This window comes from Coffea arabica, chromosome 11e (assembly GCF_036785885.1).
Source record: "Coffea arabica cultivar ET-39 chromosome 11e, Coffea Arabica ET-39 HiFi, whole genome shotgun sequence".
Taxonomy (NCBI): Eukaryota; Viridiplantae; Streptophyta; class Magnoliopsida; order Gentianales; family Rubiaceae; genus Coffea; species Coffea arabica.
The window spans coordinates 14866519-14938607 of NC_092331.1; the positions used below are offsets into that span (position 1 = coordinate 14866519).

The 72089-nt window shown below is 33.0% G+C and overlaps 3 protein-coding genes across 3 annotated transcripts; 2 read left to right on the forward strand and 1 right to left on the reverse strand.

The window, feature by feature from the left end:
* Positions 1 to 18076: 18076 nt before the first annotated feature.
* Positions 18077 to 18592, forward strand: LOC140021153 (zinc finger BED domain-containing protein RICESLEEPER 1-like). Its single transcript, XM_072071924.1, has one exon. It carries the CDS (start codon positions 18077 to 18079, stop codon positions 18590 to 18592), a length of 516 nt encoding a protein of 171 aa, XP_071928025.1.
* Positions 18593 to 39690: 21098 nt separating this feature from the next.
* Positions 39691 to 40299, forward strand: LOC140021154 (uncharacterized). The gene has a single exon (XM_072071925.1). It carries the CDS (start codon positions 39691 to 39693, stop codon positions 40297 to 40299), a length of 609 nt encoding a protein of 202 aa, XP_071928026.1.
* A 28917-nt stretch (positions 40300 to 69216) lies between these two features.
* On the reverse strand, positions 69217 to 70945 carry LOC113719474 (UDP-glycosyltransferase 91D1-like). Its single transcript, XM_027244672.2, has one exon. It carries the CDS (start codon positions 70799 to 70801, stop codon positions 69413 to 69415), a length of 1389 nt encoding a protein of 462 aa, XP_027100473.1. The 5' UTR covers positions 70802 to 70945; the 3' UTR covers positions 69217 to 69412.
* Positions 70946 to 72089: the final 1144 nt, after the last annotated feature.

Here is a 72089-nt window from a genome sequence, read left to right on the forward strand (position 1 = left end):
TCGCAAAAAGGTGACGGGCTGAAAGAAAGGAAGAAGGGACTGCAACGGGAAGGAAGAGTAGCAAAATTTTTCCAGAAAATTCGCTAAAAGGCCGATTGTTCAGCCATCTTCGGGAAGGGTTTTCTCCTTTGTTACGGGTTCTTTTGAGGACCTTTTGATTGCTGCATCTTTTCTACTATTAGGAGAGCAATTTTGGTTTTTGAACCTTTTGGGAAAGAACGATGAAATAGCCTTCAAATTCGGGTCTAAAGTTCGAGTCTTCAAAGTTCTTCATCAAAAGTTGCGACCTGGATTTTGATGTTTTGCGAATCTGGTTCATCTGCGGATGTTCACGCTGATTTGACCACCCAAAGCAGCGAAGAAAGGTTAGAAATGGCTCTAACTTGGTTTACTTTCCTTGACCAGTTTCTTCTTTGTTTTGTTCATGGATCTTGTGGCTGCAACTTCTTTGCTCTTCCTCAGCTTCTTTGCGATTGTTTTGTTTCATGTTTCACTGGTGTTAGGTTCCTTTCTTTTTTTGTGTTTCTCTCGTGTTGGGTTATAAAATGCATAAATTATGAGATCTTGCTTGGTTGGAATGGTATTTTCTGGTGGTTTCTGAGAATGAAAGCTCAAATGGCCGAAGAATTTCCAAATTGCCGCACGCTTTCTCTTTCCAAATTTCGGTTTCTGGAAATGTTTTTTTAGTTTTTGCGAATCTGTTGAGGAGAAAGGATTTTGATCTTGTGTCATTGTATGATTCGCAGCCGGCATTCTAGCTGCAGAAAGCTTTAAAATGCAGAAATTCAGAAATTATGGTCATTTGATGCTTGCTAGATTTCTGTTTCGTATGAATTTCTGGAGCTTAAACGTAAACTTTTATGTTGAAAAGTTAAAAGAAAGCTTGGTTATCTTGTTACTTTGATCTATAGAGACGTGAGTTGCATTTGAATGAAAAGGAGATTGCATCTAGAACTTAGTCGCAGAAAATTCTGGAATGAATGTTGCAACAGAAATTTTGTTTCAGTCACTTGGCAGAATCCATATTGGTTTTGACTGATTTAGTTGCATCAAGAAAGCTGCGTTCCATCTTTACGTTTGCTGTCTCCCATGCTCCCCGCGGCAGTTCACCAAGACTGATTTAGGCATCTATCTTGCTAGTTTCAGTTTGACAACATGAGTTAGGAAGAATAAACCAAAGTTGCTGGATTTTGTTTTAGCATTTGAATGTTCTTGTTTTTCTGATTTTTGTGTTCCGAAGAGGGGGGGGAAGAATGTTTGATCCCCTTACAAATTTCCTTGCTTGTTTGGATTGTGTTAGCTTAGGTGTTTCATTGCTTGGCCTGGAAATATGAAAATGCATCGAGTTTGTTGCAGAAATGTTTTGAAAGCTTGGCATGAAGTTGTTTGAGTTGTTCAGATTTGCATCTACGAGTTTCATTATGCAAAGTGAGAGGGTTGTGTGATTTTTTGCTTGGATTTAATTATGTTTAAAAGCTGATTTTGGTGAAGTGCGGATTGCAGAAGCCTTGTCTGTCTAAAATTGCAGAAGTTAAAACTCCTACGTATGCATGCATGAAACTATTTTCTAAAATTGCATTTTGACCCCTTGGCTTCTAACCAATGCTACTATGACCCAACCGATTGAATGATGTCTTCAAATTGGTCCGTGACATTTTTAATTTGGGCAACTTCATTGCTTGTTTGTTTCAATTAACTACCATGCTTTGTTTCAATTGCACTTAATTCATGATTTTAGGGACTTTATGACTAAGTGAGCCTTGTTTTGCCCATTTCTTCTAATTTTTCTTAAATAAAGTGGTGCCTTGACCCTTTTATTATTTTGGAGGGTAATTGAATAATTTCATTTCATTGGGACGTCAATTCAAGGGAGGTACACTCTATCCCTCATTTGCATTATATTTGACCTTACGTGCTCCTACGTGTTATGTGAACATGCATGTCTACTTCGCTTCCCTTACCTCCTTGCATGCGTTTACTTGCTTTTACTTTTATTTAAGTTTTATGGGGTATGTGTACACCTCTTGGCTTGTAATAGATAGGGCTCGGAGAGCATCTGGTCCATTTCCCTTTCCCCTTTATGCTTTCATGGGGTATGTGTACACCTCTTGGCTTGTAATAGATAGGGCTCGGAGAGCATCTGGTCCACTTCCCCTTCCCCTTGTTTGTTTTTGTTGCTACATGTTTAATTGCTTTATTAGGCTCTTGCATCTAGTCGAGCATGCTAAGTGCTATGTGCTATGTGTTTACGAGTATTTTGGCATGTCTACTTGCTTTCATAGCCATGAATGAATGGAATGGATGAATGTACGTTTCCGCTAGTCCAACGCTAGTCGGAATTCATAGAATGGGCTAGTCCAACGCTAGACCCTTAGGGATTTCCCCTCATTAGCATATCATTTGCTTGTTCACCACATATCATGCATTTTTCTTAGTTTTATCACTTGGCATGCTCCTCGAACCCCCTTTCCCTTCACTTTAGGTTTTGCATCCCATACTAGTTATAGGGTTCATTTTGCTTGAGTGTCCCCCTCCGATAAGGGAAACGAGCGAGTGTGGCTACTCGATAGCCTTAGCACGCTAGTTTCGCCTTCTAATCAAAGGGAAAATCAAGTCACGATTTAGGTCTCCCCGTACCCGTCTTGCTTGCATTCCCTAGGCTCATGCATTCTCACTCCACTCTATCATTACACTTTCACTTTTGTCTCATTTGCACACATGCACCTTTTTCTCACTTTCATTTGCACACGAACACTTTTTTGTCTCCACTTGCACACGAACCCTTTTATCTTCACTTGCACACGAACACTTTTATCTTCACTCGCACACGAGTACTTTCATCTTCATTTGCACACCGACACTTTTGCACTTTTCTTTAAATTTCATACATGCATTTTTGCCCACTTGCACTTGGAGTATATATTTGCATTCAAAGACATTTGCACACCCTCACTTGTATTTTATTACTTTTATCATTTTTCTCACTTCACACAAACTCACACTTTCACATGGCATGCATTCCACTCATTTTTTTTCACGTCATTTAGGTCTAGGTGTGACCTCTCCAAAAGGGTCATTATTGGGCTTTACAATTAATGTGATTGGCACCACTCAACTTTTGAAGAGAAATTTCCCCCAATCCCCCTAGGTCTAGGTTTTTGCATTCATATAGACATATCCAATACGCGATACATACCTTGGGTAGAAAAATTAGGAAAAATTGGTTTGAGTCGCGCAACTAGCCTTGGCTAGGTCAAAGGGGTGCCTTGGATTCTATCCTTGCCTTCCCCTTTGTCAAACGTGACCCCCGAACCTTTTTCTTTGGCTTACGTGGACTAGGAGTCGTTTTAAAAAGGGTTTTACTACTTTGTCTTTAAAAAAACACTTTTTGGGTGACTTGGTACACCCCAAATCTATACCAAGTGGAGTCCGTTTTCATATTTAAAAAAACCCTTTTTAAAATTTCATTTGGCCAAATCGTCGCTTTCCAAAGTCCCATGGCCTTTTTACTTTTCATTTTGCACACGTTCACACCACACTTCACACACATCACATTCACACATTTATTTTTCCATTCGAAAAGTGGGGGCGCGACACGTGGCTTTAGTTTGAATTTTTTATGCTCAAATGACTTTGAAACTGATGTATATATGTTGTGTATGGTGTGTAGAAAGTTTCTACCAAAAATCATTTTGATTGGTTGGATAAAAATTGAATTTTGGCAAGAACAAACCTGGAAAAGTCGTGTAACAGTGGTCCTCTGGCAGTGTTCTTTGAACGAACATATCTCTCTATTCGGAAGTCAGAATTGATTGCTGTCAGTGGCATTCAAAACTAAACATCCGTATTTTCTAACGATGTATAATGCACCTTCTAATTCTAACTGAGTCATCTGTAGTGATTGATCAAAGTCGGCTGCCCTGTTCTGTTGGCTTATCCGAGAGAAAGGTAGAAGCTGCAATTTGTGGCTCTATTTTCTCTCATTTGCAAACTGAATTTCAAAATGATTTGTTCAGATGAAATGTAGCCTTATGATTCTAGTTTCCAACGCCACCGACATTCTCAATTTTGAGTTGTATTGAGTGAGATATAGTCCAATTTTCGAACTGTACCAAAGCTGGAAAACCCTGATTTTGCTAGCCGATTGGTCTCGTTTGATTTGGGTCATGTTGTTTCGAAAATTTTGGTATCAAACACCTACCAAATGTATATTAGATGTTTCCTGGACCTTAGTGTCACCAATAAACCAAATTGGAGTTGTTTTCATTGGGCAAAATGTTTGAAAAAGGAAATGGAAGCAAGAAGGCAGTTTTGTCTTGGAAATTCCTTGAACTTTGGTAGTTTTGTTAACCACCTTCCCGTACCAGTTTTCAAATGAAATTTGATAGAGGAGTAGTACTCATATGGAAGTTGAATTGTACCAATTTTGGTGTCATTCTAAGACTGTTTCATTATACAAATGGTGTGCCAAAATTGTTCTTCAAATCTGGAAAATGGACCAAACAGTCTCCATTTTTGGCCAATTTTGAGCTACTATATCTTGACGCTCAAAACTTCAATTTCTATTCCGTGTATTGTGTTTGAAACTCTGAGGGACTTCTTATTGTGCTACGAATTTCAGAGGCTAGTTCACTTTCTGTGAATTTTGCCGAATTTCCGAAGTTTACCAAAAATATGATCGAAACTGTCTTGTATGCTCAAGTCAGCCACTTTGAGCTGAAATTTGAATGTCTTCCGTTTAGAATCTTGGAAAGGTGTCTTCTAGGAACTTTTAGTATTTTGAACCAAGATTCCAACAGTGTAAAGTTTTCCAATTTTAGACCTATTGAGTGTAAGATATGATTTTTCAAAATTGACACTTAAAACTGAATTTTTCCAACTTGTTGGGAAATGAGATTTAGAAACTCTTCACTACCCTTCAATATTGATTGGCCGTTTTAAAACTTGATTTTATGAAGGAAATAAGTTTTCCTTGTGTTATTAAACCCCACTTTTGAGTCTCGATTTACGAGTAATTAAGGTTCTCTTTTATGATATTTACTTAGATTGTACAAGTGTACAATCTTCCTTGTTAACAAGGGATTTATAAGAGATAGTATGTGATAGTAAATTATTATTTGTTCAGGCACTCAAGGGGAGTTTCAAGAGGACCTCATAGCGGTCACCTAAACACTTGATTGAGCATTACTCCCTTATTTTTTATTGGTGAGTGTCAAGTGCATGACTTGTTGCAATTATGTGAATTGCTTCTTATAGATTGAACGATTGATAATTGTTGAGTCGAGTGTGTACTTTATCGCACTCGTACTCCTTTAACTGATTGAAATACTGAATTGTTCATGACAGAACTGTAATTGATTGACTGGACTAAAATTGACTGAATGAATGTCGTTGGAGTGAATCTCCTCGACTAGGGGTGCAATGCTTGGCAACCTCGGCAAAGTCTCGCTGGTCGAGTCAAAATCGAGCTCGAACTCAAAACATTAAACCCGGCTCGCGAGCTCGAATATATATATATATATTTTTAATAGTAAAATTACATAAATATCCTTACTATTTTATTATTTATTAAGAAAAATATTATTTTATTTATTTTTTTAAAAAATAAAATAATTATTTTTATTTTTTTCAAGCTCGAACTCGAGCTTAAAAATTGCCAGTTCGTCGAGCTTGAGCTCGAGTTCGAATTCGATGAAATTAAGTCAAGGCTCGACTCGATAAGGCCAAAGCTCGATTCGGCTCGGCTCGTTTGCAGCTCTATCCTCGACCCATAACTAAACTGAACTAAACTGTGGAGATGCCCAAATCTCAATTGGCTGACCTTAGGGGTGTGCAAAATCGAAAAATTCCGATTTACCGACCGAATTCGAATTGAATTCGGAATTTTCGAAATCGGTAAATCGGAAATCGGAATCGAATTCGGATTTTCCGAATTCATATATTTCGAATTTGGTTCGAATTCGGTAATGGAGTTTTTCAAATCGGAATTTCCGATTTCGAATTCACAATTCGAAATCGGAATTCGAATTCCGATTTCGATTTCAAATTCGTTTTTAATATATAAATATATTTTTTATACATGTAATATAAAATTTATACTATATAATATAATATAATATAATATAATATAAAATTTATATAATTTATATAATATAATATAATATAATATAAAATTTATAAAATTTATATAATATTATATATTATTATAAATTTTATATTATATAATAATATATAAATTTTTCCGAATTCGGTGAAATCGGTGAAATCGGAATTTACCGAATTCCGAATTGAATTCGGTACGAATTCGAATTCGGAATTGGTGAATTCGAAATTGAATTCGGTCGAATTACCAGGTACCAAAATTTCGAAAAATTCCGAATTCAAACTTCCGAATTACCGAATTCGAATTCGATGCACACCCCTAGCTGACCTTGCAACTCGAGCCAGTAAGGTTTTCATCGAGGAGCTTGGTGAACCATGAGATAACTGTAAACTTGATCTATTGATAGATCTTCCTTGGCCTACTCGCGTAATAATGCCTTTTATTGAAGTGCGGGCCTGGTGCGGTGTATGGTGGACGGATTTGACGTGTAAGTGGAGTTCTACGGACTTAAATGCCGACCCGGTTGACGGAGTGTCATTGCGGGAAGGTATTCGATCGAGGTTTGGCGAAGCAAGTAGGACTTAGCTCCTGAGAGCTCCTGTATCCTCATTGAATGTGTTAAATTGAAAATTGTGAATTGCTTGAATGTTATAGCTTTAATTCTTACTTAAATGTCATTGTTACTTGAACTATGTGTTTTGCATTTTTTTCTTGGCCTCACGAGCATCCACTCACCCTGTTAGATTTGTTTTTCTTAACAGGAACCGAAATGGAAGGAGTTATGGAAAAGCCTACTCGATGGCTCTTTGGACTTGAATTTTGGATTGTATTTTGTCTAGACATCCTTTTGGGAAGTTGTATATTTTGGAAAGGGGATGTATCTTGAACTTGTGATGTAAGATTGAACATTTATGTAATGGGAATGACTTCGTGCCTTTATTCCGATTTCATTGTTAGTTTTGAACTTTAAGTTTGAACTGGAATTGTACTGAGTCCTGGCGAGAGTTGGGCAGGCGTCCCGCAAATACCCTTTGGTATGCCTTAGGGAGAAGTGGGGGCATCACAGTATGGCATGCGATACATGAATCTAGCTCATCAATAGGCTTACGGGTTTACTGTTGGACTAGCCAACACTAGCATTGAGCTAGTAAAGAAATGGGGGAAGTTCATGGCTAGCATTGGATTAGTGCGGTAACATCATACATTCACCATCATAACAAAGGAATAAAGCATAAATTAGAACAAGTAAACATATAAGTGCATACAGAGTACATAACACATAAGTATGATATCTATATGCAAAAATCATAAGAAGGCAAATAAAAACACATAAACACATAAGTCACATAATACACACAAAACCTCTCTCCTTAGGGTACCTAACAATAAGTTAAAAAGGAAAAGATAAGGAAATGAGCATATTTAACTTATTTATTACATTTGTGGAAAAATACAAAACCTAATTACAACTATTTCCAATAAAAGAAATATAACCTATCTATGACATTTTGGATATTCAAGTACCCTCCAAATAAAAAAGCTAAACTAAGTAAATAAATATGAAAATAATTATTGTTAAACATAAACATATAAAGCATATAAACACATAAAATCACATAAAGCACATATTTTTGAGAATTTAAAAGATTATAGGTGATACGAACGGCACCAACCTTGTGATGCAACCCGTACAGAAAGGCTTGGATCTAGAAGGTAGAGGCTCACGTTGAAGACGACGAACGCAGCGGATGACCTAAACCCGTTGATCACGTGGTCAACGAACCTCGGTATTTGTAGAAGACGCCACAATCTAGCGCGGTCCTAGATTGATAAGTCAATTGAATATCTAAGATAAAAATCTAAGCTATTCAAGGTGCTTCAATGAAGCTTTGAGAGAACTCTCAATGTAATTTTATTAATCATCAAAAACTGAATGTAAACAAGGACTTAAGGCTATTTGTAGCCGTGACTAAGACCTAACAAAGTTGGAAAGCATGAAGGAAATTCGGCCAGCCCTTGGGCTTCTCTTTGGGCCAACACTAGCGACACAACATACGTACCGTAAGCTCCGGGGGCGTTGCCCCCAAGCCCCCACCGGGGCGTGTCGCCTCCTGGACCCCCGACTCGCTGACCGGGCAGCGAGACCCCCGAACCAGCTCAGCGTAGGAACTAACTACGTGGCTCGCTACAATGCTATTGACCCTAAGGCCCACATGGCCTAGCCCATTAACTCAAAGACTAACAACGACTAAGGTCCAAACCACAAGCTAGTTGGACCTCTTTATTACACTCATGGGCTTCTAATCATCAGTGATGACCGAAACTAGGACAACAAGCCTAGCTTCGTTGAGGCCCTCGATGGCCTTTGGCTCTCCACTCGACTCTCAGCCCGCACGAACCAATGTTTGAAGTGTCTCATTCAATCTCTTCGCGCGAGCTCGTGTTATAGGCCCCAATATGGCACCTTCACTTGCTTCACTTGGATAGCTCTCTCGACCTCCTCATCAATAGGTGTACCTTTTCTTTGAAGTGGTGACTAAAATGAGAAAATGAAAAATTATCTATGCTCAAAAAATCAACAAAAGTGTCAAAGTATCAATTTAATTGATAATCAACCAATAAAAAATGCAACTCATTAATGAAAACTCACTCAAGTGATGTAACAAGTACTAAACTAACACTCCAAATATAGAAAAAAGATTAAAGAGACAAGGACAAGTTCAGTGATAAAGGCAACAAGGATTTTTAGGGACTAAAGTGAGAAAAATAAAGGTTTCTAAGGTTAAAGTATTTTTTTTCTAAATATAGGGGCCAAAGTGTAAATTTTGAAAAATTAGTTTTACTACCCCTTTATTCATAAATTACTGAAATTTAACCTACCTTAATTACCCAAAATGACTATCACGCAAACTACCCAAGGACTATTTACATTGACTTCTAAAGTTATGAAATTACAATTCACTTAAATCCTAATTGTACTTGAAAAGTCAAAATTAATTCAGCCAGACAATCATAAACATGATGGAGAAAAGCCAAGAAATCAAAAGGAAGAATTTGTCGTTTTCTCAATTTTTAGGCCTTAACATATTTATTTTAAATATTAGGGGCAAATTGTAAATATTTCTTTAGAGAGGTAGATGAAAATTCAGCAACCATTTAATACTATAACAACATAAATAAATTTTTGAAAATTAGAAAGTGCCTAAAATACTCAAAATATCTAAAATCATGTATTAAAAGAAAATTGAAAAAAAAAAAGATAAAACAAAAGTTCCGGTCCATGTTTCTTTAATCCAACTTTAACATAAACAAATCTACACATTTGGTCTAAGTCTCTTCCAAACCAGACTATCAAAGTAATTCTATCAAAATGCATAAGTCTGAATGATATAAACAAACAAGTCCAACTCAAAATTAAAGCAACCCAAATTTGAAAGCCTAGCAAACCTACATTCTGCAAACTAATAAAACCCAAGTTTCAACATATGAGTAAACTCTAAAACAAAACCATGCAAAAACACAAATAAAATCATGTAAAACCACAAGCAAATCCAATTTAAAATATTAATTTAGCCCACATTGTAACCCAAAACCCAACTCAAACAACTAGGGGTGAGCAAATTTGGTACATATCGAATTCATCCAATTTCAATTCAATTTGGTAATTTAAAATCAGATATTTGGTAATTTTGAATAAAAACGGTATTTACCAAACTCACCGAATTTCAATGTGGTATAAAATAGGTAATGAAATTATTAATTTGGCAATAATTGATTTCGAATTCAAATTCAGTAAAATGAAATAGAGTATCATATTACTGCCTTTGAATGCCAAATTAGTTTATAAAATTATATAATATATAATTAAATGTTATATAGTATGAGTATATACTACTAATATATTATTTTATTATATAGGTAAATGTTATATTATCATGTACTTATGATAATAATAATATTATAATGATAAACAATATGCTATTTTAGTAATTGTTATATGACTATAATAATATGAATACATAACAATACATAGCATAACTATAATACTTATCCTTTTATATATGACTCGAATAAGATAATAATTAATAAGTAAAAATACTAATACATTTATAGTAATATATTTAATTAGTAAAAATTTCTTATATCCCATTTACAAAGAGCCAATGAACCAAACATTAACTATAGTAATGATATACATTCCTAGCACTGAACCAAACAAAGGTATTGTAATGATTGATTCCATTCCAAATCCAGGATAAATGATTCCGAATCCGAATCCGATTCCAACATGCGAACCAAATGCCACCGAAATATTAAACAATAAACATAATTATTAATTAGAATTCAGATATTGGTAGTTTGGTCCACCATTCATGTTTGAATTATTCTATATTTGAATATATAACTCGTAACTTACAAAGTAGTAGTGTGCTCTAAAATTACATTACATATTTAATATATAAATTCATATTCTCTATTCACTAAATTTAAGGTTTTAAGCATAGACAAGACAACTAAGCAGTCTAAGTAAAATGCATATAAATTGCACGTCAACATATTAGTGTATTGGTTTTCATCATTAAAAGCAATTAAGTCTTTTGTAATTTTTTTTAAAAAAAAGCTGTATAAGAACTTAGAATAAATGTAAGCATAATGCATTATATAATTTGTAATTTGTAAGTAAATAAGTGATATTGTGTATACAATTATACAATAATATAAGTAAGTAAATAAGTTACATTTTGATTTGAAATAAATTATAAGTTTGTAACTTAGGGTCTGTTTGATAATATAAAAAAGTGCTGAATCTGAACTTTTTCAGACATTCAGATGTTTTGAGTGTTTGATAAATGAAAATCCATTTGCTGAACTTGTTAACTAGTGCTGAACTTGTGTGTATTTTTTTCAGCACAAGAATCCTAACTGAATGCTTAATTCTGATAAGAATCAATAGAATTACTTCAACTATCTTATCTTATCTATCAAATCTACCCTTATTTATTAATTATGTTCAAAATTCTTGTATAATTAAACAACCTAATATTCTCTATCTAATGATTTTCTATTTTTCTTTTCTCCCTTTTGAATGACTTTCACTTCTTCTCCATACTCCTCATATAATATAATTCATCTTTTATATTAATTTGATTTAAAAATAAATATTGTCATTTTCATACCTAACATTTTTAGCTAATTAAATCATAAGTTCTATTTCTTTTTTGGATGAAAAGATATAAGGGCAAAATTGTCAAATTTAACTTATTAAGCATTCAGTTATAATTGTTTATCAAACAGTATAAATAAGTTTAGCATTAAAATTCAGACATTCATATATTTATTTTCAGTGCTTAAAATTCAGCAAATTAATTGTTTCAGTATTCAGATTTCAGAATTCAGACTTCAGAATTCAGATTCAGTTTTATCAAACGGAACCTTAGTCACTTATCACTAATTATTGTAAATTATAAATTTGTAACTAATATCACTTATCACTAATCATTGTAATTTGTAAGTTTGTAACTAATATTACTTATTATTAATCATTGTAATTTATAAGTTTATAAATTATGACTAATTATTGTACAGTCTAAGTTGCATTCTAGTTTAAATTAATCACTTCTTATTTGTTCCTTAAATCATTGACCAAGGATTCAAGATATAACTAGGTAGAGATGATCAAATGAATACTAATTAATTTTTCAAATGGCTAGAACAAGACTAATGTGTTAAATTATGAATAAATTTGGGGATCAAATCAAGAATAAAAATTTTACTACTTAGGAGCATAATGAATGTACAATAATTTAGAGCCCAAATTCACAAATTAAAAATTACAAAAAACATTCATGTTATTGAAAAGTGTCGGATACTTGCATTTTCTTAAAATTGAAAACGATTAACTCGAATTCATTACCATTTTCGAATTTAAATTTAGAAATGAAATGAATTCAAATATTTTCAATTTGAAATTGAAAACGGTTTAGATTTTTACAAGTTCAATAACCAAAATAACCGAATTCAACTAACCAAATTACCAATTTTGCAGCGAATGCTCATCCCTACAAACAACCTAATAATTTCATTTATAGATGACTTTTTTTTATACATTGTCAATGTATAATTTTTTTTATACTAGCAGGTTTAGATCATACTATATAACATGAATTTAAATTTAAAATTCAAATTATGCATATTTGATTTACATCCAAAACTGTTAATTTAAAAAATCACTATGTTGTCAGTGTATAAAAAGTTGATCATTCTTTTATACCATGAATGAAAAGGAAAAAAATAAAGAGTAGAAATAAAACACAGAGACTAAAACAAATGAAACAATAGAGGCTGGAAGCCCTCACAAGGGTGGTCCAGCGGTAAGTGCGCTTTTAAGAACCCTTGAAGTCGTGGGTTCGAATCTTACCCTGGATTTAAACCTCTGTGACTCGTCCGGAATCGCTGCGTGGGGCCGTGACGCACTCCTCCGGTTTGGTATGCCAGCTCGGATCCTAAGGATTCAAGTTGGGACATGTTCCGGCTACCAAAAAAAATAAAGGCTGGAAAAAAGAAAAAAAATGGAGACAAAACATAAACAAAACTTTGACAAAGTCTAACCAAAAGGTTTCGCCGAAAAGTTGTCATAGTAGCTTTTACTTTTAAAGGGTACTTTTGATATAAAAGGGATCTACACAACATCAGAAACATGACCACGGCTTCCAATCCAATCCCGAGGCGCAACGTCTGTTTCACATCCTGTGCCATTTTCTATCTCATTTTTTATTATATTACTATTTCTCTTTCATAAATATCATATTTTAGTTCTTTTTTGTTTCCTTAAGATCCAATAACTATTAATTCAGTAATACACAAAATTTAACAAATTCAAAAAATCGAAATGCATAAAAAATGAGATTTTTTATGAATTTTCTGCTGTATTTTTTAATTTTCTATTATATATTGTTTTTCTGAAGTTGTTGTGTTTATTTTTTACTGAATTAATAGTTATTGTATTTTAAGAAAATAAAAAAGAACTAAAACATGATGTTTATGAAGGAGAAATAGCAATATAATAAAAAGTGGGACAGAGAGTGGCACAGAATGTGGGACAGAAGATCCGTTGCGATCAGGAGACCTCATATTTTCATGTAAAAATAACCAAAGCACAAGAACACAAAGAGACTTAACCTCATGTTTCCTCCCCTCAAGACTCAACAAAAATAAAAGAAAATCATACGGTCAGATTCCTTAGATGGTAAGGAGCAAAACATACTCTGGGTTGAAAACAATCGCATCAAACCCATTTCAAAGGAAATGGGTTTCTTATTTTTATTTGCGAACTTGAGATTCTCTGATTGAAACATGCTTTTTGACCCAAAACGAGACATAAACTACCGTAGAACTTTTGCAATAATATAAGTTAAGCAAATATAGATCGAAACCCCAAACTTGGAACAAACCAAGATAAGAATGAGATGACCTTTTTAATCTACATGGCATGGGAATGAAAAAAGGGTTTGATATGATTACCTGTGATGTTTTGACAAAGACCCGAACAAGAGATCCTCAGAGATAAAAGAACACGAGGAATCAATGGATCCAGGAAACTTGCTGGAAACGATGGCTAGGGATTGGTTTCTGATTGTCTTTGAGCCTGATTTTACGGCCCTTAGAGTACTCTTTTCAAGAAGTTACCAACAGAGAAAATGCTCACTACAATCCTTAAAAAATGCAGAAAAAACAAACTTTGAGTAACGAAAGAGAGAATCATCTCTCAATAGCCCTGTCTAGTCAGACAGTTTTTCTTGTGTTTTTTGTCACCAACCCAAGCTGTTCCCAATGGCTTCTTGGCAGAAGTATCGGGATTCAGCTTGAGGGGACAGAAATGAAGACGTGAATCGAGGTGGAGAGGAAGAAATGTGAAGATGGTAGAGGAATTCGCAGAGGAAGGAACTCCTTGCACTCAAGAAGTCTGTTACAAATCAATCAAAAAGTCTGCTTTTCTCGATGCAGAGTCCACTACTAAATACTAGTGCCTGAAGATTGCATGCATGTTGCACATAACTGAATACTACATTGACCAACTTCTGAAGATTCCTTCTAACAACCTTGATAGGCGACAATTATGAAAAATGATACCGTACCACTAATTCTGCTAAATAAGTAAAAATGACACAGTTTACAACTAATTTTGTTAAATGAATAGAACGACGCCGTGACTGCTACACCCTACTCCAACTTGTCCTGTGACATTTTTCTCTAGAAAAATTTTCTGTTCTTTCATTTAACAGAACGATGCCGTGACTGCTGCACCCTACTCCAACTTGCCCCGTGACATTTTTCTCTAGAAAAATTTTCTGTTCTTTCCATTTTCTCTCATTTTTTTGGCCTTTTCTTTTCCTTTGTTTTTTTTTATTCTGCCATTTCTCCTTTGATAACTTTTCCTCTAAAAACCCTATTTATATAGCAGAAATCCCAGATGGAAGGGTGAAGATCAATTCTTAGGGAGAAAGAAATAGGATGTGGCTCTTCTTGGATCCTTTGATTAAATATTCTAATAAGATTTCGTACCAAATATGCGTTGGAAGAGATTTTACGATTGTCTAATGAAAAACAAGAAGGAAAAATCTCAAAAAAAAGGAGACCTCAAGTACTATTTTTGCAGTATGAAGGGGATGAAAAAATAGCGCACGTGAAGGCGGAATTTTTTTTTTCCGAAAGAGAAAATCATCTATCAATAGCCCTGTTTAGTCAGACAGTTCTTCTTGTGTTTTTCTCTAGAAAAATTTTCTGTTCTTTCCATTTTCTCTCATTTTTTTGGGTCTTTTCTTTCATTTGATTAAATATTCTAATAAGATTTCGTACCAAATATGACTTGAAAGAGATTTTACTATTGCCTAATGAAAAACAAGAAGGAAAAGTAAAAAAAAAAAAAAGAAGGCCTCAAGTACAATTTTTGGAGCATGAAGAAGATGAAGAAAGAGCGCATGTGAAGGCGGAATTTTTTTTTTTTTCTGGGCCAATTGGATTGTTTTTGCTTTTGGACTTTAGTGGTCTTTTGCTTGGGTTTTGTGTGGATCTTGTGTGAGCTTTTGTTTCATCTTTTCTTTGGATTTTGCCTTCTTATCTTTTGGGTTTGGAGATTGGATCGAATTGATTTTCGTGATTGATTTTTTTTGCAAAGAATAAAATGCCAAATTTAAGCTCAAAATAAAGCTGTATAATAAAATAAATAAATAACATAGGTTCAAGCAAAATTATAAATTAGGGTCAAAATTTGATGTTTATAGTTTGTTCCTCTTTGTCTGGAGGTCACAGAATTTACGATCAAAGAAATGGATCAAAGAAATGGATGTTATCGGATTTTGGCCCCACGCCATATAGAAATACAAATGGACATATAAGTGCCAGTGATAGACAACCATGATATAAATAGATGGTAAAGTTAAAAAGATGTGATTGAACTCTTAAAGAATCGCCTACGTATCTTGTAAAGATATTAGGTCAAGATGTAATTCATCTGAATGGGCAAAATTGCATGCTAAAGCAGACCCGATTTTGAAATTTTTTTGAGCTTTATTTTTTTTAAAATTTTTTGGAAAAAGGATGCAAGAATGGCATGATGCCAAAATGGATGAAACAAATAGGATTTTTTTTGGATGAAAGTGCTGGCAAATGAAATTTCATGAATTAGCGAGGCATAAATACTTTTAGTGACAGAATCATTTTACGCTTATTATAGAAGCAATATGGGAGTGATTGACAGGCATACGTAAGTGGCACTCTCCACGGGAGTTACCTAGGAAGAATACGCCAAAAAAAGTGATTTTAGCCTAAGCATGCTTGCTATGAAAGTGGTATCATGCAAGATTGATTGACAAGGCTTAACAATCCGAAGAAAGTGAACGAAGTCAACATACGCATTCTACAGAAGTGGCACTCTCCTGAAGTGACTAACTTTGTAGGCATGTCAATGGGTAGGGTCTTACCCAGATCCAATATATATGGGTAGGGTTTGGATTTAATTTTTCAAATCCAGACCCTATCCAGACCCAGATCCTGTGAGAGAGTCATGGGTCTGGGTAGGATCTGGTTTTTTAGAATTCATATCCAAACCCAGACCCATATCAGACCCTACCCAGACCCATGTATACTTAATTAAATAATATATATTAGTAATTTTATAAAATAATCTAATATTCTATGGCCATTGGATGTAAGACTTCATGACCGTTAGATTAAATGATTCACTCTTAACCTAATAAAATACTAATTAGTTCCACCTATGCCTATCTATTGTGTGCCTCCATTGTCTTTCTCTACCTCTCTATTTCGTTTCTTTAGAAATCTTGAAAACTATTTCTTTTGTCGTACCATCTCTCAGTTTGTCTTTATTGTTTTACTCTGCTAAGTTCAAAGATTGGTAAATTCAAAAAATATTTCATATGAATATATGATGTAATTTGGTAGTAACGAATCTACTATAATGTTCTCAATTCGTCTATGTACACAATAAATAGTTTGTGCATGATATGTTAAAGTAATAATGAATTCATGATATTATAAAGCATTGGTTCGTTGATTGCTTTATGAAATAATAGTCATCTACTGATTACTTTATTCATAGTACTTGCAAATTAAGGTATATTACTTTTATAGGCATTGAATCATGTTAATAACCAATCTATTTCTGTTTTCTAGAAAATGGCAACGGATCCCACTCTTAATATTGGAGATGAAGACAGAGTGGTCATCTTGGAAGATGAAGAAAAACACACGCCTATTGAAGGGAAGAAAAAATTAATTTCAAAGGTATGGGATGATTTCGATAGAAGTAATGATGTTGCAACATGCAGGCATTGTAAGAAAAAATTTGCAGCAAAAACTACTTCTAGTACTAGCCACTTGAAAAAGCATATTGAAAACTGTTTTGCTAGGAAGAGAAAAAACCAATCGTTATTTTTGCAGCAAAGAATGTTACTGATGTGACTATAAAACTTGAGCCTTACAGATTTGATCAAGAAACTAGTAGAAGAGACATGGCCACGATGATAATTAAGCACAATTATCCATTTAATATGCGTGACCATGATATTTTGCAATGGTTTGAACCCAAATTTCAAGGTTATCAGTCAAAATACTTTAAGGGCAGATGTGATTAATTTGCATAAAGAAGAAAAGAAAAGGTTGTACAACCACTTGGATGACATCTCTTCTAAAGTTACTTGTACTACTGATATTTGGACATCAGACTACTCAAATGTTGGGTATTGTTGCTTGACTGCACATTATATAACTGAGGATTGGGAATTGAAGAAGAAAATTCTTGCATATAAATCCATTGCATATCCCCATGATGGTGAAACATTGTTTAAATTCATCTCTGATTTGATAATGGAGTGGAATTTGGACAAGAAAATTTTTTCAGTAGTAGTTGACAATGCAACTTCAAATGACTCTATGGTCAAATACTTGAAATATTGGCTTGTTGGCAAGTCTGTACTACCTTTGGGAGGGGAACTACTGCATATATTAAATTTGATTGTCCAGGATGGATTGGCTGAAATTGGAGGACTACTTAGCAAGATTCGAGGAACAGTTAAATACTTGAAAAAGTCTGCTTATGCAAATCAAAAATTTGAAAATACAATTAACCAATGTAAGTTGAAAGGTAAAAGGAAAGTGGGTTTGGATGTTCAAAATAGGTGGAATTCTACCTTCACAATGCTTGATACTGCATTACCACTAAGGGAAGCTTTTGATCGTTTAGACCAAATGGACAAGAACTATAAGTATAATCCATCTCAAAAGGAGTAGGAAGTTGCTGCTGTTGTTCATGGTTGTCTAAAACACTTTTATAATGCAACTCGTCATTTTAGTGGTACCAAATTTCCAACAACAAATGTGTTTTTTCCTGATACTTGTAGCATTCAGCTTCAATTGATGAAATGGGGACAAAGTGAACATGACTTTCTTCGACATATGGCTGGTCCAATGAAAGAGAAGTTTGAAAAATATTGGGAAGAGTGTAGTTTGGTGTTGGCAATAGCTGTAGTGCTTGATCCAAGGTTTAAGATGGATTTGGTGGAGTATTATTATAGACAAATTCATGGACATAATCCTGAAAAATATATTCAACGGGTTCGTAGTACTTTTGTTGATTTGTATATGGATTATGGAGGTGAACTTTTGCCATCATTAGATCTTGGGAACAGTGAAATTGTTGAGAAAAATAGTTCAAGTAACGATGCATTGAGTGACTTTGATAAATGGTACTTTGAGTCTCGCTCGTCTAGCCTTCATGCAAATCAAAAATCAGAATTGGATCAATACTTGGAAGAGCAAAAGTTTCCAAGAAAGGACAATTTTGATATTTTAGAATGGTGGAAAGCTAATTGTTCAAAATTTCCTATTTTGGCAAAAATGGCACGTGATATATTGGCTGTTCTGGCCACTACATTGCATCAGAATCTGCATTTAGTGTTGGTGGTAGAGTGATTGATGAGATTCGTGCTAAATTACTTCCAAATGTGGTTGAAGCATTAGTGACTACTGATGATTGGATTGAATCAAAGAAAAAAATGAGTAAGTATTTATAAATATTCTTATTCTATTATTTATTTGCTATCGGTTCTTTGTCAAATGACTTTTATCTCATTCACTATTTTAGGGCTCGATTGCGAGACATCTACCAATATCGAGATTTAAATAAGAAAAAGAGGTACAAATTTACATTTTTTTTAATAAGGTTGAATATTTATATATGTTATGATTGTTTTCTTTTTTAAAAACTAATCTTAGTTGGCATTGTAATTGGTGCAGACTTTTTTAGGAAAAGGAGAAAAGGTAAAAGCAAACAAATGAAAGATTGGATGTGGATGGAGTTAAATCTTTGAAAATATACACAATTAGTCAATAATAGTTCTTTCTTTAAGTTCATAATATTGCATTCAACTTGTTGAATGTTATTTTATTATTTGAAAACAAAGATTGGATGGTATTTATATTATTTATGAATTCTCTACTTTTTTAATATATTTTTACTTTAATATGTTTAGAAAATACCCATGGATACCCATTGGATACCTAGATCCATAAGGGTTTGGGTATGGATTTACTTTTTCAGATCCTAAAGGGTTTGGATCTGGGTCTGGGTCTAACTAAATTACATGGGTCTGGATTTGGATCAAAGGGATCCAACCCAGACCTTACCCATTGACATGCCTATTTGTAGCAATAGGGATTTAGGAATTGAATTCATAGAGATTTGAAATTTGAAACTAGTTTTGAAATTGATACGCCTGCTAAGGGAGCAGCATTGGCCATAGAAGTGACTCACTTTTAAAATAATCAAGGACTTAAACTTGGAAATCAAGGAATTAGAAATTTGAAACTGACTTTGAAATTAATACACTTGCAAAGGAAGCCCATTTGCTACTGAAGTGACTAACATTTGAAGCAATTAGGGACTTAAACTTGGAAAATCAGAGAATTTGAAATTTGAAACTTGTTTTGAAATTGTCGCGCCCCATTTTTGAAATAAAGGAAAGGTGTTTTAAAAAAATTGAGTTTTTTCTAATTTCAGAAAATAAAGGAAAAGGTCCTAAAATGGGACTTAAAAATGTGCTAATTTGAGCTCAAAATAATAATCTAAAAAATGGTTTTTAGACAAGAAAAGTCACTACTTGGCATCAAGTTTAGGTGCATCAAATCACCTAAAAAATTTTTAAAAAATGAAGTTAAATAAAACCCTTTTAGATGACTTCAGATCTTTAAAAATAAGAGAAAAGGGTTTGGAAGTCACAATTGAAGAAAGAGAAGGCAAAGATTTGATTGATTCAAATCTAAGATACCCTTTCAATCTAACTAAGATTAGCGGCGAGATTTAGTCAAAAATTTTCCTAATCTAATCTCTAAATTTATTACATTCAAATGCTTCTATATGAATGCAAATTTAGACCTAGAGGATATCAGGAGGAATGAAATGTCTCTTTAAAATTTAGTTAGTACCAATCATATTAATTGTAAAACTCAAGAATGATCCCTTAAAGAGGTCACAAACATGCAAAAGATGAGATTCAAAGAAAAGAAAATTATGAAAGATAGATAAATATACATGACCTAAAATAGAGGAATGCAACATAACGGGTACGAAAAACTAAAATTCGTGACGCAATTTTCCTTTTTATAGAGGGGTAATAGCATTCTAAGGTTAGGAAGCCATGCTAGCCTATTTTTCATATTCGAAAAATGACTTTTCTAACCTAGACAAGTAAATAGACTAACATATTTCTAATTTGCTAAATGAAATGCAAGTTAAAATGGCATGACTTGCATACATAGGGATAAGGAAATAATATAAGAGGACATATCATGCAAATGAAAATAACTTAAAGTAAAAAAAATGCATGAAATGCAATAAATATCACACCAAAGTATGAATCTAGAGCATAGATGGTCCAAGGGTCGAGCATTGGATTAATCCATTTCTACAAGTCTTCACTAGCATTGGCCTAATGAGAAATCGAGAAGAAAAGTTATAACTAGCGTCGGACTAGTATGGTGACGTCATGCACTCATTATAAATAAATAAAACATATAGAGTATAATCAAAACAAATAAACATATAAAGCACGTAGAGCATATAGAACGCATAGCATATAGACATAATATCTAAATGCAAAACTCTAGAGAAAGTAAATAAAACCATAAGCACAAACATACAAGTATATAAGCACATAAGACCTAACTATTACATTGAGTCCTAACTACAATCTAAAAGGAAAAATATAAGATAATAAACCTATCCAACCTATCTATTACATTTATTTAACTAATTACATTTCTTGCAAAAATAAAATCTATGGATTACATTGTCTATGTAATCACATTTCTTGTGCAAGAGGATATAACCTATCATGACAATTGAGGCATTTAAATACCCTCCAAATAATCATAAGACTTAAATTAAACAAACATAAAAAAAAACTTAAAATAAATAAAAAACATAAAATATCGGAGCACATAAAAGGAATTTAAAGGATAATAGATGCACCTCCCTTTTAAAGTAGTGGCTAAGTGAGCAGAAGGGAGATTTGTTTATTTTTCCAAAATCAACAAATGAGTTAATTAGGGATGGCAATGGAGGCTAATAGGGTAGGGAGGGGGATTTTTCCCCCCGATTACAAATGGGGCGGGAGGCAGGGGAGTATACCCCAGCCCCACTACTCGCTAAAAAAAATAAATAGATAAATAAATATAATGTATATAATTATATATAATATTTAATGTAATCAGTTACAAACTTATGATAATGATATTATTAGTTATATGTATATAATGTATATTAGTAGATGTAATATAATTGATATTATCAATTATACTACTAATTATATATGTCTACTAATAGAAATTATTAATTAGTTATACTAAATTTACTAATACATTTATACTAAATTCCTAATTACACTTAATACAATAACACTTTTTTCTCAAGAAAAAGCACAAGCACAATAATGAATTAGTGATTGTATTTGTGTCAAAAGTGAAATTTGACTACTTTAGTTGTATTTATTTCATCATATTGGATTGTATTCAAATAACTTTTGTTTGATTATTTTTAGGAGTTTCAATTATAAAATTACAATGAATAATAACTTGGTGATGTGTTGATATTTTAATACTGTAATAAAATTTGATTATTTGCTAAAATTTAACTATAATAAAATTATATAACAAATTTTTATTAACTCTACGGGTGTCCCCGCGGGGACAGCGGAGCGGGGTGGGAGAGGGGTCCCTCGCCTCAACCCAGCCCCGTTGCCATCCTTAGAGTCAATGCACCAATTTAATTGACAATTAATTATTAAAGATAAAAAACCTTAATCTAATAAATTAACACTCCAAGCAATGCACAAAGAATCAAAAAGCCAAGGGGAATCTTGATAATAAAAGCAACAAAGATTCTTAGGGATTAAAATGAGAAAATCAAAAGTTTTTGGGCCAAAATTATGAATTTAATAAAATTAGGGGCTAAAATGCAAATTTTGCAAAATAATTGTTTACAACCCTATTATTCATAATATAATCAGATTTGAACAAATTAACTACCAAAAAATAGTTTTGAACCATCGAACTAGAAACTATTTGTATTAATTTCTAAAGTTGCCAAATTGAAACTCTAAATTTAACTAATTTATTTAAACCCTAATTGTACCTAAAAAAACTAGAATTTATTCACCAACATATGCATGAGACATCATAAAGAGAGATCAAGACTCGAAAAGGAAGAAATTTGTCCATTTCCACAATTTTTGGGCCATAGCACAATTATGCAAAAATTAGGGAGCAAATTGCAAATGCTTCTTGTAGATTTGGGTACAAATCAGTGAATATAATGATGCAATAAAATTTTTCAGAAAAATTAAAACACATAAAATGTCTAAAATAACATGTTAAAAAGAAAAATAAAGAAAAGAGCTTTAGTTCTTATGCTTTAACCAATGTTTTAAAAACTGGACCGTTAATTGAACCGGTGAAATAAAAGGGTCGAGATTCAATCGGTCGGACCGGTTCAACCTCGGTTCAATGAATTTTTTTAAAAATAATTTATATAAATATATACATGTACAAAATAAGACATGTAATGGACTAATTTAATACTTTATATGATGAAAAGTTTATTATTTTTTAATAACTTGGATTTTTAAAAATAATTTTTTTAAATTATAAGTTAAAACAAATAAATTTCATCTCAATTTCAATTATATCTAAATCCAACCCAAAAATATCACAATATTTTGAAATTATACAAAATTCACGTCTATGAGAATTTAGATATTGTGAACTTAAATTTTAATTTACGTTTTGGGATTTAGAGATTGCAATTTAAAAAAGGAAGTTTGGAGTTCGAAGGAAGTCAAGAAAATCGAAAATAGAAATGTAAACTTGATAAAAAACAAAAAATGAGATAAAAGTGAGTGGTTGTGGCATTAAATAATTTGGGTTAAAAAATAATTCTTTTTTAACTTTTTTCAATTTAATGGACAAAAACAAAATTAAAAGATGGAAGAAAACATCAATAAATTAAAAATAAAGAGGTTTGATAAAAAAGGGAGTGACGAAAGAAAAGAGGATAGAGAGAGAGAGAGAGAGAGAAAGAGAGAGAGAATTGAAAATTAAAAAGAAAGAGCCATGAAAGGATGAGATTTTGTAAGAAAAATGGAAAAAAGAAATATGAGTGTTTGCTTTATATAAATAAATTATCAAGAAAAACTAATAAGATGTGATGGTATAATGGTTAATACATTGGTCTTCCCAAAAAAAAAAAAGAAGGAAGGTTGAAAACCGGTTCAATAGCGGTTTTTATGATTCGACCGGTTCTTGATTGGATTGGTTTTCTGACAAAATCAACTATGGCATTGAACCGGACCGGTACCATGGCCGGTTTGCGGTTCAACCAATCCGGTCCGGTCCAGTTTTAAAAAACATTGGCTTTAACCCAATCTTTAGAATGACAAATCTGGACAAGTGGACAGTCCCTAAATTTAAACAAGACTACCTAAGTAACTTGAACAAAATGCATGTAGTCTACCTAAAATGAACTAACAAGCCCAATCCAAAATAACTCAACCTTAAGTCCAAACAAAGTTACCCAATTCAAACTAACCATACCCACCTTTTAGCCCATGACCAATTTTACAAACAAAGCAAGGAAAAACAATAAGTGAGCCCAAGATAAGAATGTTGATTAGCCCATGTTATGATTTAAAATCAACACAACCAATATCATAACTATTTACATCTTAAATGAAGCAAAACAAGGGAAAACAAAACAAAAAAAAGAATGAAGGAAACGAAATAGAGACAAAGTGCCACAAATTGAAGAAGAAATGGTTGACTTCAAGTCAAATGTTTGGGTTCACCAGATGAAGTTAGCGGGACTTTTACAAGACCTCCGGCCAAATGGCCAGAATCTTCGCCGGAAAAAGATTTCAATTATTTTCCAGTTCAACTATTTACATCTACTAAATTTTTTCATCATTCTAAACACATTTGTAATATCAAAATCACCTTGGAAGTATTGTATTTTTGCACAAAAAGAAACAAAATTTAAGAAAAAACAACAAAAACCCACATCTCAACTTTCTACTTTTCACAAAGAAAACTAGTTTCATAAAAGTTCATACCGATGCCTTACGTGGATCTAAAAGGGAAAGAAACATGACAAAATTTCATGCCAAAACATCCCAAAAGGAATCACTATTGTCAACTAAGAAATGGAAGAAAAAATTTCAAAAAAAAAAAACTAGACAAATATTATATAAAGGAAAAGAAGATTATCAAGTGAGGTTACCTACAACTTCTCTGAAGGTTTCAAGTCAAAATAAACTGTGACGGATCACAGGAATTCGACATTCATGAAGTTCCTTCTTGTTGAAATGAAAAGTTTCGGGTTTCAAAAAATGGTGAATGTGCAACTTTGAGCTAGAATTTCACAGCCTTAGAGTGGGTTTCTTCAGGAATTTTCAACTATGGCTTTTCTACTATGACTATAGAGTTAGCAGAAAAAAAAAGATTTCTCTAAATCTCTTTAAATCGAGTGAGAAAAGTTGGTTCGAATAGTGCTAGTTCACCAGCCTGTTCACCACTTTTTTTTCCTAGAAAATTTTCTTTTTCTTGCTCTTTTCCTTTGTTTCCTGCCCCAAATCTTTGTGCAGCTGCTTCTCTAACTAGTTTCCTCTCTCTAGAAACCCCAAAACCTTTGTTATTACGTATTTATATGAAACAAAACCCTAAAACCTAGAAATGAGTTAGAATACAGTGGGATGATGTGTTCCCCTTTTCCTCATTTTGATCAATTTTTGTTAGATGTTAAAGCATAGGATTTGAATATGATGAGTTGTCTTTATGCCAACAAGTTTGGAAGAAAAAAGAAAGAATGAAAAAAAAGAAAGGGAAATCAAGAAAATGCCTTAAGATTTCCAGTACATCCTTTGTATTGGGTTCATTTGCGCAAGGAAGATGAATAGCGTCCGTGCAAAAAATCACTTTTTTTTTGAAAGAAAAGAAATGGGCCAATGGGCCTTTTTACTTCCAAGCATTTATTTTCTTTTGCATGGTTTTGGCTGGGGCTTCATTTGGATTTTGAGTGGGTTCATTTAGGAGTTTAGCAATTGGGTTTGGGGTGGATTTAGTGTTGGGCTTATTGTAGGAGTTTTGTTGGGTTAGAAGCAAAAGAAAGCAAACCTTTACTATTTTCCTAATCTTTGAATTTTCATTTTTTTCCTTTTTTCTTTTTGCACAAACCAACAAAACAAAATGCTATTCATAAGTTAAAAGTAAGTATAAAAATAATAGTAGATTTGAGATAAAGAAAATTTTGGTATCTATAGCTTGTCATTCTTTGTCTGAGTTTCAAAAAAATTTGAGACAAAGACGTAGACACCAAATTACCTACCTATCTCTTTTGACTGTAACTAAACCAAGATAAACAACATAAAACGTTACGCATTATTTGGTAAAGTAACAATAAAACACGGCCGAAATTGCATGGATTTGTTTATGTCTCCCATTGTATTAGACATAGTCTAAATATGAGGTAGAATGTAACTTGTGCTAAAATAAAATAAAATGAAGGAAATCACAAAACTGATTAAATAAAGCAGCTAGCAAGAGGATAAGTATATCGAATTACAAGTCTATACTTGCTGACTGGATTAAACCCAAGTCCAAACAATAATAGAGGAACTGAAATATGCTTCCAAATGTCGATTGTTGGTGGAATTCAATCCGAACCCAAACAGTTAGTAGAAAACTGAAAATGCATCTCAAACCTAGATTGATCAGTAGGATTCAATCCAAACCCGAACAATTAGCGGGATGAAATGAAGACGCATCCCCAGCCTAGAATACTTGATGGGATTGGACTCAACCCCAAATAACTAGTAAGAGAAAATAAAAATGTACACCAAGTTTAGAACACTTGATCGGATTAGACGCAAACCCAAATAACTAAAGGGAGAAATGAAAATGCACCCCAAGACTAACCAACCAGTGTGATAAGACTCGAACCCAAACAACTTGTGAGAAAGATGATAATGCACCCCAAATTTAGAATATTTGGTGGGATTGGATCTAAATCCAAATAACTAGCGGGAGAAATGAAAATGCACCATAAACCTAACCTACTGGTGGGATAAGATCCGAGTCAAAATAACTAGTGGGAGAAATGAAAAATTCACCCCAAGCCTAAATACTGGTGGGATAACTTCCTAACCCAAACAACTAGTGGGAGAGATGAAATAGCAAAGTTTGGATTGCTAATCTTGAAAAAACAAACTTCCAACATCCATGCCACTGGACTAGAGGAACAAAAGAATAAAAAAAATAATACTTCCACAAGTGCTGGAATGAACTAAAAATGCAAAGCCTAGGTTGCCAGAAGGAATGAAATGCAAGGTCTAGAGTGCTTTTGCGATTCTTCCTGAGCAAACTTTGAGCAGATTGATAGAATTAGATATCACATTTTCAAAACTCACCCCAATATAGATCACGCTTAGCTAAAAGAGGTGCTGCATTTTCATTCTTCAGAAAAATATAAATAATGATCGTACAATTCTTACTTGCAAAAAAAAGAGGAAACAACTGTGACGAAAGATAATGCCACCACCATGTGATCCTTCGGGTCTTGAGAACCATATAAACATGAGCTTTTTGATATCAAGAAATTGTCTCACTTAGGACTGTTCTACAACCTGTTTCAAATCTTCTAGTATCAGTCAATCTTTTTGTACATCACAAGACATCCACTTCTAACTGCCCTTTATGATAAATTACAGGGATTGTCTTTTGGCAAAGTCTAATGAAATAAATAAGACATTAAAAAATTTAAACAGCTTTATTTCTCATACAATGATACAAAACGGAATAAAAAATGATAGCCAATAATAAAACTACCTTTATTGAGTTTATGAAAAATGACTTAAAGGCTCTAAATGAATTGGATACAAATTTGAACGGATTGTTTGTGATGAGAAAAGTAGCACATTTAACCCCTTTCGATATCATCCTCCTTGAATTCAATGTCAGCAAAAGAAGCACAATGTGAAAGAAACCCAAATAAGCATAGTCATCAACTATTCAATCCTCGACCTTTTGCTTTCCATTCATGACTCTTTTGTGTACCAAAACCCTACCTTAATGCCCTTTCGGGTTTTCACTAAGTTTACCCCCTTCTTATTTTTATTTTTATTTTTTCTTTTATTTTCAAAGTTGATTGCTGAAATATGTATTCCTTTTGAATGGATAAGCCAATCCTCCACTTTGCAATATAGCATTATTACCCATGTTTTATTCATTGATTGACCTATAAAATTTGTAAGATTTTGACTTGCACGTTTTCCTCGATTTCAATCATGAACATCTGCACAGAAGGAATTTCCCAAAGTACAATATGAATTTGAATTTTTTTCACAAAAAATTACTGCTTATGCAAAGTGTTGATTTATCAAAGTCAAAATTTGAATAACAGATTTGAAGTCTATTGAACACTTGGGTATACCCTACAAATGTATTATAAAAATTTGCATCAATTTAGGCCATTTAATTGTAAAAATTTTTGTTTGGCTGACTTTTCATTTATTTGGCAAACTGTGCTACCTAAAATTTGGATAACAATCACATGCTAACATGCAATGTGCATTGGTGTATCATTAAGGACATGTAATACAAAAGCAATTGCTTTCTTCAAATGAAAATGAAGCCAGAAAAAATGTCTCGCTTAAATTCATATAGAAGACTCTATGATGAACCTCTCAAAACAAGATCAAATTGCAATAAAATCTCTTTCTCACTTAGGAACAACATTTAGGGAAAAATATCACATTTTTATTAGTTTATCCTTCAGGATCAAACAAGTGGATATTATTTTGAATTTTCAGATAGTCAAAAGAAATAATAACTAAAGGCTATACACCAGGATATCTCTTATCTCTGTGCCTGAATTGCATCTAACCCATTCAATACCACATCTTGGTTGAAGCAAATAGTTTCTCACCCTTATTTTTTTTATGAAAACTCAGTCAACATATAAGCTCTATAGACTTGTAGTATATGGGTAAAAAGATACCTAAATACAATGAAACAGGTCATGACCCTGTTATCGCGAGTGAAGTAGATCCTTTCAAGATTGATTCTTATTTCAAATTGTCGTGAAAAATAAGTCAGTAATGGACTTTATAAACTTGTAATGTGGCTTAAAAAGGATAGTTAAAAGAAGTAAGATTTTCAAGGATATTGCATTTAAAATTGCATTTCTTCCAAAATTGCCCCAATTTTGGGATAAAAAACCTTAGACCCCATTTCAACTCTTATCATCATCACTGAAAGGATTTTGGCATTGAATTTTCTCTTTTTCGCTTTTTTTTGCATTTTGCATTTTCTTTTTTCCTTCATTTTCTCTTTGCTTTTCCTTTTCCTTTTCCTTTTTCTTTTCGTGAATACTAAAGTCTAACTATCAATGGTAGAATCAAAACTCCCTAACTTTTAAAAGATATATACACATTTCTTTTTTTTTTTTCAATACTTCATGTTTCTTCCAAAAAATTTAGCATTTTTACTATTATTGAAAATTCTCAAATTTCCTACCCTAATGTAGGGTGCAATCATAAGTACTTTTGAAACGAACACCAATTTAAACTCAAATAAAGATGCAAAGGACAAACAGCGTTTAAAAGTAGAAAAGATGGCCAAAGTATCATTTTTACTTCACATAACAACCAAAGTAAAGAATAGCTCATTAGGAGAATCTATTCTCTTTCGACATTTGAAAATTTTTTCAATGTAGGGTTGTGATCACCAAGACTCTTATTTGGAACGAAATCGTACTTTTGATGTCTCAAATAGAAAAACAAATGATGAAATATGTATAGATAGAGAAATGAAAAACAAATAAGAGTAACGAATATTTTTGTCTTCAACTAGATGTTGATTGAATCTAGTTAGAAATATTGAACCCTTCCAAAGAAAAAATTGCCTCACATTGAAATTTATCAACCAATGTGATTGATTCTGGAGGTTTGATAGAATTGGACAAAATATGAATTGCAAAAATGAAAGAGAAAAGGTATTATACTTGGTCTTTTAAAACAAACTAACAAGTTCAAGTGGCCCCTTTGATATTTCGATTTCAAACACTCTCACTGAATTGTTTGGGCTACAAATCTAGTACGTGCAAAGACTTTAGAAAGCTAAACACACACTTATGAATTTCATACAATAGATGAAAAAAATTGAGAATCTTAACTTAGTCTTTTTTTTTAAGATTCATCGTGAAGACTACATACAAGTAGAAAAAGAATGGAATGCATATAAATATATACAACTGCAAACAAGAATGGTCTAAATGAAAAAAATTCAGTATTGCAAACGTTTGAAACAAAAATGTTGCTCAATTAGAATTCAAATGAGAAAAAAAAACTCCCTTTCACACACACACACACACACATTCTCCTTTTCTTTTAAGACAAATTGTGTTAGAAACAACAAACAAAGAATTTTTCTTTTGGAAAACAACTATATCATGAAATCTCTTAGATGCTCTAAATTGGCGCTTCCAGATGAATTCTTCATATTTCACATTGTAGGATCTATGCAAGAGTCAAGTAATATTTATATTTTTTAAAACTTTATCAGATCAAAATTATTGTCAAATATGAAAAAATCATTTTGCCTTATTGAAATATCTTTTATAAATATCAAGGAGGGAAAAAAGAAAAAAATACTTAGAATTATTAAACAAAATTGTAAATCTGGTATGCATATCCTATGAGGAAATCCTTTTATACCAAGGATTGGCCTAGTATGAAAATGCAATCCTCTAGGTTAGTTGCCATATAATAGTTGATGGATCTGTTGGGGATAATACAAGAGAAAATGGCTAAAAGTTACAAAGCAAATGATACAAAAAGATTTCAAATCATGACTCAAGATCACTTTTCGTTAGGGTTTATTTGTCCAGAATTTTGTGTGTAAAGACTTTGGACAAATATCCTTTAGAATAATTTGAAAGGTGTTTGTCTTAACTCTTGCACAAATTTAGACAAATCTAATTAAACTATGGTGTGCTTTTACAGAGAATTCTAGTAATAGGAAAATGATCTTCTGTAGCAAACCATCCCTACTAGACCTTTATAGAGTTGAGATTGAATAATCAAGAGTTGCAACCTTTCACCACTAGTTTATGTATTTGTGTTGGTTAAAATGTTCCTCAACATCAATGCAAGTGTTCAGACAGTTTTTGGATATTTAAACACTATTTAGATTGTAATTAACTGTCAAAAACATAAAGAGGTGCCAAGTAGACTTGAATAACTTCTAAACATTGTAGGAACCAGATAGTGGTGGGTCTTATGTCGGGTTCTAAGACGGGCCCCTATCTTGCAACTGATCAAATTTTGAAAATATCCAATAGGATCCAATCAATTTATTGATATTTGACTAAAAACTATCTAAAAATTTGGCTAACTGGAATGACAAGAGACATTTGAACTAGTAGGATTAGGACAACATCTGAATGGATTGATTGTTTTGGTTGACACATGAAGAGATGCAAAAGGTCAATTTAGCATGAAAGAACCTACTTTTAGAGGGATTGCAATGTCTCTACTTGGCCTTGATATTTTATTATCTCAACAATGACAACTTATTTGTAAACTTCTTCGACTTAGTGTCCTAACGCAAAGGATTTTACGATCTTTGATAAAGTAGCCAAAATGTGATTATCAAAGGCTCATATTCTAATGTGCAAAAACTACTCCATAATCTTCAATGTCATTATCATGAAAGGGATCAGATCCTATCTTACCTTGTGTACTGCCGCTTTGAATTGTGCAAAAAATATAAATATGCAAGTCGATTAGATTATATATTCAAGACAAAAGGATAGTTTATTATTAATGCGGGATTTCCTAAATGGCATTCCCTCTATAGTTAATGCATGATGACGGTTTATTAAAATGAGTAAATATGCAACACGATAATTGAACTATGACCTAAAGATGCCCCTATTGAATGCCAAGGTAAGCCTAAAATGAAATATAATATACATATATATGTAGCGTTAATGCAATAAACAAAAATTTAAACCTGTAATAATTTAATGGGTAAAATACCAAAAAACTCCTTGTGGATTGTCAAATGTTAAATTTAACTCCTTTTGGTTTGGAAACCTTTATTATAACTCTCTGTGATTTCAACTAAATTGAAAATTGGATGGAAAGCACCCAATCTAACAGTTATACGTAAAATATCAAGATTGCCCTTATATAAATGAACTCCCTATGATTTGCTAAATATTTAATTTAACTCCCTCTGGTTTGAAAAACTACACTATAGCTCCCTGCGGTTTCGACTAAATTGAAAATTGAATGGAAAGCATTTTACGTATAATAGGGGTAATATTGACATTTTCCATACAACCGTTACATTGAATGCTTTCTGTCCAATTTTTAATTTAGTCGAAATCACAGGGAGTTATAGTGTAAGTTTCCAATTTAGAGGTGTTAAATTAAACATTTATCAAACCACAAGGAGTATTTTGGTGTTTTACCCTAATTTAATCTAAAGGGCAGTTTTTCCTAAATGACTACCATACCAAGTTTCTTATTTCTAAGGTTTATGAATGCAAGACAAGGGAAGAAAACAAGGTTAGTTTATTTGATAAATAACACATAACACATTGGAACAACAAAATAATACAAAAATATATGGTAAAGAAAAGAAAAAGGGGTAGAATGCCTCTCCTCGTGTCTAGTGTTCCTAACAAGATGAATGAGGCTCTATCCTAGGTGATCTAAATGGATGCACGAGGTTGGAGTTCACTAATGCATATAGATTCGATAGGGTTTTAAGTCCCCAAACCTTCTGACCAAAAGGCAAATGGTCATCAATCCCAGGGCCTTTAGTTGGTGGCTCGAGTAATCCTCCAGACACTATTACGTGCACGTCGTGCCATGACCACATGTTCAAGTGGATCAATCCTAATCCCAATAGAGAAAAATGGTATGACAACCACTAAAAGAAAAAAAAAACAAGGGTTAAAAAGGAATAACAAATGTGCATATGAAGTGTTCCTTTGAGGGAAGGGATTAAGAACCATTAAACATGTATGAAGGCTCTAGGGTAGCATCACTCCCCACCCCAAAAACAAAGCGTGATACAAATAAGTAAATACAAGTAAATAAATGAAAATAAACAAACCATCCATCACATACATGAAGAATGAGGAACGAATACGAGTATGAAATCCAAAAGATCCTAAAAGAGAAATGCAAACTAAATCATCTAAATGCAATATGCTAAAAAGGGTTAGGAAAGGAAATTGTGAATAAACCAAGTGCTCAGACTCACTAGTGATTCCCAGTGGAGTCACCAATTTGTCGCGTCCTATTCTTGAAATAAAAGGAAAAGTGTTTTGAAAAAATGAGTTTTTTTATTTTAGAAAATGAAGAAAAATGCCTAAAATAGGACTTAAAAAATATGATGGTTTTGGCCTAAAATAATAGTCTAAAAAAGGGATTTTAGAAAAGGAGAGTCTCTACTTGGTATCGAGTTTAGGTAGACCAAATCACCCAAAAATGTTTTAAAAAATAAAGACAAATAAAATCATTTTAAAGGATTCCAGATTTTTGAAAATGAGAGAAAAGGTTCAGGAGTCACGGTTGAAGAAAGGGAAGGTAAAGATTTGATTGATTCAAATCTAAGACACTCTTTCAATCTAACCAAAGTTAGTTCGAGATTAAGTCAAAAATTTTTCTAATCTAATCTCTAAATTTATTACACTCTAATGCTTCCATATGGATGCAAATTTAGACTCAGAGGATATCGGGATGAACGAAATGTCTCTTCAAAATTTAGTTAGTATCAATCATATTAATTATGAAATTCAAGAATGATCCCTTAAAGAGGTCACAAAAATTCGAAAGATGAGATTCAAAGAAAAGAAAATTATGATAGATAGATAAATATACATGACCTAAAATAGAGAAATGCAACATAACGGGTATGAAAAATAAAAATTCGTGACACAATTTTCCTTTTTATAGAGGGGTAATAGCGTGTTAAGGTTAAGAAGTCATACTTGCCTATTTTTTATATTCGAAGGATGACTCTTCTAACCTAAATAAGCAAATGGACTAACTTATTTTCTAATTTGCCAAATGAAATACAAGTCTAAATAACATGACTTGCACACATAGGGATAAGGGAATAATATAAGAGGCCGTACCATGCAAATGAAAATAATTTAAAATAAAAAAATTACATGAAATGCAATAAATTTCATACCAAAGTATGAATCTAGCGCATAGATGGTCTAACGGTCTAACATTAGATTAGCCCATTTGTACAAGTTTTCATTAGCGTTGGATTAGGGAAAAATTGGGATGAAAAGCCACAACTAATATTGGACTAGTATGTTGACATCATGCACTTATTATAAATAAATAGAGCATATAGAGCATAATCAAAATAAATAAATACATAGAACACGCAGAGCATGTAGTGCTCATAACACATAGACATAATATCTAAATGTAAAATCCTAAGAAAAGCAAATAAAACACATAAGCACATAGCTACACAAGTACATAAGACCTAACTATTACATTGGGAGCTCTAACTACAATTTAAAAGGGGGAATATAAGATAATAAATCTATTTAACTTATCTATTACATTTATCTAATTAATTACATTTCTTGCAAAAATAAAACCTACCTATTACATTACCTATCTAATTACATTTCTTGTGCAAGAGGATACAACCTATCTATTACAATTTGGGCATTTAAATACCCTCCAAATAATCATAAGATTTAAATTAAACAAACATGAAAAAATTAAAATAATTAAAAGAAAAACACGTGAAACATATAAACACATAGGAGCACATAGAACGAATTTAAAGAATAATATGTATACCTCTCTTTTAAAGTAGTGATTATGTGAAAGGAAGGGAGAGTTGTCTATTTTTTTCAAAATCAACAATGGGTCAATGTATCAATTTAATTGACAATTAATTATTAAAAATAAAGAAACTTAATCTAATAAATTAACATTCCAAGCAATGCATGAAGAATCAAAGAGCCAAGGGGAACCTTAATAATAAAATCAACAAAGATTCTTAGGGACTAAAATGAGAAAATTAAAAGTTTTTGGGGCACAAATATGAATTTATTAGACATTGGGGCTAAAATGCAAATTCTGCAAAAGTAATTTTTTGGTACTCTATTATTCATAATATAATCAGATTGAACTAATTAACCACTAAAAAATAGTTTGAGCCATCGAACAAAAACTATTTGCATTAATTTCTAAAGTTGCCAAATTGAAACTTTAAATTGAACAAATTTATTTAAACCCTAATTGTACTTAAAAAGCCATGAATTAGTTCACCAACATATGCATGAGACATCGTAAAGAGAGATCAAAACTCTAAAAGGAAGAAATTTATCCATTTCCACAATTTTTGGGCCATAGTATAATTATGCAAACATTAGGGAGTAAATTGCAAATGCTTCTTGTAGATTTCGGTATAAATCAGTGAATATAATGGCGCAACAAAATTTTTCAGAAAAATTAAAGTCCAAAATAACATGTTAAAAAGAAAAATAAAGAAAAGAGCTTTAGTTCTTACGCTTTAACACAATCATTAGCATGACAAATTTGGACAAATGAACTGTCTCTTAACCCAAACAAGGCTACCTCAGTAACTTGAACAAAATGCATGTAGTTTACATGAAATGAACTAACAAGCCAAATCCAAAATAACTCAACCTTAAACAAAGTTACCCAATTCAGACTAACCCAACCCACTTTTCAGCCCATGATCAATTTTACAAACAAAACAAGGAAAAACAATAAGTGAGCCCAAGATAGGAATGTTGATTAGCCCATGTAATGATCTAAAATCAACCCAACCAATATAATAACTATTTAGATCATAAATGAAGCAAAACAAGAAAAAAAAAAAAACAAAACGAAAAAAAAAATGAAGGAAATAGAGGCAAAGTGCCACAAATTGAAGAAGCAATGGTTGACTTCAAGTCAAATGTATAGGTTTTGTTATCTGGTTCTTCAATGAAGTTAGCGGGACTTTTACAAGACTTCCGGCCAAATAGCTGGAATCTTTGCCGGAAAAATATTTCCATGATTTTATAGTTCAAATATTTACATCTACTAACTTTTTTCATCATTCTAAACACATTTGTAACATCAAAATCACCTTGGAAGCATTGTATTTTTGTACAAAAAGAAACAATGTTCAAGAAAATACAACAAAAACCCACATCTCAACTTTCTACTTTTCATAAAGAAAACTCAACAAAACTTCATAAAAGTTTATAGCAATGCCCTACATGGATCTAAAAGGGAAAGTAACATGACAAAATCTCAAACCAAAACATTCCAAAAGGAATCACTATTTTCAACTAAGAAATGGAAGCAAAAATTTTTTTTTTTAAAAAAGTAGACAAATATAATATAAAGCAAAAGAAAATTATCAAGTGAGGTTACCTACAACTCCTCTAAAGGTTTCGAGTTAAAATAAACCGTGATGGATCACCGGAATTCAAGATTCGTGAAGTTCCTTTTTGTTGAAATAAAAAGTTTCGAGTTTCAAGAAATGGTGAATGCGCAAATTTGAGTGAGAATTTCACAGCCATAGAGTGGGATTTAAAATTGGGATTGAAATTTGAAACTCTTTTTGAAATCAACACACTTGCTACAGAAGTGGCTAACTCTTGAAACAATCAGGGAGTGAATTCGAAATTGATAGGGATTTGGAATTTGAAAAACCAAGGAATTGGAACTTGCTTTGAACTTTGTATGCTTGATACGGAAGCGGCACTTGCTATGAAAGTGACCAACTTTATTGAAATTTAAAAATTAGGGATTGCAATTTGAAACTTGAATGTCATGGGGCTAATACTAAAAACAATGCAATTGAGCTTTATGTGATGAGAAAATTCTAACATTTTTTTAAGAGAAAATTCAGGGTCTCTTCTTCTTCTTCTTCTTTTTTTTTCTCTTTTTTTTAAGAAGTTAAACGGACTACATGAAATGCAATCAAATTAATGTGAAAATACCTCTACCCAACAATGACCTGAGGTTCCCACCCGCCTGATGGTTTGTTGCTTGCTTTGAACTTTAGACTTTGAGTTTCAAAATTCAATCATCCTTTATTGAAAAATCACTTTTAGATTTCCAATTGCTTTGTAGTTTGTTGCTTCAGGTCTCATATTTGAATTTGAAGGTTGAGTCATCCTGCAAAATCACAAAACACGGGGGGATATCATGCACATATAAAATTGAATCAATTGATTCTGAGCAAGTTCCCAAGGTCGAATCAAAATTCTACCCTAGTTTCTGACTTTTGCACCATATACTGCTAAATTTGATTGACTTCAAATAGCTACATGCTGCTAGTCTCAATTGATCCAAACCACCGATCCAAGTAGGACTACTGCCACCTGATTTGGTTCAAGGTCTCAAGATTACCCCAAAATTGAATCCATTCACGTTTTGCCCTAGTTTCTGGATTTGAGCATTGCAAAGTGAACCTTTTGATGATTCAAAAATAGCTCTCATTTCAGGTTCATTGAATTTCAGTTATTATCTTCGCTGCTCTAATTGCTAAAGCAACCCAATTATTCCCCTAACAATTTCATATAAAAGGTCTCACAGATTCTTGGAAATTCCCAGTTCACTTCGAGATCCGGCATAAATATGTCAGGACAAAGAACAGTGGCATGAATAGCAATCTTCCCCGTTACGAAGAAGTAAGCCCCGTTATCATTAAAAAACATCTCAGAGACAGATATTGCTGAAGATGGTTACATTTCTTGCCACACTGCCATCTATAGCAATGATGCATCCAAAACTATGAGGAGAGCAAGTTTTAAGGACAAAGCATGATACTTTTGCTAGGCCATAACTATAATCTAATTGTTTTGATGATTATTGTGCAAGCTTAAGTGGAAGATTAAGCTTCTAATGCTACTTGGATTTATGGATTGGAAAACTTTGGATTACATTTGCAGAATAAAAGTTGTGTTAAATTGACAAGGGCTAATTTTGTGATCTTTTTGAAGGTGTTTTATGTTGTTTTTTTAGTCAATTTGTGAAGTTAATTGGTATAAGTTGCTCATTTTGGTCTCTACTTTGCACTTGAGTTGATAGATGAATTAATTGTAATTTTGTCATTTTACTCACAAAGTAAAGAATCACATGCCCAACATAAACCATGGACGAATCACTCAAGGGATTATGCACAATCCCTCCAAGGTTTCTTCAAAACCCTCGAAGGTCTAGTGACTGTTGCAAGTTGACAACTTGCTTGACTTTTTGTTTCTTTCTCCATTCTTAATGTGACAAAAAGAAACGATTTGTATAGTCTTTCGAGGTTCTAGGAGGCTATTTTCTTGACTCCTGGACAAGGAGAAACATTATTATTGAAGGAAATAATTTAGTTCTTGGAAAAAGAGCTTTTCTTTCTAGCTTAGAGTAGTATAATTACAGCTATAGTTTTCATTTTTGTTGAAGAACTTGAAGAACTCTCGATTTAACTAATGTAGTCTATCCGTAATTTTGATAGTAATGAAGATTATGAAGTTTAGAGATCTTCTTTCTTCACTTGAATGAGCATTTCTTCCTTTTTACTCTTTTTGTTATTTCATTAATGCTTAGTTACATTGAAAATATGAGATTTATTGTTAAATGTACTATGTCTAATTAAATCTTCTTGTTCTAGTGATAGTTGAACTTATTTGTGCCTCAGTTAAGGTTGAATAAAGTAAATTATTGTTATATCTTGTGTTTGCTAGCTAACCTATTCTTACTTTAACACTTGTGAATATTTGATCATTATTTGCAAACCATGATAGTTGTTGTTACTTTATAAAAGTAGTTGACAATGATGGAAATGGAATGGGTGGAACCTCAGGACTAGACACATGAAAGTAGAGATACACTTAGTGATAATTGACCATTTCATTCATAGTCAGGAGCATTTGGTGGATTCTATATCCTAGAATAATTGTGTTTAGTTGAGTTTTTTCAAGTTGTTAAATTTTCTTGCATTGTTTTAGCATTATGGTTGTTTTACTTAATTAAAATTCTTGATTAGTCTAGATAATTGAGTTAACTAAAACCTTAGTAGTTGGAAGTAATTCTCAAGGGATCAATCCTAATTCCTTTATACTATAAACCACAACTTGTATACTTGCAGCTCACGAGGGTTTAGCTTTAAAATTTAAAGCGCAGATCTGAACCTCATCATTAATTAATGACAAAACTTTCTTCGGATTACATTTTCCGGATAAAAGTTATTAAGTGAAGCTTGTACATATGAAATCTTAATTTGACTTATTTAGTTTAGATTTAAATAAAGGAAAGAAGCGTTCAAAACATCCTTCATATTTTGTCAAATGAATTTTTTCATCTCTCACTTTAAAATATTGATTTTACATCCAAAACAAAATTAGGTTTGCCAAATTTTGTCCCAACATAGGTTTCCAACCAAATTTTAGCCTGAATCCATTACATGACCTATATGTGGTTATTTTCTTTAGGCACAAAAAGGTCAGATATGTGCAAAACAAGCACATGGGCTTTAGCACAAAATTTCGAGTCCAAAGACAATATTGAAAATTAGTAAAAAAAAAAAATACCAAAATTGCCAATTTAATTAATTTGGAATTTTAAGGGTATAGCTTCAAAAATTAAAAATTTTACAAACATTTTGAAAAGTAATAACCATGATTGAGCCAAATTATAGGAGTAGAAAAATAGAAAATTTGGAGGAATATTGAAATCCTAATTAAGAAGCTAGCATTACAAGGAGGAACAAAAAACCGAATTAATTAATGACTCAAAATCACAGAAAAAAATAACAGAATATCTTTAGTTCAGGAAATTCCAAATAAGTGAAAATAGGAAGAGGGTAGTTGGTAATTTCAAAGTATTAACAATTGACCCACCTTCCCTTTTCGTGTACCAATAATAATAATAACAACAGCAGCAGCAGCAGCAACAACAACGAAATAGCTCTTGCTTAAGAGTACCTTTTTAAGTTTTGTTTCTTTTTCTGTTTTCAGTTCTTTGGCCGTGTTTTCCGTAATTTATTGTGATAATAAGAAAACCGTATACGAAATAGCTCTTGCTTAAGAGTACCTATTTTAGTTTTGTTTCTTTTTTCTGTTTTCAGTTCTTTGACAGTGTTATCCGTAATTTGTTATGCATTGCACTGTTGTACATTCTCCAATTATTTTCTCCTATAACACACTCACTTATGGTATAAGAAGATTTTTATTCCTTTTGACTGCATTTAGTAAATCTTAATGTGCATTCGTTTGAGTGCAAAACTAAAGCAAGCATTTTCCTCTTTGGCAACGAAAGAAGTCACCGACAGAATTACTGGATATTGCATTCACATTCATTGTCCAAACTAAAAGCATATAATTATGTGGCACTAAAACCATTCACTTCATAAGGATTTCATACCCTCCTCTTTTTACATTGACACCATATCCAACAGAAATGGCTTCCTTTCATTTTCAGGTTCATCGGAATCATCTCTTGCTCATAATCCTGCTCCTAACTCTTGTGAAAAATCCATCATTCAGTGTCAAACCAGACGATCCTACTTTTCAGTCGATCGTCAAAATTTGTGACCAAATTCCAGAAACGCTGTTCTGTATAGACGTCTTACAACAAAATCTATCTAGTCCATCAACAGATGCTCGAACTTTTGCTGAAATATCGATCAATCAAGTGCTGGCAAACGTTACCAATACTTTAAGTGCTGTAAGACAAGCAAAAGCTAGTGCAAGTAAGGAGGTTGCAGACCTTCTTACAATTTGTGAAGAGGGTTATACCGTTGTATCTTCTTCATATAATGATGCCTTGCAGGCACTTGCTATAAACGATAGTGCTTCTGTGTTCTTGGATGAAGAACAGTCCGAAAGGCCTATAAATGACTGCACAAATATCATTAATCCTGTGCTGCCTCAGTTTGAAAAATACAACGCCCAAAATCTAGCACTTCAGAGGATCTCAGTTGCTGCTGCTGATATATATTTCCAGCGACCACCTAAGTCTTGGGGCCTGCAAAAGTTGAGTCCTCGGGCTTTTGTAGGACGTATATAGCTTTGAGACTGGCGTTAGATTAGATATATATTTTAATTCATTTCTATCCTGTTTACTTGTTTCTTTCAGTAGTTTGAAACTCGGACCAGACACCGTCTCGGTCAAGCGAGTCGATGGGTTCAACCAATAAGGTTGGGTTCAAAAACTGAAGAACTTAATGCTGTAATAATGAAATCATAAATATAAATTAATCCTAAATAAAAAAATAATATAAAAAAACTACCTTTGAATCTGGCAGACTTAATGAGTTTTATAACTAAAGTAGTGGCATAGTTAAAATATTGTTCCAGCGGAACAAAATATAAAATAAAGTTGATTTAGTTCTATTAATAGGAATGCTAGCTCATCTATTCTTAATTTAACACTTGTAAATGCTTGATCACCAATTGTAAACCGTGACAGTTGTTGTTAATTTATGAAAGTAGCGGACAATGATGGAAATGGAATAGGTGGAACCTAAGGACTAGGCACATGAAAGTAGGGGTATACTTACTAATAATTGACCATTTCATCTATAACTAGGAGCATTTAGTGGATTCTATACCTTAGAATAGTTGTGTTTAGTTGAGTTTTTTCAAGTTGTTAATTTTTCTTGCATCGTTTTGTTGGTTCTGAGTTAAAATAATCATATAATTAACAACAATTTCTCCAATCAAATTTAACAAAGAAACTAACAAAAATCTCATACATCCATATTGCATTAATAAATGCAAATAATTTGTACAATCAAAAGTTAATTTGGCATTGGTTGAGATGCAAATTAGGTCTTAAAATTGTTGGAGGAGAGTACAAGAACAATTTCTGGTTTTCAAACTAACCATCTTGAATCTGACAGTTACTAGGAAGTTCGGTGGGGTTGAGGCACGTAGAATATTCTCTTTAAGACAATATATGCCTCTATAATATTGTTTTTAATTGATGTAGAAGTTCTAACGCGCTGCCTCCAGGATACAACAGCCCAACTCTATGGTTGTTGCTTCCCTTTGACTTGCACAACCAAGAAAGCAGAAGCTTCCCAATATCTTATTTAGCCCAAAGAAAATCAAAATGAAGGAGAAAGAAATGACTGTAGGAAAAAATAGTATTTAGAATAATCTTTTGTTGAGAAAAGTGTATATATAAAATATTCTCCAAAAACTTCACTATTTATAGGCTACACAAACCTTTAGAAAATAGGTTGAACATCCAAGTTCAATGTATAATGATAAATGCATATTTTACATGTTTTTAAGTGTGTTTTCTTATTTAATTTTGTTGTGTTTTTGTCATTTTTATAGCTCATTTGTTAGGATTTTTATTAAAAATATGTATTTGGTGGTTGAAATGTGAAAATTACATTTTTATGGATTTTAATATTGAAAACTTCATGTTTTTGGTAAGGTTTAATGATTCAATCATCAAATGGAGAGAATTGAGAAGATAACTGGATTATTATTGATGATTTAAAGCTATAAAAAGAAGACATGAAGTGTAAAATGTTCAAGGGAAGAAACGCCAGTTTTCAACTTTGACACCTTATGGTATTTCGGTTATATCTTGAGTTACAATGATCGGATTAAGGTGATTCTCATACCATTTTGAAGCTAAGATAGATCTACATTTGGCAAGAAGAATCGAAATTCATTTCAGTCATTTTCATTGTCAAAAAGTCAAAATATAGAAGTGCATTTGCATGGTAGAAAGGTGAAATAGAGCTCTGACCAGTCAAGGGTAGTTTAGTTATTTCTCAGTTTGGATTCTTGAAGCATTGGAAATCTAACTCAAAGGGCTATAGCTTTCTTGTTTTCGACAAAAGCTAGTTCGGCCTCCATCATTGAGAAAATATTAGTTGAAGTGGAGCTAAATTCGCAGAGGTGAAAACACAAGATGGCAATACGCGACTTAAGGTCGCGTATTGTAGCCTACTTTTTGGAACTTGCTTTGCCACTTGCTCTGTTTTCACACTACTTTCCAACTCTACTTTTGCACAAAATTTTGGCTGCACATGCTCAAAATTCCAAAAGGAAGAGCAAAGAAGCTTTATGTCTTGTCTAAAAAACCACTTTTTGACTCTCTTAACATTAAGTATGTAAGAATCAATAGAAAAGAGAAGAGGGGAGATTAGAACCAGTTATTATTAGATTTTAGTATTAGAGCTTAGCTCTAGTCTTGTTTTATTCTCTCTAATTAGAATATTGTGATAACAACTGGAGACTTCACTGTACTACACATTTTATTGAAGAAATAGAAGATTATTGGGAGCTTCTTACCCATTTAGCTAAGCTTTCTTTATCTACCTTTTACTTGTGATTCAATATGTATTCATGCAATGAAACTATGTTCTTTTTTGCCATATTTCATATGAGTAGCTAAATTTCTAGATCTAGGGAGTAGATGAAACTTATGGCTACTTGATATGAAGTGGATATAATTTACACTTGTTACACCTTGTATTAACTTGTTTATTTATGCATGCTTATCACTTACTGTTACTTGATCACCAATAACAAGCTTTTATTATTTAATGAAAGTTGGTAATAATAATGGAACAACATAAAAAGAGTTTAAGTAGTATACTCATGAGAATAGAAATACACTTAAGTGGATTAACCATGCATTTCATGAAGAAAACAAGAGTAGAGCTAGTTATTTACCATGAGAATAGGGGGAACTAGTCTAGTCTAGGCCATTTCATCATGAGAATGAGATTTAGTAATATTAGAAATGAATCCCTAGTTAAACAAGAGTTGTAACAAGTGGTAAATCTATTTATTTGTATCTTTTATGCCATAAGTGGAATCTACATCTCTAGACTCAAGGATCTAGTGAATTTTCTCCATTGTTACCTTGCATGTTATCTAGTTAAGATTAGTTAGATAGTAGTAATTACAACTTCTCTTACTTTAATTGATTATTAGTCTAAATAATACAGTAAGTAAGATCTTAGTACTTATAAAGTTGCTTTCTGTAGGATCGACCCGATTTATACCCTAAAATACTAATTGACCTGTATACTATCAACAAAATGAGTATAATTTGGAATTAACTTGTACTCATATTTAAAAACACATCATATAACAGTTTTTTCATACTATATTGTAGTTAATTTATAGAATTTGTAACCTAAAAATTGATTCATATTTGAATGGCTTATAAAAATTCAATAATTCTTCATTTGACCAAATAATTCATTTGTAACTCCTTTTCAAATAATTGTATAATAACTCCATTCAAAATGCATTGTAACTCACAACATTATAATTTCCATAACTCCCAAATAAATTATTATAACTCTTTGTAAAGATTTGGTCAAAGAAAATTTAAGATTTTATCAAAATGTACTAACATGTTTTAGCATTGTGGTGATTTTACTTAGTTAAAATTCTTGATTAGTCTAGATAATCGAGTTAACTAAAAACCTTAGTAGTTGGAAGTAATTCTCGTGGGATCGATTCTAATTCCTCTACACTACAAATTACGACCTGTATACTTACAGTTCGCGAGGGTTTAGGTTTTGAAATTTAAAGCATAGATCTGAACCTCGTCATCAATTAACGACTCAACTTTCTTTGGATTACATTTTTTGGATAAAAGTTATTAAGTGAAGCTTGTATATATGAAATCTTAATTTGATTTATTTAGTTTAGATTTAAATAAGGGAAAAATCGTTGAAAACATCTTTCATATTTTGTCAAATGATTTTTTCATCTCTCACTTTAAAATGTTGATTTTACGTCCATAACAAAATTAGGTTTGCCAAATTTAGTCCCAACCTAGTTTTCCAATCAAATTTTAGCCTGAATCCATTACGTGACCTACATGTAGTTTTTTTTTTTTTTAGGCGCAAAAAGGTCAGATATGTGCAAAACAAGCACATGAGCTTGAGCACAAAATTTTGAGTTGAAAGACAATATTGACAATTAGTAAAAAAAAAAAAGCAAAATTACCAATTTATTTAATTTGGAATTTTAAGGATGTAACTCCAAAAATTTAAAAATTTACAAAAATTTTGAAAAGTAATAACCATGAGGGAGCCAAATTATAGGAGTAGAAATATAGAAAATTTGGAGAAATATTAGAAATCCTAATTAAGAAGCTAGCATTACAAGGAGGAATGAAAAACCAAATTAATTAATGACTCAAAATTACAAAAAAAAAAAAGATAACAGAATATCTTTAGTTCAGGAAATTCCAAATAAGTGAAAATAAGAAGAGGTAGTTGGTAATTTCAAAGTATTAACAATTGATCCACCTTCCTTTTTTGTGTACCATTATACACTAATAATAATAATAAATAAGAAGAGGTAGTTGGTAATTTCAAAGTATTAACAATTGATCCACCTTCCTTTTTCATGTACCATAATAATAAAAAAACTGTGTACGAAATAGCTCTTGCTTAAGAGTACCTTTTTAAGTTCTGTTTATTTTTTCTGGAAAAAGTCTGAAGTAACGATCGTTATGGTAACGAAAACTATTTTTATCTAATATGACAGGTAAAAACACTTTTAGCGACCATTTGATTATTTGTTGGACCGGTCACCTAAACAAGACAATGCCTAAAAGTTCAGTTAGTAAGTTTCGCATTAAAAATAGTAAGTTAACCCCATAAATTAGTAACTTTTATGTCTCAAAAAGCAAATCGAAATAAAAATGAAAGTTACTTTTAAAAAAAAAATAAATTACTACTCTATGTTCGAAACATATTTTTTGGAGAGTAAGTTTAGTTCAAATGATAGTAAGTTTTTATAGATTAATAGTAAATCTTATTGATAGAATAGTAAATTTAGTTAATCGTCAAAAGTTACTAGTTTGTGGCATAAATGTACTATTTTACTTAAAGAAACTTATATGAAATAAGTATTAGGAAATTTATTTAAAATAATGCTAAGATTTTTTTATTAATGATTGAAACTTAATATTATAGTTAGTACTAGGGGGAGTGCCCGTGCATCGCGCGGGTGTTTAGTGCTTGTGGGGAAGGAGGTTTTTTTGTTGAACAAATAATAGTACATTGTGAGAAGAAATAAAACTTAGTATGAAAAGATAAACAATATAATCAAGCAATTCATGCAGTGTTACAATAAAACTGTGTCAAATTGAAGGTCGTTGATAATGCAGAAAGGCAGAGCAACACAGAAAGCTAACCTTATTCCAGAATCCCCACCGAGAGCTCTTTCTTATTGTTACTCCAAACCTATAAGATTATAACTAACCCAGACCAATTGGGGTTAGGCAATGTGAAAAATGCTATCTTGCAGCTAGGCAACGCGATAAGAGTCACTAATTGTAGGTACTAAGAACACACCGACAAAATTAAGGGAGGAATTGAAAAATTGGGGGGAGGGTGAAATCTAACCTCACACTGAACCACCAGGAGTAGCTGGGATTGAAGAGCATTCTAAGCTGATTAGTATGAAGCTAGGTAGAATTATCCTAATTCTGGAATGCGAACAGGGAGAAACTGATAATCAACCGTTTAGGCATTAACATACCAACGGTTCGGCAATTGAATTGGGTGTAATTAATGACGAAATAATAGTTAATTTCAAATTTGAGCTCGGATGGAAAAGAAAACAATGAGGCAAATCGTTGTAGACAAAGACAAAAAGAGAAAATTTAACTCCTGAAACTGAAAGGGTATAAACTGACCAATGTTTGTGGCTCATAAATGCAGATTATAAATGATAGAGAAATGGGTTCCTACCATTGATAGAGAAATCGTTGGCTCATTTCCTAAATCAGATTGCCATTCAAACGTTTCAGACAAAGCAACATCTCAAACGGTTATCTGCGGCTGAAAAGGGGAATTATTGGTAGTTAAGGGATATTCCGGTAATTACACCAACATACAAGTATATATGGGTTGTACAAAATGTAAAAATAGTTGCACAATAATTACACATTCCATCAATACCCAGATGGTTCATCAATGACAACTTTAAATGTATTAAAATAGGGTCATTTCAGTAAACATACGCAAATACATGATTCCTTAACTTGTACTTAAAACTTTTAAACTAATACACAACATTTCATATTCCCAGAAAGCCCCCACCTATGCGGTTGAAATTCAACCTATTCTTTGACCAAAACTCAATCTTGTATAGTATAAGGAATTGCTGGTAACGTAAATGTAAAATACATGATTGTATGTATCATTCATAAATGTTACGTGTTTTAAGCATTTTAATAAATGTATGTATCATTTATAAATGTTATGTGTTTTAATAAATTTATTTTCTAGGCCACAAATATAAAAGTTAAAGTTGTACTACTGTAGCATAATCTTTGAAAATTATAGTAAATTTACCCATATATTAACTTTCGTGTGTTTCAAATATATTTTATATCATTTACAATATGGATTTATATGCACTTTTTTTATCAAACTTATTTTTAATTGGCAAATAGTAAGTAAATTATTATAAAATGCCATTTTATAATAATCATAATTTTTATAGGTGAATGGTATATAAACTGCTAAAATTATCAATTTATTAATGATTAAATCTTACTACTTTATGGCATATATTAGTCTGATCAACTAAAAAATTACCGTAATTAAGTATGCCTTGATTGTTGATTCGAAATTTGCACCCCTGTCACTATTTCGTTATTACTACCACAAGTTTTTCTAATCAAAGTAAAACAAAATGAAATATTTTTTCCTTTTGTGTGCAGTATTTATTTTAGTAAAAAATTAATAAACCATGATTACATTACATAATTTCTAATGAAATTAGTAACATTTTCTAAATAAATTGGAATAATTTGTAAAATATGTTATTTTTTTACCAATATAATCAAAAGAAATTTGCACTATTAAAAAGCAAATGGCAAGAAAGGACGATGGCATAAGTATAAATGTGAGCAACTATATAAATATCACACCATGAGTTTAGGTTTGATTTGTTTAAAATATCGGTAATTTATTCGTTGGTAGATATAAAATGCATATTATTTTTCTACAAATGGAAAATACAATTTAATATATACTAACCATTAACAGAATATGTAGTTTGAACATGATCAATTGAGCTCATATTTCGTTTGTTTAGTTATCATTTATTTTGTTAATTAGGTTGAATAGTTACATTTGAATAGAGTATTGCTATCAGAACTTCAATTATTCTTAATGACACTAATTTTATGTTGATAAAAGTTGGTCTAGACAATTAAGTGTCAATGACAACAATTCCTAAAATATAGTTTTTTAAAATTTTTTGAAAAATGACAAAAAAAAATTACACTTTTTTTTTAAAATATCAAATTGTTAATTCAATTCAAATTAATTTTATAGTAAAAAATATTACTCCTTAAACTAGTTGCTTAATCGGTATCTATGCCCATACTAGTGTCGAATGGATAACTAAAATAGGAAATTACAACAATAAATAATGTTACAGGAAAGGTGCAAATAAGTAGGACTTTTGCTAATTTTAACGCAAAATTTCAAAAAGAAAAGGATAGGCTCTTTTGTGGTTTTGAATTCAAAAGTGTTGTGGTTGTGATAGAATTCTTTGTTAAAATTTGAAACGGTTGAGAATTCTAGAGATAAGTGACAAGGTGACTTTTATTAGCCATGAGTTTTCGTTTAAGTGGGAAAGGTCGATGAACTAGGGTACGACATTTTTTCTCACATTTTCTTACGTTTCTCTTATTACTCAACAGTAAAACATAAACTTCAGTCTTTTTGTTTAATCTTTAATGTGATTTTCAATATCCATGAAACTCACTAGTTGATACCCGGAAAATATCTCTTCGCCTGGTAAAGCTATATTTTACTAATAACTACTTATTTCGGTTGACAATTTGTGAATTATGGATGAGCAACAAATGAATGATGTAAGTAAATTATGGTGTGGGATTTTATGCTTGAAAGATCTTTTTATATTTTATTCCCTCTCATAGGTATGTTCTATTATAGGTATTTTTTTTTTATATTCACCAGATTTAGTGAATATTTATTGTTAGCTTTGCTAAAAGTTATTTCCATTCTATTTCTTTGGAAGCAAGGTGAAGCAAACAAACTCCTTTAAAGATAGAATATTTTTTTTCTAATGGAAAACTGAGGTTAGACTTGTAGTATAATTGATGTCATTCATGGTAACGCACGCGCTATGCAATTGGAGTTTAATATTGATTGGCTTAGAATTTAATATGGTAACGCACCCCATAAAGAGTTTAATAATTGTTGTCGTATCCGCATGTTTCCTTAATTTGATGATAATATTATTGTGATTACTTTTCCTTGAGTGACTATTCATTTATAGTATGGAATCTTTTGACAATGGTAATCTGTAAATGAGTAATTGTCCTATCCCATTTATTGGACTGAGGGTTCTGGTGCTGTGTTTTGGCAAATCTATGTTTACTATTGATGGATAGTTTAACTATAAATCAATCACTAAAAAAATACCATGAAATCTCTAATTTAAACTCTAATGCCATTCTTGCTCATGTGCTAGTCACTCTAGCATTAAAAATAAAGGTGGTCCTGTGGATGAAGAAATTGATCCTAAAACCCGTCGCTCACCTGCTGCACGTAAAGAAGAATCACTTGACACACTATTTGGTCCTAATCACCTGCTGCAAGATTTTTTTGCGGTGAATAATTTTAAATGTCATTGTAACCGTTATCTTCACTTGCATGGTTAACTCACTAATGCTATTATGGTGTCATGAATTTTCAGTTTCAATCCGGAATTGAACATTTGCATATTGCAATGGAATTGGTCCTACATCCTGAGAACCCATGGGGATTTCCTTTACAAGATCATTTGCAAAGAAGATGAACAATAAAAGTATTCATAGTTAGGAAAAATTCTAACAAGTACTTAATAAGGCAGAAGAACGTTTCAAGTCTTGTTGTCACTTTATTTTATGGTCCCTTAATTTTGACATGTACACAAATTTGCCATGGACTTCAGTCAAAGCACTACTACTTGGTAGTAAGCTCAAAATGCTCCTTGTAGTTTTGTCCGACAAATTTAGCATGCTTTTGTAATCAATAGTACGAGATGCAAGCGTATTATTAAAGATGCAAGGTACCAAACACCTCATTGACTTGTAAAAGCCCGTTCTCTCTAAATTTTGATTAGCCAAATATCCAAGCAAGTACAAATTGTAACATCACATCAAATCAGACATATAACATCCCCTGACATACATAAAATACAAAAGGGAAAATTGTGAACATAAAACAAGTAAACGCCAGAAATTGCAAACTAAGGAGATTATGTTCAGATTTACAATCAAAATGCATTAAACTACCTTCGAAGAAACTTAAATCATCCTTAAATTTTTGAGCAAAGACGAACAAAAAAATTTGTACCCTCTTAAGAATAAAATTCCTTAATGGTCTTGGCTGAAATCTGGTTTATTCACTACAAAACCATCACAAGATTTGTTATAAAAATAAAGCCACAACAACACATAATCATAGCAAATAAGTGACATAAAAGTTAGGCGTGAAGAAGGAAAAATGTACCTGAATATTTTCGTCTACTAACAAGCTAGTGTTTCGTACATGACTATGGATTAATGAAGGATTGCATGCCCACATTAATGCCTATACAAATGCAAATACAGCACAATTATATTTCATGTCTTCACACAAAAATAAAAGCAAGCTATACATTACCTGACCAGGAGGAATAATCTGAAACCAATTACTATCCATTAACTCCTTATTGCATCCATGTTGTGAATCTGATTGCAATAGGCCATAGGATGATCCTATTAGGTTCAAATTTACATTCTCAACATAATTGGGTGCTCCATTGTGATCATGATTGTGAGTTTCATATGCATCTATGCACACTTTAGTACATTTTCATCTATCATGTCCAAATGACCTGCGAACAAAAAATTGCCAAGCACAATCCAAAAACAAAAAGATTGAATATATAAAGGAGTATATGAAGTGTATATATATAGCTAACATTTTTGGCCTTCTAACATCAAGCCAATGAGTGGATCAATTAATTTCACAGAGCCCAAAAGTTTCACTTTCGGAAGAGGTGGTTTTCATTCCACTATGTGAGGACTCGTAAATTTTCCTTATTTTATATTATTTATTTTATTTCCTTGCGTGCATTTTTCTTTATTATACCCTACTATTTCGATTTTCCAGAGATTTTATAAGTGAATAGAGTTTTTAAATCATTTTCCTAGTTTAAGTTAGTTCATGATAAGTTTGAAGTGTATTATTGACGTGGGACAAGCTAGTGCGACAAATGCGATATATTTTTGACAACTTGTTGGAGTTTTGTATCAAGTGATATTATTCTACAAGGTGCTAGGATACAATTAGAGGTTAGCTAGATAAATTGCCATTGGTAGACAAAGGATGAGAATGAAATCCTAAGGTGCCATTTGTTACAAAATCATTGGAAGTTGGACTTTGACTTAAGACCATCTTATCTTTTATTTAACTAATTTTGACCAAGAACCCTCTTCATTTCTTCTTGGCTTGGCCGAACAAAGGGAGACGAAAAACCAAGAGAGTTCCTCATCTTCAACTTCAATTTCTAGCCCAAATCTTGAGTTCCAACCACTAGTATCTCAAATTACTCCATAAAAACTTCTTGCTAGGAAGGATTAGAGATGTTGGTGAAGTGATTTTTGAGGGGGAAGTACTAAGCTATCATCTTTCTAGTGTTTCTAAGGTAACTTGTCAAGAAACCCCTGATTTATTTCTAATAATTGTATAGTAGTGTTTTATAGTTATTAAATACGTAGTTTTGTGGGAGATTTCTTGGTTTAAAGTAGTATTATGGTAATTTTTAATTTTATGGTGATTTTTCTGCCCTCATGTGATGAGTAATGGTTGGTCACAGAATGATAGCTTTATATGGTGTAAAATGAAGCTTTGGTATGCTAGATTTGGTTGCCTAAAGAAATTTCAGCTAGGGTGCAAGAATTTCAGTTTTAGGGTTTCAATCTGCTCTGTTTTTACACTGCATGTTCGTTTAGGATAGAGACCGAATCAGCCCTTGGTCAAAACTTGAGTTAGCTATTTGCCTGTAAAATTTCAGTTCAATCGGAATATTGTAGCCTGTGAAATGATTGAAATACCCTTGACTGCCCACAAGCTTTGTTTCGCGGATAGTTTTTTGTTTTCTCTAAGATTTCGATTTTTGATCATGAAAATGCATGATTTGGCTTTGGAGGTCTTCATAAGAAATATAGGTATATGTCTTAGCTTCGAAACGCCATAAGATTTGTCTCAATTCAATAAATGTAGCTTCAGTTGTGGTTATTATACTGAAAGGTGTGTTTTATAGTCTATGATTTGTATGTGAAATTATGGTTGATTGGAGTTGGGATTGGTGATGAAATGTAGGATGGAAAAATAAGGAATTTAAGGGGAGATGCTGTCCAATTTTCTAGGCCATTTGATTCCTTTAAGTTGGAGTTGCATTGTGATAGAATGAGGGGGTTTGGGATTGTTTGTAACCCCCGTACCAATTGTTATCCGTTTGCTCAAAAATCGTATTTTTATTCTTTTGTAGTAGTATATAACTTGGAGAGGCACCCGACTAGTAATCGAGCCTCACTTGTGCATCATGTTTACTTGGTTTTGGATGTGGAAACTTCAACTGTTTTACCTTTGTTATTCTTGGGGTTTCACGGTGATTAAGGCCACTTTGGATGAAAATTTTGAAGTACCTGTACTTGAATTGGTGAGTATATCACTTCCCTAATTTGTTGCTTATCTGGCTATCCGTGACTTCTGTATACTTTGTATGAAATGAGGGTTTACTTTATCACTCTCGTTTCTCTCGTCTATTTACTTTGTTTCCTGCATACTGTATAAGTCTGTATTTGCTCTCTGTATCTGTTATCTGTATCTATTCTCTGTATAAGTCTGTGACATCTGAGCTCAAAACCTGTGGTTAGTTACTCGAGTCGAGTCGGCAAGGGTCAGGTCGATTAAATAACGAACCACGGTAGTCTTTTTCTAGGAATCTTTTGGGTATTGAGACTCTTGATTCCGGTATACTCGAGTATTACCATTCTTGTTCCTGTTGAGGTGTTCGGGCCTGGTAAGAGGTATGTTTGGTGGACGGAATTTGGCGTAAAGTGGGGTCTACCGACATGGTTGTTCTCTATACGTTGACGGAGAGTCAACGAGTTTGGATCAAGTACTGCAAATGGAAATCTGGCTCCTGAAAGCCACCTGTATCCTTCCTATATTAAATCACAGTGTCTAACTGCTTTACTTTCTATCTGATATGTGTATCTGATTGGTTAAATGTGAAATGCCATGATTTTACTGCTTATATGTTTGGTACCTCATTGAGCGTAAGCTCACCTCGTTCCGTTATCTTTGTTTTCCTTACAGGGTTCTATGTTTTGAAACCAAGATTTTTGGAAGAAAAGAGTTGAGCTAGTTGCAGGGTTTCTTTTGTTTATGCTCCTCTGTAACTGAAACTCTAATTGTAATTCGTATCCGTGTAGATATTTTGACTTGTACTTCAAGTAATTTGTTGAAGACATGAATGTATAGATGTTGGCAAGTGTATAGTGGTATATATATTTGATGATAAATGCATGTTTTATGATTGTATGAGCTTTACTTTTACTCGTTGAAAAGGTCGGACAAGGGCGGGCTTGGAACGAGAAAACAAAAAAATTTGGTGAGAAATCATTTCTGAGAATCCAGCCGTATATCTGGCCAGTTATTGGGCGGATTGACATGGAATTTTGAACAAAATTTCATTTAGCTACTGCCTCGAATCCGGCCGGATTGTGACGTCTTCGTTGGAATATTATATCAAAGTCCTATTGTATCTTTCAGTTTGGTTGCTTAGTTTTCGAAAGTTCATTTTCTCGAAGTCCTTTTGAATGCTTCATAGGGTTTTCGTGCGTTTTTGTTTAGTAGTTCTGGCGAGAGTTGAGCAGGCGGTCCGCCGAACCCTTTGGTTCGCCTTAGGAGGAAGTGGGGCGTCACAGTTGGTATCAGAGCTGTTTCGCGTGGTCTCTGCGCGAAGTGAGATTGGGCCAAATGGTGTTATGGTCCTGATTTCGTGAATGTGTCTAAAGGTATAAGTGCTCTTTTGAGCATAAGCTATGAACCGTGCACGCTATAAGTGTAAAAATCTTTATCATGGTACCTGAGGAAGATATATATATGTCGAGTAGGAATCTTTAATATGGATGATTTACTCTTGGGACCGGCCGGCTTGAATTGTGAATTATCTTATTTGAGGATTCTAGTGCCCGGCTACTCAATAGCTAAGAGTCTAGGTTAGAAAGGACTTGGGTGAACTAGAAATGTGATTCTATGGAACTTCATGTGGTTTGTTCGGGTGTTAGTAAGCATGATTAACCTGGATTAAGATATAAATTGTGGTATTCTTGTAGATTATGGATGGAGGCCTAGAGGGAAAATAGCTTTTCGTTAGTTGCTTTTGTGCTTTTGACCTAATTCATCTATAGTACTTTTGGATGACCGCGCTATCTTCATGGATCTCTTTTGTTTGTATCTAGTTGACTGCTACTGTGTGACTTGTTCGGTACAGTTGTGTTATGTATATATGCTTTTGATCTGTGTGTACCTCTTGTTACTTGCTTATGCCTATAATTATCTTTAATGTTATATTTCCGTGACCCTAGATTGGTTAGACCAATGGAGGGTACTCGTAGTGGACGAGGTCGTGGGCGCGGATGTAAGCAACCCTCAAATGAAAGGGGTAACCGAGAACCAATACCTTAACCAAATCCTGAACCTAGAATTGACCCAAATGCTCAAGTAGCCGTTGCTATCCAGCGCATGACCGATTGCTAGCCCATGTAGTGGAACACCAGGGCCAAACCCTAATCCTCAACCTGGAAACCCTGGTAACCATATAAAGGGCGAGGATAGAGCCCTTAAAAGATTTCAGAAGTTCTTCCTACCAAAATTTCTCAGAGGCCCTGATCCTGACGTGGCTGAGAGGTGGCTGGAAAAGATGATCGATATTTTTGCCGCGTTACACTACACTGAGGAGAGACATGTGACATTTGCTGTTTTCCAACTGGAGGGAGCAGCCCGTTCTTGGTGGAATATCATAAGGCTTAAATGGGAACGAGAATAAACACCGAGGACGTGGGCAAACTTCATGAGGGAATTCAACGCTAAGTTTTTCCCCCCTCTTATCCAAGAAAAGAAGAAAGATGAATTCATTCAGCTTCGTTAAGGAACCCAGACCGTAGCCGAGTATGAGAGTCAATTTACTCGGTTATCTAAGTTTGCACCCGAACTGATTGTAATAGAGCAAAGGCGGATAATGTGTTTTGTCCAGGGACTAAATGTTGAGATTCAGAAAGACCTGGCTGTAGCCCAACTTAGCGCTTTTAGTAATGCTGTGGAGAAAGCCCAACGGGTTGAAAATGCAAGGTTACAGGTGAGAAGCTTCCAAGTCAAAAAAAGGGGCTTTCTTGGGGGTAGCTCCGAGCAAGAGGGTAAAAGTACACCCCCTAAGATTGAAAAGGGAAACGGGGGAGTACAACAACCGGGGGTATCAAGTGGTGTCTCACCGGGAGGTTCGGTCTCTGCTACTCGTGGTCCCTGTGGATATTGCGGAGGGCCAAATCATACGGAATGGAATTGTTGGAAGAAAAAAGGAAAGTGTATGCGATATGGAAGTGCCGATTATTGGATTGCTGACTGCCCAGTTCGATTGCGAAAAGAAAAAGGGACCCAGCAACCAACTAAGACTAACCCTGGACAGTCGGAAGAGAAAGGGACTGGATCGAAGGTACCGGGTCGGGTGTATTCTCTATAGCACTATCAGGTCCCTGACTCGTCTGAGAACGTAGAAGGTACAATCCACTGGTTACCTTAGATTTTGATAGATCCCGTTGATAAGAAAATTTCGAGGACGAAATTTCTTTAAGGGGGAGAGAGTGTGAGGACCCGTAAATTTTCCTAATTTTATATTATTTATTTTATTTCCTCGTGTGCATTTTTCTTCATTATACCCTACTATTTCGATTTTTCAGAGATTTTATAAGTGAATAGAGTTTTTAAATCATTTTCCTAGTTTAAGTTAGTTCATGATAAGTTTGAAGTGTATTATTGACGTGGACCATCTAGTGCGGTAAATGCGATATATTTTTGACAACTTGTTGGAGTTTTGTATCAAGTGATATTATTCTACAAGGTGCTAGGATACAATTAAAGGTTAGTTAGATAAATTGCCATTGGTAGGCAAAGGATGAGAATGAAATCCTAAGGTGCCATTTGTTACAAAATCATTGAAAGTTGGACTTTGACTTAAGACCATCTTATCTTTTATTTAACCAATTTTGACCAAGAACCCTCTTCATTTCTTCTTGGCTTGGCCGAACAAAGGGAGAGGAAAAATCAAGAGAGTTCCTCATCTTCAACTTCATTTTCTAGCCCAAATCTTGAGTTCCAACCACTAGTATCTCAAATTACTCCATAAAAACTTCTTGCTAGAAAGGATTAGAGGTGTTAGTGGAGTGATTTTTGAGGGGGAAGTACTAAGCTATTATCTTTCTAGTGTTTCTAAGGTAACTTGTCAAGAAACCCCTCATTTACTTCTAATAATTGTATAGTAGTGTTTTATAGTTGTTAAATACGTAGTTTTGTGGGAGATTTCTTGGTATAAACTAGTATTATGGTAATTTTTAATTTTATGATGATTTTTCTGCCCTCATGTGATGAGTAATGGTTGGTCACAGAATGATAGCTTTATATGGTGTAAAATGAAGCTTTGGTATGCTAGATTGGGTTGCCTAAAGAAATTTCAGCTAGGGTGCAAGAATTTCAGTTTTAGGGTTTCAATCTGCTCTGTTTTTACATTGCATGTTCGTCTAGGGCAAAGACCAAATCAGCCCTTGCTCAAAACATCAAAGTTGTAGGTAATTGAATTACTATTTTCCTGTAAAATTTTAGCTTAATCGGAGCACTGTAGCCTATTCAATTACCGAAATACCCTTGGCTGCCCACAAGTTTTGTTTCGCGGACAGTTTTCTGTTTTCTCTAAAATTTCAATTTTTGACCATGAAAATGCATGATTTGGCTTTGGAGGTCTTCATAAGAAATGTAGGTATATGTCTTAGTTTCGAAACGCCATAAGATTTGTCTCAATCCGATAAATGTAGCTTTAGTTGTGGTTATTATACTGAAAGGTGTGTTTTATAGTCTATGATTTGTATGTGAAATTGTGGTTGATTGGAGTTGGGATTGGTGATGAAATGTAGGATGGAAAAATAAGGAATTTAAGGGGAGATGCTGTCCAATTTTCTAGGCCATTTGATTCCTTTAAGTTGGAGTTGCATTATGGTAGAATGAGGGGGTTTGGGATTGTTTGTAACCCCCGTACCAATTGTTATCCGTTTGCTCAAAAATCGCATTTTTATTCTTTTGTAGTAGTATATAACTTGGAGAGGCACCCGACTAGTAATCGAGCCTCACTTGTGCATCCTGTTTACTTGGTTTTGGATGTGGAAACTTCAACTGCTTTACCTTTGTTATTCTTGGGGTTTCACGGTGATTAAGGCCACTTTGGATGAAAATTTTGAAGTACCTGTACTTGAATTGGTGAGTATATCACTTCCCTAATTTGTTGCTTATCTGGCTATCCGTGACTTCTGTATACTTTGTATGAAATGAGGGTTTACTTTATCACTCTCGTTTCTCTTGTCTATTTACTTTGTTTCCTGCATACTGTATAAGTCTGTATTTGCTCTCTGTATCTGTTATCTGTATCTATTCTCTGTATAAGTCTGTGACATCTGAGCTCAAAACCTGTGGTTAGTTACTCGAGTCGAGTCGGCAAGGGTCAGGTCGATTAAATAACGAACCACGGTAGTCTTTTTCTAGGAATCTTTTGGGTATTGAGACTCTTGATTCCGGTATACTCGAGTATTACCATTCTTGTTCCTGTTGAGGTGTTCGGGCCTGGTAAGAGGTATGTTTGGTGGACGGAATTTGGCGTAAAGTGGGGTCTACCGACATGGTTGTTCTCTATACGTTGACGGAGAGTCAACGAGTTTGGATCAAGTACTGCAAATGGAAATCTGGCTCCTCAAAGCCACCTGTATCCTTCCTATATTAAATCACAGTGTCTAACTGCTTTACTTTCTATTTGGTATGTGTATCTGATTGGTTAAATGTGAAATGCCATGATTTTACTGCTTATACGTTTGGTACCTCATTGAGCGTAAGCTCACCCCGTTCCGTTATCTTTGTTTTCCTTACAGGATTCTATGTTTTGAAACCAAGATTTTTGGAAGAAAAGAGTTGAGCTAGTTGTAGGACTTCTTTTGTTTATGCGCCTCTGTAACTGAAACCCTAATTGTAATTCGTATCCGTGCGGATATTTTGACTTGTACTTCAAGTAATTTGTTGAAGGCACGAATGTATAGATGTTGGCAAGTGTATAGTGGTATATATATTTGATGATAAATGCATGTTTTATGATTGTATGAGCTTTACTTTTACCCGTTGGAAAGATCAGACAAGGGCGGGCTTGGAACGAGAAAACAAAAAAGTTTGGTGAGAAATCATTTCTGAGAATCCAGCCGTATATCCGGCCAGTTATTAGCTGGATTGTTGGCCGGATTGACAGGGAATTTTGAACAAAATTTCGTTCGACTACTACCTCGAATCCGGCCGGCAATCCGGCCGAATATCCGGCCAATTTCTGGCCGGATTGTGACGTCGTCGTTGGAATATTGTATCAAAGTCCTATTGTATCTTTCAGTTTGGTTGCTTAGTTTTCAAAAGTTCATTTTTTCGAAGTCCTTTTGAATGCTTCGTAGGGTTTTCGTGCGTTTCTGTTTAGTAGTTCTGGCAAGAGTTGGACAGGCGGTACGCCGAACTCTTTGGTTCGCCTTAGGGAGAAGTGGGGTCGTCACACACTAAAAGGATCTTCACCTACAATTGGAATCTAAGGGCACAATAGGAGTAAAAGAGGTACTGATGTACATATAATTGTTTGCCTATTTCTTTTTGTTTCATACGGCTAATGCCACTTTCTACTTTTCAACCATACTTAGATTCCTACTCTAATTTCTAAACTTAAAATAAGACACTTTAGTCTCTATATATAAAATTTAGCCCTTTCGAGTAAATTTGTTGACTAACGGAAGTGAGACAAGTTTTATACTTAGGTAGAAGAAATTTTGTACTTTAAGGACTAAAGTAAGACAGATTGTATATCTTAGGAACTAAGGTGGGACCAGATTCATACTTTAGGAATTAAAGTGTCCTATTTTGAAATTCAAAAATCAAAGTGAAAATTCGATTCATAGTTGAAGGATGCATCCACAGGTTTAAATAATTCATTTAATAGTTTTATCATCTTATTTTTTCTTTTAGTCTTGAAGAAATAGAAATTACCGAACAAATTAATGTAGTCAACTTGTCCTCTTAAATTATGCATAAAATCGAACTTTTGTATGCCTAATGAAAACACTACATAGTTAGAAGTTAAAATGCTTGTTGCATTTGACAAATAAATTACTCTATTGGGGTCGGTGGATTTGAATTCAATAAATTATTCAGTTGAATGGATTTGGAATTATGATCAATTGAAATACATTGTTTGGCACAAATATAGTTCAAACTCTAATTTATTGTATACTAATATTTTGCACACCACAACCCCCTTTCCCGAAAAAAAAAGAAAAGATGATCAAGTTGGCCAGCGTAACTGAAATTCGTCAACTGTGGTTTTAATCAAGTTGTTTGGTGCTTTCTAACCCCGTACAGGCATCAATCATATCATACAAATTTCTTTTTGACATTTCACCAAACACCTTATATGCATTCCCAAATTAACTACTTTTCACATAAACGCTGACTCACTACTATGTTTCACATACAGTGTCTAAGTCATTTCCCACATATTTTTCAACAAAATATTGACAAACAAATCAAAAAGATAAATAAATTAAAGCAATATAATCAAGCGGTTTTCAAGAAACATGATGGTCTAACCTCTTGGCTGCTATTTTTCATTTGCTCCCTTGTCGGATACCACCATCGCAGCCCTAATAAAAATTTCAACCTTTTTGTTGGGTCTGCATATGCCAGCATCCAAAACCGATCGATCAAGAAGGAGAGAGGGAAAGTGTGGACTAAACAAGAAAATTTTGCCAGGAAAAAAATTTCTATTCCATCATATCGTGAAGTGAGAAGAAAATAAAAAGAAGGCAAGAAACTTTAGAGAAACGTGATAACCCAAAATCGTTTCAAAACCCAGTGATTTTTTTACTTAAATATGTAAATTTTTTACTTTTAATATTAGTAAGTTTAATTTAAACAAAAGTAAATTTTGTCAAATAATAAGTAAATTAAATTACTCAAAGTGTAAATTTCTATTTCTGACTAAAACTTACTCTTTCAGGCATATACTTACTAGTTTTAATTAAAAACTTACTAACGTCAATACTAATTATTTTAATATAATATTTAAAAAGTCACTGAAAAACTTGATCTGTCACTAAAGGTAATGAAACCTATAATAGTTGGTTTCCCTAATGTCGTTACCATAATTATAGGTACTGTAGCATTGTCCTTTTTTTCTGTTTTCAGTTCTTTGGCCGTGTTTTCCGTAATTTATTGTGATAATAAGAAAACCGTATACGAAATAGCTCTTGCTTAAGAGTACCTATATTAGTTTTGTTTCTTTTTTCTGTTTTCAGTTCTTTGACAGTGTTATCCGTAATTTGTTATGCATTGCACTTTTGTACATTCTCCAATTATTTTCTCCTATAACACACTCACTTATGGTATAAGAAGATTTTTATTCCTTTTGACTGCATTTAGTAAATCTTAATGTGCATTCGTTTGAGTGCAAAACTAAACCAAACATTTTCCTCTTTGGCAACGAAAGAAGTCACCGACAGAATTACGGGATACTGCATTCACATTCATTGTCCAAACTAAAAGCATATAATTATGTGGCACTAAAACCATTCACTTCATAAAGATTTCATTCCTTCCTCTTTTTACATTGAGAATATATGCAACAGAAATGGCTTCCTTTCATTTCCAGGTTCATCTGAATCATCTCTTGCTCATAATCCTGCTCCTAACTCGTGAAAAAACCATCATTCAGTGTCAGACCAGACGATCCTACTTTTCAGTTGATCATCAAAATTTGTGACCAAATTCCAGAAACGCTGTTCTGTATAGACGTCTTGAAACAAAATCTATCTAGTCCATCAACAGATGCTCGAACTTTTGCTGAAATATCGATCAATCAAGTACTGACAAACGTTACCAATACTTTAAGTGCCGTAAAAGAAGCAAAATCTCATGCAAGTAAGGAGGTTGCAGACCTTCTTACAATTTGTGAAGAGGGTTATACCGAAGTATCTTCTTCGTACAATGATGCATTGCGGGCACTTGCCATCAATGATAGTTCTTCTGTGTTCTTGGATGAAGAACAGTCCGAAAGGCCTATAAATAACTGCACAAATATCATTAATCCTGTGCTGCCTCAGTTTGAAAAATATAACGCCCAAAATCTAGCACTTCAGAGCATCTCAGTTGCTGCTGCTGCTATATATTTCCAGCGACCACCTAGTCTTGGGGCCTGCAAAAGTTGAGTCCTCGGGCTTTTGAACGACGTATGTAGCTTTGAGACTGGCGTTCGATTAGATACATATTGTAATTCATTTCTATCCTGTTCTCTTGTTTCTTCCACTGGTTTGAAACTCGAACTGGACATCATCTCGATCAAGCGAGTCGATGGGTTCAACCAATAAGTTGGGTTCAAAAACTGAAGAACTTAATGATGTAATAATGAAGTCATAGATATATTTTAATTCTAAATAAAATAAAATAATATTAAAAAAAACTACCTTTGAATCTGGCATACTTAATGAGTTTTATAGCTAATATAAAGCAGTGGCGGAGTTAAGATATTGTTCCAGTGGAACAAAATATAAAATAAAGTTCATTTAGTTCTATTAATACAATTAGATAATATAATCCATATATCAAGTAAAAAGAAGTAGATCTATATGTATTCACTAATAAAATAAGATAGTATTAAACTTTCTTTAATATGTTCCAAAATTATGTTGTATTGGAAAACTCACTAGTGGACTAAATTTGTACTAATAGAATTAGGTTTGTAAAAAGTGTGGTTGTAATTTTTATGATTCTTCTACAGAGTTATTATCAAGTTAACTAAAGGCACATATATCTGTTTCCATACTATGAACTATTGACGTGTAAAGAAAGTTTTTTTTTTTTTAGCTCCACTGCTTAAAACGTATAATTTCTTTTTTCAGTAGAGGCACATATATAAATTTTTAGGTTTAAAACAAAATTATTATGAAATCTCTATACCTAAAGTTCATGGTTTTCTTTGGCCTCGGGGGGCAAGCGCCCCCCCCCCCCCCCCCCCCCCCCCGCCAAAAAAAAACAACTTACATGTTTGGGGTAAAAGGTGGATGGCGACGACCAAGCAGTGTCCAGCAAGGGAAAAATTTTACTGCAAAGGAAACTTTAAAAAGAAAAAAACCAAAAAAATTGAAGAAAACTTGATTTTTTCAATTTTCACCTTCAATTGAAGTTTTGATCAGTTTTGACTGAATCAAATACCTTCCGGGTTCTAATGTTAAATCAAACTAGTGACCTTGTTGGTTCTTGGTTTCAGTCGAACCAACTAGTTTAGTTCAAATTTAATAACACTGGTTTCTTACTCTTGCACTCTCTTAGCCCTTTCATGGTTTGGATTAAAGTGTCACGGTTAATTTATTTATTAAGACTAATGATTAATAGTAAAAAGTCAAAATCAAACTAATAAATTGATAAATTTACCCTTGCACTACTTTTTTTCTTTTTTCCTTCTCTCTCTCTCTCTCTCTCTCTCTCTCTCTCTCTCTCTCTCTCTCTCTCAAAAGAGAATATATGATTTTAAAAACTTATATTTTGGCCTATAAAATTTTAATTTTCTCCAAATACAAAAGAGATGGAAGGAAAATAAATAATGAATAATAATCCAAAAAGATGGAAGAGAAATATAAAACTAATAAATAAGAAACAAAAAATACCAAATATTTTTTGGCTATAAATATCATTATAGGTTTTTAAACCAAATCTTTAATGGCATTTTCTAGTTCTTATTTATCTATTTTTTTCAATTTCTTCTTTTTTATGTTTGGAGGGAAAAAAAAGAAGTAATGAAAGGATAAATTTGTCAATTTATTAGTTTGACTTTGATTTTTTTACTATTGACTATTAGTTTTAATGAAAAAACTAAGAGTAACACTTTAATTCAAACTATGAAGGGATTAATATAGGTTTTAAAGAAATATATGAATGTCTGAATTTTAATGATAAACCTATTTATATTGGTTGATAACATTTGTAACTGAATGCTTAATGAGTTAAATTTGACAATTTTTCCCTTATATATTTTTATCCAAAAACGAAATAGAACCTATGATTTAATTAGCTTAAAATTGTTAGGTATGAAAATGACAATATTTATTTTTAAATTAAATTAAAACAAAGGATGAAATATATTATATGAGGAGTATGGAGAAGATGTGAAAGTCATTAAAAAGGGAAAAAAGAGAAATAGAAAACTGTTAGATAAAGAATATCATGCTGTTTAATCAGATAAGAATTTTGAACATAATTAACAAACAAGGGTAGATTTTGTAGATAAAAATACCAACCAATACCACAGTGGGATAAAAGATAATTTACCCAAAATTTAACAACTAATACCTACGTGAATTGTTAGAATGCATTTTATCATGTTATACTTGGACCGGATGATCAAGAGGATCGCAGATGAATTGGCGCAAAGTTGAACAGATCAAACTGGCCGGTTTTGGCAAAATAAACTAGACTAGAAGTTTCATTCATTTATTTTTCATTAAATTATCTAGGGTTGAATAGACGATATAAACCAAAGTATTGACTACGAACGTCAGAAATTTTAATTTGGGGATAAAAATTATGATATCCTTGTATTTAGTGGTTTATTGAGAAATAATGTTTAAAAGGTAAGAAATTAAGTGGAGGATTTAAAGATGGAAAATATATTCTAAGGAAGGCTAAGAAAAAAAGGATTTTCAAATCCATTGCTTACCTAAAGTATCTAGTGGGACCACTAATTACCGTAGAAGTTTTAATAAACACCTAACTAAATGGATAAACACCCAACTAAATTGATAATCTTAAATGGAATACTATGAGTATATAAAAGGAAGAAATAGAATGATCATGCGAAAAAGTAAAAGCACTCCCTTCATTCTTGTTCTTCTTTTAGCATAGTTGACAAATTATCCTATAATAATTTGGTAATTGACAGACGAGTGTTAAAAACTTTGCTAGATTTCAGGACTTGTGGATCAAAAAAAGTAGATCGATTGTAAAATTTCAAGAACATGAACCTTTGATAATGATGTGACGTAGAGCTCCAAATAGGCCTATCAGTTGGACCATCTAAGTTGAATTTTAATAAATTCAAATTTGACTCATATATAGTTAGTACATTTTTGAATTAATGGAGTGGAGCAACAAAGCCTCCTTGCCCATACTAACGCTTTTAGACAAACTAATGGTTCCGCTTGAACTGCAGATTCCACAAAATTACAAACATTTTATTTAGTGAGTTTGTGTATTACCTGACCATGAGAATTTAAAACTACGAAACCAATACTACCACTCATCAACTGAGCATCAAATGACCCATTTGTGACAATAGTGATGCAATGTGTTTATTTGGATATGTAATTATTAATTATATATACCAAAGTATATATGTATTATACATATATATATATGACAGGTGTCGAACCTGTTCAAAAATAAAGAACCTAATTGCCACCAAAAAGTCTAATGAATTATTAAATTGAGTACAACGGCAAGCAGGGTCGTCTCCTCAGGGACCGGAGAAAATTTGCTCCTTTTCAAGTCAAAGAGAAACGGGGGTTTTGAGAATTAAATGCTAACGAATTATTAACCAAATTGATCAACTGTGAAAATTAATTAAGAGAGACAAATAATGGGAAAAACACTAGCCAATGATACACTTCAGAAGTGGTTCAGGTAACTAATCATTGATACAATTATAATTTCAACATTCATTAATAAACAGGTTTTAACTGCCGATACGATCTGACAATTAATTCCTCCTTACTGTTTCAATAGTCAAGGTACGACCATTGACTATTTCTCTAATTTAGGAATAACTCTAGGTACGACTTTAGGATTTAATTCCTCAATTGCATTAGAAATTAGAGAAACCATGTTCTAATCAATAAATACGCTACGAGGGTTTATTTAAATTAGATCGTGCATTTCCCTGACACAAATCCAATTATGTCAGTTGCTACCAGGATTAGAGTAGTCAAACAATTACGGATTCAACTATTCTAATTAGCAAATATATTATGTGAATAATTAAATATTGCGTACCTATTTAATCATACACAATAATCACAACCTATAAAAGCAGAAATCTTACAAATACCAATGAATAGAAGAAACAAATAAAATCAGTTAGATCTCACAGTAAGAGCTGAACCAAATCTGCAGTTGTCCCTTGACTAGAGAATACGAAATTAGTTTTCCATTAATGGAGAACAAGCCATGCAAGAAGAATCTGTTGGAAGCTTACAATCCTTGTTTTTCTTAATTGTCGCCGAAGAAAAAAAACTGAGTCTTTTCCTCCTAAAACGAAAGCCTTCCGCCCCCCTAAATCTCCTTTCTTCGCGGCCCTCTCCCAAAGGAACGAGAGCCCCTCATGATCTAGAATCCTAGTCTATTAGAACTTTTCTAATCTGTAATCTAACAGATTTCCTAATAACAAATATCACCAAAAAAATATAACTTTCTGATAGTACTCAACTACTAAATAGAAAAAGGCAATATGTATTCCAGCATAGCCACGGACTTGAAATCCACAATTCTTTGGAAACTACCCACATATGCGTGAGATCCGACAATCCAGTTCTGGAAATATGACTGGAGCACGCCCAGGCCTAACTATCAAAAGGTCTTTACAAAGGTTGATTTTCAACACCTTTTTTCACCAATTTCTGCAAGTAGTACCAAACACAAAACCTAAGTAGAATCCACCAAATGGCGCAGTATTTAGCCCGAACAATTAGGAAATATTAATGAAATAACCCACTAAAATGTACCCTATCAATATATATATATATATATATATATATATATATATATATATATATATATATATATATAGATTAATGGGCCGAACCTATATTTGGTTTGAACTTAATAAGGTCCAACCCCAGTTCACATTTAATTCAGGTATAATATATATGTCGAATCTCAATTCATTCCAATAAAAGGTTAGACTCATCTAATTTTTTATTGTATCAAACAGGTTGATTGGCTCGATCCCATTGATAGTCCTAGCTCCAAGGATTTGAAAGATAGAACTCCAAGAATTCGAGTGTCGAAAAACGTAAATCCCTTGGAGGAACTTGATGAAACTTAGGATTTGAGGATGACATGAAGACTTAAGGGATTCAATCCAGATTTGAGAGATAGGACCATACTTTGTCTTGAAGCCTATATCTGCAACTTGTTTCTTTCAGTCCCATAATTAAAGGCAACATATTGGGTTGGACCATTTGGCCCAATGAAATGGTCCAAAACATTTTAGTGGACTTCAATTAATTTAAAGTATAGCCTCTAGTTTGGACTGAAATCGTATAAGGCCCAATTACTTGTTTTACAAATGAATGGGGTTTAACTTAGGTTACCCATTTAATTAACTGATAAAGAAAATACATCTAATTATAAGTTAATAATATTATATATGCTGATAGCATTTACCATTCTATAATAGTTGAATGCATGACACACATATAAATTTAGATTTCAAAGTCAAACTCAGATTCATTGATATGAATCCAAACCTGACAATTTATACACTATTAGAGTATAGAAAAATTAATGCTTTAATTATTTGTGAGACTAATTAGATGCCAAAATTTCAATGTCCGACTAGGATCTGGATTAAATCAATTGCAGCAATAGTGAATGGGCACCTTTAACTATAATTAAGTTTGAATTGGAAACCATTTTATAATAGTATCAATATATATATATATATATATAGTAAATCTTATATATACTGACTGTGCATGCACTATTATCGTTGGGTCCATGACACGTGTAAAAATTGAATTTTAAATTCAAATTTTGTATAATTGTCATTCATCTAACACTGACAATATAACGCTAATAATGCACTGTCAGCAGCATAGGAAAGATTAATCCATATATAATTTATACGTGTAAGACTTGGAGTCGATGGAATTTGCTTCTGCCTTCTATGGGATTGGAGGAATTACGGGAAGATGGTCCGAGCACTCGTCGGATACAGTTGCACTCAGTCAACTTTTAAACTCAAGCTCGTACGGCGTTAACTAATGACTGAGCTTAATTTCACCAGATAAATGTTATTAAGTGAAGCTAGTATACATTAAACTTAAAATTTGATTTGTTTAGTTTAGACTTAAATAAACTATGATTCTGGTTGAATTCAATTGAATTAATGAGAAATACAGCTGTGATCCCCAATATTTGGCTTGTGTGCCAAATTGGTTTCCAATATTTTGACCAAAACAAATTTAGTCACCAAAGTTTTTAATTTTAGGCAGATTTAGGACGACAAAAGGAAATTGTTTTAACGCTGCATTTTTGGTCCCTAATGTTTTTATTTTGAATCATATATTTTTCTAAATTTTAAATAATGATATTAAGGATTTTATCATTAATTGAGATGCAAATTAGAATGAAATAGTATTAAATGAGTAATAAGAATTCTAATTAAACTTCTTTTCTTCTTTTTTATTTTATTTATTCATGCTATTAATATACCATATGTTTCTTTTCTTTTGAATAGTTAGTAATATACGTATATTATTGTTTCTCACTATTAATAATTAATTGATAATCAGTATTATTATTTATAATTATAATTATAATTAAAAAATTAATTAAATATTCCTTTAAAATATAATGAATATATACTTTTTGTAAATTAAATTGATCTTTTTTTGGCATTTTAATAGGTTATCAATTGATTTTGAAATAAATTTGGCATTTTTACACATTATATATAACATTAAATTATAATCAAGGTACATAAATATTAAAATAAATACATTAAAAATACAATGTTGGAACCTTATATTTTAATTACCAAGAAAGACAACAAAAACTAAAAGATAGTTTTCTTAAGAATTTCTAAAATTACTTCATATTTATACCTACCTTCACTAGTTTCTATAAGTACAATGCCTAACATTTAATTAAGTTTTTAATTATCATTAGAAATAAAATGATAAAACTCATTATCAATTAATTACTAATAGTGTAAAACAATAATATACATATACACTAAAATGTCTATAAATTAATTCCTTTGGGACCATAGAAATTCTATTAATTTAAAGAGGTATTAATTAATCGATAAATTAATAATTTATGAATATGTCGAATATACTTATAATTATATCTAAAGAATATTAATCAATCCATATATACTTGATTTGTAAGTATAATTTAATTCTATTAATATCTACATAATCGATATCATTTTTGTATTATCAAGATGCCAAAAAGATTTAGGAATACTAAGTAATAGATGACAAAAAGATAGATGCCCACATGCATGTCGGATGCTCTCTATTATATTCACTCACATAATGCTTTATGCATTTGATCAGTCATGGTTGATTTTGGACGATATTCAGTTAGATTTAAGTTTTAAGAAAAAACAAGTAACAATAGACTTATATTTTAGGAAAATGTAATATGAAATTTTAGTTAATTATTAATTTATTATATGAATGGGACCAAACGACTATATAAGGTTTTCAAAAAATTACTATCTTATTATTTTATCAAAATTATTAATTTAGCTTGTTAGCCTAAGTAGGGACTAACAAAATTATTATTTAATAGAAGTTATTAATTTATCGAATATTATTTTTTGACTTTCAATGTAAACCTCTGATATTTGTGTGTGTATGTATATGTATGTATGTATGTATATGTGTGTGTATATGTGTGTGTCTATATATATATGTATGTATGTATGTATGTATTCTTTATAAACTTTGCTACAAGAACCTGGATAAATAGTCATTTAACTAGCCATTAGTATCCACGTTATTTCATGTATTGTTGGTAAATTTCATTCAATTGCACTTACACCCATTGAATTTTACTAATTCTTAATAGCTTTTCATAGTTTGTCATTTCTTTGTTAATACAACTTGGCAAGTAGTATGAAGGGCAAATCTGGTACAAATTTCTCATCTCACTCCTTACAAAAAAAAATTTAATGGTAACTTTTCTGGTATGGACTGAATGTGCAACACAAACCTTATGTTCAAGGGTGGTAAGTGCTATTTTCTAAACTACAAGGGAGGTGAGTGCTAGTGTAAGAAACCTCAGGGAAGGTTTATGCAATTTCCCACACTGAACACTGTGGAGGGTGTGTTTTATTGGAACTCCGCAGTGAAACAAATGTGTGTGTAGAATTAAGGGATGGACCTCTGCTGGCAAAGTCCCTTGACATCTCTCAAATTGAAGCTGAAGTTGATGTAGAAACTGTCCTATCTTCAATGCTGACATAAATATGCTGCTTTTCTTGTGGACCGTCGGCGCCTGATTTCATCCTTCGAAGGGGTCCACCTCAACCACATGTTTACAGAGAAGGAAACCACGCGGCTGATGCTTCAGCAAAGTTAGGTTGTGATCAAACTGTTTCTTTTGTCTTGCATTTTGTTTGGCCTCCAGAAATTATCTCTATTCTGGATAGAGACATTAGGGCCGTGAGTACCCCACCCCATGTTTTGTAATTGAGTAACTTTAATCTTAATTCAATTTCTTTTATTATCAAATAAAAAAAAAAGAAGGAAATGATGTAATTTCAGTAACGACTAAATTAAAAATACAAAAGAAAACAGGACAATGCATTCTTTTTGTTTTTTTTAATCAAGCAACGCAAAATATATTAAAAGAAGCAAGATTACAAACGTATGTCAGATAGGATGGATCTGACAGTACTAATAGAAATCTGGGCAGAATGTGCACTATGGATACTGATCAGTGTTTATATTGTGCAAAAGTGTATGAGATAGTTCCTTCTTATCTGGATTCATTTCTGTTCTTTTCCAAGTAATCTACAGACTTCTGTAGATAACTGTTGTGCAAATCCTGATCTCCAAATATTGCACCAATTTCTTTAGCTTTGTCCTTGAAGACTTTACCTTCATTTTCCACCATAACCAACCTTACCGAGTTGGCAACCGAGTCGCTCGTGTACGATCCATCTACATCATTTCTTGGTATTTCTATCCCCACCTGGTTCTCCTCTAGCACCCTAGCAATCAACCCCGTGTCTATGACAAACGGCAGCATAATGAGCGGATGACCAAACATGAGCCCCTCTATACTCGAACCCCACCCGCAGTGAGTCAGGAATCCACCCACTGAATCATGACTCAGTATGTTAAGCTGAGGTGCCCAATTCTTCCAAACAATACCCCTTCCCTTGACTCTATCTTCAAACCCCCCTGGCAGGCCAGATGGATTCCTTAGAGCCCAGAAAAATGGTACCCCGGATAACTCGAGCCCCAGAGCTAGCTCACTGAGTTGGAGTTGATTCAGTGATACCTCACTCCCAAGTGCCACATAAACCACTGAGCCTTTACCTTGACCATCAAGCCAATCCTTGATTGCAGTCCATGACTCATTGTTCTCCAGGCTGTTTTTTTCCACCGGGGGTGGCATTAATCCCACCGGTATGAAAGGCCGTGGATGCAAATCTTCAACCAACTTCAACCACTGGCCTTCAAACTCGCGGCAATATCTCATCAATATAACATCTGCGCCCTTTACAACCGATCCAAGCCGATACAAATCCGATACACCCGATCCATCTAGGTTCCTAGATTCCAACATCCATCTACTCTCGTGTAATTTAAAAGCCACTTTACTCTCGAATGGGATCCACTTCGGTGGAACCGTAAAATCCTCGACCTTAGTTCTGGGATCAGTACCCGCGATCAGTACTTCAAAAGGGGGTGCCAAGAATGCCATAGAGAAAGCGCTATAAATAGAAAACCATGATTTAGATATGTTGAGCTTAGCTGCGATGGGAGGTAACCAATACGGGGCAAAGTCGTAAATGATCCAGTCCGGAGCTGAGGATTCCAAGAAACGAGTCAACTCAGGCTCAAGTCCGTCGTAGGCTTTCTTGAGAACGGCAACATCAAGACCACCGAGGTCTACGGTGGCCTCCACATTTTCCGGAAGTCCATCAACTCGGGGAAGTGGGATTTTTACATAGGTAATAGAAGAAGCAAACTCTAGGGGGATTTTAGGGAGGCGATCGACGTTTTTAGGGGTGGAAATGAAGCTAACTTTGTGACCCCTTTGAGCAATGAATTTGGAGAGATCTAGAAAAGGGATGAAATGGCCGAAGGCTAACCAAGGAAACATGACAACATGTAAGCTGCCGGATTTGCCTGCCATGAAATAGTATTGGAATTTTAGCTCTATGATTTTTCTCCTTGCCTACGGCTTTTCTTGAGGTGTTGACATATATACGATCACGGTCGCAATTGATTTCGTTTTCCTAGCGTATCGTCGCGGGTCCATGAGCCAAATGCACGGATTGACTCGAGTAACTTTTAAGCAGAATCGAATTTAAAATAGTTAATCCAAGTATTTTTATTCCTTTCATTATGTAGGATTAGGAGCCTAACAGTTAGCTCAAGTATTTTTAAGTGTGTTTGAATAGAATATTATTTGAAATAATTACTGTAACATTTTTTGTGATGTAGTGTATGTGAGATAAAAAATAATTAAAAATATAAAAAAAATAAATTAAAAAATATATTTATAATGCAAACGAAATATTATTTAAAATAAATTTACAATTCAAATACGTTGGACCTTTTTGCGGATACAGTTGACCAAACTCGAGGTTTCCTAAACCATTGTCAGCAATTGCTGCTGCTCTATCATGCACATAAATTACTGACACTCACTACTCTGTTAGACACCCTTTTACGTCTCTGTTCTCTAAGTTTACCTATTTTTGACTAATCCAGCCACTAATAGTAATTTTTTTTCTTTGGGTCCAAACTCGAAAGCCCCTAAATATTAATCTAAAATTAGGGAAAACCAGCTAGCGGCCATAATGTCAGCTAAATGTTGTCTTTTAGCCGGTGTTAGATAAGGAAGGGACGGTAATCCTTTTAAGGTCCATTTTGGGAAAATCCCAAGTGCTTCAGTCCAACTTCACATGGGCCTAGCCAGCCATTTTCACTCATTAGGATTGCTCGTCCGAAATCGACCTTTAGTCGGTAACTCATATCCAGGTAAGCTTTTGAATAGCAGTGTCGTACACGTTATCCTTTCCTTAAATTTACACTTGAGATAAATTTATTCCTTTGAGGAGATTTTACTTTGACCAGAGATGGACCTTTGAGGAGGAAACTAATACTGTGATTTCGACTGCTTGGAAGGAACAACAACAAGGATCCAGGTTTTTTAAAGTGACAAGAAAGATCAAAGCATGCAGATTGGCATTGATGGAATGGAGTAGGAAGAAAAGGAACAACTCAGGAGAGGTAATACAAAGGCTGAAAAAACAAATTGAGGAAGCCAAGCAGATGGAAGTTGGTCAAAGAAGGGACACTATAGATGAACTGAAATGCAAGTTGGGCAAAGCATATAGGGATGAGGAAATCTACTGGGCTCAAAAGACAAGAAACAAATGGTTAAAGCATGGAGATAAAAACACTGCCTTTTTTCA

Coding starts and splice junctions, on each gene's coding strand:
- LOC140021153 (XM_072071924.1), top strand. CDS start 18,077: ATGGCTGGTCCAATGAAAGAGAAGTTTGAAAAATATTGGGAAGAGTGT.
- LOC140021154 (XM_072071925.1), top strand. CDS start 39,691: ATGGCTTCCTTTCATTTTCAGGTTCATCGGAATCATCTCTTGCTCATA.
- LOC113719474 (XM_027244672.2), bottom strand. CDS start 70,801: ATGGCAGGCAAATCCGGCAGCTTACATGTTGTCATGTTTCCTTGGTTA.